The following is a 72,089-nucleotide window of genomic DNA, read 5'->3' on the forward strand; positions in this document are numbered from 1 at the left end:
ATCTCTGTATGTTTCGCTCACTGAATATATTTCATTAATTAATCTTTAAAATTTTCTTTTGGATACAGTTATGGCAGTCGTTTTTTGTTTTTTGTTTTTTATCTTGAAGCTGTTTCACTTAAAATTTGCAATACAAAATAATACAAAATTCTAAGCACTTTTCCTCACTCACTCACTCACTCACTCACTCACTCACTCTTTAGCCTGATTGAGTAGTTTCTAACCGGGGGTTCCTATATCATTGTTAAATTTATGATTTATTTAATGATTGCCTTTAATGATCTTCAGTAATATACATTGTTTAATTTTACATGTAACTCTAATTTTACCTGTATTTCTCTATATTTTCTTGTTGTTGGTAGAAATTCATTAAAACTCATCAATACTCATTTCCATTTGACAAATGTATTTTTCTCACCATTGATTCTGACAGAATTCTCATTATAAAACAACAAATTGCCATTGTACAATACAGTTCATAGCAAAATTTAATTATTAAATTAGAAGTGCTTGAATAGAAATGGCAAAGTTTTAGTGACAAGCTAAGCTTATGGTAAAATCTCAAGCAAATACATACGCACACACACACACACACACACACACACACAAATATTCTAAGCCCTCATATACACAAATACATTTCATAAAATAAACAGAAAATACAAACAATATACCATATATGTCATCATAAACAGCGTTGACATCCTAACATCATGCACATCTTTTATCACTCCTCCCAAACATACGTGAGTATATACAGGGACGCACGATGGTTTCGCAGAGTCAGTGTTTAAAGCATCCATGTTTAAGACCTCTGTTAATGCTGAGCCAGTAGCTAGAAGGTTATGTAAACAATAAACTAACCTCAAATTACACTGCACATACAGAGAGAGAAATGCAGAAAATAAACAGACCTCAATGTTAGGAAATCTAGTTTAGGCAGCAAAGATAAGGGGCTTACACAAAGTCATTTGGAGAATGAATAGCTCTGATACACAAGAGCATTAAATAACAAGATAAGTCTAGAAATGGGATAAAGGTAACATTTGACTTGCCAAGTCAGTGGTTGTCTCCCAGATGCAGCTTCATGTTGGAGATCATTTCATTATATCCACAGCACTTCAATTCCTCTGTTGTTTAGAATGTTTTGTTGTCCACAGATTTAGTATAGAATTGTTCATTGTGTTCCTGTGTGATCACTCACCAAACAAGACTTGGGAAAAGACTAAGAGCTGTCTATACAAAACGCCGAAAAAAAGTGATGCATCTAGAACAAAACTGTGTAAGAAAAAAATGCACATTATGGGCCACTGAAACCATCCCTGCTGTCTTTCAGCTCTCCTTTTCGCATGTCCATGGTGGAAAAGTTTCCACATGTGACAGCAAGGCAAATAATAAGAAAGAAAATGGCACCGTGGGCCATGAGCTGATGCAATGGAGAGAATGTAATTAGGAACCCTGTTGCCTGTTCATAATTCATTGGAGATTAAAACATTCTGGCTATAGAATGGGTGGGATGTCTCCAATCCAGGCTCGAGGAAGTGGTCTGGGACACATGTATTCATTCTGGAAAAATAAACAAAGATAATATAGTTAGCTTAATGCACTCCAGGGTTATTCCCAACAGAATTTGTATAGTGAACAGTTCATTATAGTAGGGTTAATTACAAATGGCATAACAGTGTCATAATATTACAGGCATAACAAAGGCAAAATGTGCATGCTTGCCCATGTGTTAAATAAAACAGAGTGACTCAGGAACAGCACTGATAATACAGCCAGTGGACTGTCACAAGTGAAATGAACTCCCTGAAATGAACAGTACAATCACATGCTTGTCTGCGATTGCTCATGAGATATTAAGTAAAATCAGGGTGAATAAATTAAACTCTTCTATATGGAGTGTGTGACCTTGTCTTTGTGAGTTCTTTATCTTAAATGGATTGAATAAGGTCCCCTGAATACTAATTTGTGATATGCACAGAATGATTTCTATCTTGGTTTCCCTTGAGTGCAATAAAAAAATTCTTGATTGTAGAAAGTACTAAAAATGCAATTTTGCTGCTATTCTAAAATTACTGATGTAAGACATTTTTTTCTTGCAGGAATTGCTGTAATTTTGTAAAAAGAAAAAAATATGATCAATCTGTACTTTGCCTTTTAGTGTATGATGTTGTATTTTTGCACAGTCCTCATAATCTACACCTACAATGAAACCCTACTCGTTCTTTATAGGCAAACAGAAAACCAAGGTTAGATGCCAGTGCTCTGCTGCTTCAGTACATCAGTGCAATTATAAATTCCTGTATACTCCCTGATAGTTGTGTATGACATTTTGCTCCCTAACCATGGAAATATCAGAGTTTAATCAGAGTTTAATTAAATAGGACACTCCATTGTCTCTCCTATCATTAAATTTTGAGCTTCGCTCTTTTGACTTGAGTGAAGTGGCAGTACCTTGGGGGTGTTATCCTGGTAAATCATTTTAATAGTGCTGCAACTTACATAGCACAAAATAAATTCTACTTTTAATAGTGTTGGAACTCAAATAAAATTCTCCAAAGAAAAAGCTACCATCAGCATTTTTCTAAACTGGATTAATAATTCTGGTGAAAGTGAAAGCTCTTAAAACCATGCTTGTGAACGGGAAAAAAACGACCCAGACAGGGTTTATTCATTTTTAATCAAACAGGATGCCTGAATGTTCCTCTCATTCTGAGATCACTGCTACTATTCAGATGTACATGACACACACAGCTGTTTTGCCATGGGTGGACAGTCAAAAAATACATATAAATACCTTTTAAAAATACTAATTATTTCTATTTCAGTGTTTCCAGCACTTTCTAATTCCAGGCCACTACATTTCTTCATTCATCTTCTAAACCTGCTTAAAGCAATTCAGGGTTTTTCTTCAATTCAGGCATTCGGGTAACTTCTCTAGTTCCTTGTGATTCTAGAAAAAACTTTTTTTTTTTTAATTTGTAAAATTTTTTATACTGAAGCCAATCAGATACAGCAGCATCTCTTTCTTTGATGTGCTGCACATATAGCTGTTGGATGGAAGAGTCGCTAAAGAGAGCTGTTAGATATTACAAGAACTGTTGGTTTGCTACAACACATCAGTCATTTTTTATTTATTAAGATCTGTACACCCAGTGAGTCATATTAGTTAGTTAAAATTGGTAAATAAAACCAAAAAGGCAACATATCTAATTAAAAATATTAGTACATATATTACATACAGCCTATTTTACATATTTACTAAAATACTTTATAACAATGTTATGACCATAATAAATCACAGCACCTTTAATGTAACGGGCCTGTCAAAAATCAGATGCTTGCAGATAAATGATATGGCTTTATTGCAGGACCACACAGTCGAACAGATCAGAAAACTCAAGTAATGGAGTAGCTCGGATGTGGAGAACACAGTCCGAATAAAAAAAAACAGAAAGACTATCCAAAATCCAGGCAAAAGAATCCAACAGGGGCAGGCAGAAATCAGAATCAAGATATACAAAGTCAGGGTTTGGGTGACGAAATGCCTGCTGGGTGTAGTAGTGTGATGAAGAATTGGGTGATATGACATTTAATATATAAGAAGCAATAATATTTATACAATAATATTTTTACAAATATTTTAATATTTGAAAAGCAAGTTCTTATTATGTGCAAATTTTATTGAAGTAATATTTTATTTTAAAAGTATGTATGTTTCTATTTCTGCTCAAGCACAGGATTTGTGTTTACTGTATTCTATACAAAGCAGTACATTAGTGTTTAAAATAAACAGAAAAAGCCAGATTAGATTCAGAATTTTGGAAAAATTAATGGAACATGGAATTCATGGAAACATGGAAAAGTCAGGCTTCTTCCTTAATACTTTTTCATGCCACCTGGCTTTTACACACTTCAAATTTTTAGTGATAAAAATGCTAAAAAAAACTGTTTGCTTCTCTTTATCATATTCTTATATGCAGTTTACAGAATTCAAAATTTGACCCATATATAGCCCACTGCCACTCAGTCCCATACATAACCTTCATTTTCATACATACTGGTTAAACACCCACCAAGACTGGGAAGAACACTGCATATAAAGGTAAAACAACCAGAAATTAATTGGCAAGCCCAGTGATGAGTTTTGGAAGCAACCGCCACAGGTTAAACCTTGGTCAAGTGTGTCATCTCATCAAACACAAATCTGAGCATTGCGCAAACCCAAATTAGCAATAAGGAGGAAAACCTGAAAAGGGGCTTGTCACAGTATGGCCCTTCCCCCCTCAAACGTGTGTGTATTGCCATGCCCTTTCCTGTCGTTCACCTGATACTTGTTGTGTGTAATTGTCATGCGTGTATATAAGTCTCATGTCATATCGTCAAAGCTGTCTGTTTGAGCCAAGTAGTGTGTTAATGTGTGTTTTTTGAGTCGTGAGTGTTAAATCTACATTAAAATGTATGTCTTTGTTTGACGTGCCTTGTCCCTGCATCCTCTTTAACGTTACAGAAACACTGACCTACCAAGGATGCCTGGGAAAGGCAATAAGAAGAAGGGGAATCCCTCCTCTCTGACTGACGTCAAAAGCTCAGAGGGTGACGAGCTTCCAGCACCTAAGGCATGCTGCCCAGGAGCAAGCAGGCTGCCGCGGGTGGCTAGCAGGGAGGCATCGTCGTCAGAGGAGGACACTCCTCCGCCTAAGGCAAAGAGCCCCAGAGTGCATGCGCCTACACCTAAGACTTGTGGAGACAAAAAGGCAGCGGCACCAGTGCCTGCAACGGAACCGGACAACACAGCCGGTGCGCTTCCCGACGCACATGCGCCGAAACCAGGACAGTCGCTGCTACCTAAGGTGGCGAGGGACACTCCCTGCCAGGCTGGTTGGCCTCCGACCCAGCTGACAACTGGAGGACTGGCTGGGGTTCCTTCCCCTTTCTCTGGACTATTTAATGTATGTGGTGTTGTTCATGTGCCTCTCCCCGTCACCGTGCCTGTCCCTATTACACTAAATGTACCGGTCACTTTGTTCCCCTTTGTGTCTGTGCCCATGCCCGTTAGTGTGTGAGTCCCTGTGTCTGTCATTCTCTTGGTCCCTGTCCTTCCCCCCGCTGCCCTGCTCGTGCTGGCCCATGGCGGGTTGTCCAGTCCTCCAACGTTGCCTTTTGGCGTTGGTCTCGGGGCCGCAGCCTGATTGGCTGGTGCGCCGGGAGTCGGGCCCTTGAGGAGGGCTCTGTCACGATACAGCCCCTCCCCCCTCAAACGTGTGTGTATTGCCACGCCCTCTCATGCCGTTCACCTGATCCTTGTTGTGTGTAACTGTCATGCGTGTATATAAGTCTCGTGTCGTATCGTCAAAGCTGTCGGTGTTTGAACCTAGTAGTGTGTTAATGTGTGTTTTGAGTCGTGAGTGTTAAATCTACATTAAAACATATGTCTTTGTTTAATGTGCCTCATCCCCGCATCCTCTTTAACCCTTCAACGTTACAGGGCTGTATGACTGACTATTGCAGACAAACATCACATAGAAGGCTAACAAATTAGAGTGCTCAGAACCATGTACATTATAGATGACATGACTAATTAATGGAGTAAGGGGTTTGGCACATTCCATGCATTCAATTACCACAAACAGAGGCAACACAAAACGCTATGAGCAAAGCTTAATAATGGCTTTTCAGTTCATCCCTCATATGGAGAATAACATGATTAACCAAAAATAGGTATTTGTTATATCATTTTTACAAGCAAGAAAATAGGGCTGACCTTTATTTTGCCGAGCTGTCAGTAGTACTGTTATTTCCACCACTGTGAGGTTTAATTACCTGGATAAACCATGGAGGATTTAGTTTACGCCATGTAAGGAGTATACAGAAGCTAAGGGGCGACATATGTCATGCTAAACTTGTTGGTAAGTCCCAGCTATGTCTTTTCTGTGGCCCAGGGCTTCAATTATGTCATTGTGTCTGACAAACAGGAGCCATGCTTCTAAGTGGCCTTTACTCCTCTGTGAAATGCAAGTGGCAGACAGAAAATATGATATTTGGAACCTTTTAATGAGATATTATTTTGGTGGCTTTGAATTAAACATGTTGGAGGGTTGTGTTTGACAAGAGAGAATTGCATAGAGGACTGATAAACATATAGATGAAGAGGTAGAAATAGAGGATGAGAAGAGACAGAGGGGGAAGGATGGACATGTTTTGGCATGAGTGCTCTGAGATGGTATTCTGTGTTTCACTCTATATGACAAATCATACTGAGTCTCCAGAATTCGCAACTCTGCCTCTTTCCCTCTCTCTCCCTCCTTCATTCTCCTTATGTGCTACATTTGAAAGGGGCTTGTTTGAAGCTATTGACAATATTTGCTGTTTGTTTGTTTCTGCATTATTCAGGTGCTTACTGCTTGGGCATCAGTGTATCTGGTAGCATTATTCACCATAAGTCAAATATTGCTTAGCTTTATTTCCTGATATTCTGGACCATGTTAAATACATCAAACATTTGTCATGGTAATTAATTGTCATGGTAGGCCAATCATCTAGCAGGAGGGACATGCCCACTGTTGCACAGAACCACACCAATCACCCATTTATTAAACATACCTGTTCCTTGTTTCCCCTCTCTTATTTAAGGCCACAGGTTCCTGAAGTCACTGCTGCACATTACTGGACTCTGGAGCAACATACTGCTCCCACACCCTTTCATTTTCTTTGTCAAAGCATGGCAGCTTGTTTGCTCATGCCAGACTCTACAACAGTTCAGAGACTAACAAGACAAGAGGACAACTTTCTACATTTATAGAATTTAGCTGACACTTTTATCCAAAGTGACTTACAATTATGACTGAGTGCAACTTGAGCAATTGAGCGTTAAAGGCCTTGCACAGGGGCACAACAGTGGCAATCTGGCAGTGGTGGGACTTGAATCAGCAGCCTTCCAATTACAAGGCAAGTACCTTAACCTCTAAGCTACCACTGCCTTCTAGAGGTTATGCAACCTGCTCATGCTACAGGGACCAGGCCTCAGGCCTCAGCATGACCTAATGCTGGGGCTCAGGAGATTGGACTTGTAAGCGATGTGCCAGTAAACAGAAGTGTGGTAAAAGGGCAGGAGTCCATGCTAGGATAAAAGATACCCCTAGCTGACCTGCTCTACCATCCATTCTCCCAGTGTCTGCTTCCTGGACAATAACCTAATCTACATCTGACTCCAGCGCAACACTCAGCATGAGTTTAGATACTGTTGCATTTTTATTTTCACAGAAATTAGTTTCAGTGTACATCTCCCCCCCAGCAATATCACTAAAGAGGTGCTCTATGAGCGCTAGGGCTATTAGTGAACTGCAGAATACATACTTGGACAGACTGTTTATTGTAATGCAAATCTGAGTTGGATCTTGTTTACACATCTGCGGTGCATTGCACGCAGAGCCCTGCCCCGAAGTCAGCGACTATGTGATGCTAATACCAGATTGTCATATACTTGTCACACTGCTTGTCAGATCTTCAAGCCAGTTCTGAAACAGGTGAGAATCTGGCCAGCAGGAGCCATCCATGCCATCCAGGATTGTTTTAAGCACACTGCCTGGGGCACGTTAGGAAAGCTGCAACTGATATGACTCTATCAACCTGGAGGAGTATACTGCATCAGTGACTGGCTACATCAGCAAGTGAATTATTTCAGCAAGTGAATTACGACATTACTGTCTCCAAGATCATCATCACATACCCCAACCAGGAGCTGTGGATGACTGTCGAGGGGTGTATGCTGTTGAAGACTCATGACTCAGCCGTCAGCACAGGTGACAACGTGTCATTGAGAACAGCAAGGGCAAAACTATCCCAGGTCATCAGGGATGCATAGAGCACACATGCTCAGCGAAACTTCCAGGCCTCCCACAACACACAGAGCATGTGGCAGGGCATTTGGGCATTACATGCCTGACCAGGCCTACCTGCCTGACCAAGGTCCGTAGCACTCATGCCAATCATCATGAAGTGCTGCAAGAGACAAGTGATGAGGCACATCAAAATGCAGCTGTGCCCCTTACTGAATTCCCGACGGTTCATGTATCATCCCAAATGATCAAGTGCTACCACTCTCATCTGGCTCTTACCCATCTGGACGAAAAGCACACATACATGAGAATGTTGTTCATAGACTTCAGTTCAGAATTCAACACCATCATTCAGCACCATAATTCCTCAGCATCTAATTGAAAATTTGAGACTGCTGGACCTGAACACTTCCCTCTGTACTTACAGGTGGTGGTTAGCGTTCTAACACCAAGTTGGAACGACCCCTCTTTTAAGTGTTGTAGTGAAGAGAGTTTACAAATTATTCCCCTGATCCCCTGATACTCTGACCTGGTCAAAAGAGGGGCTCTCTTACCCTCCCAGGCCACTGACCAAACCTAGGCCACACTGGTGTCTTGAAGCTGAGCAATAAAGTCATAAATGATCTAGCTATCAAGATGGCCTGGCTCTCCCCTCTCTTTAGCGGTCATAAATTGACAGATGGGAAGGTGAAAAGCTTACCAGCCTGGTTATATTGTAAGAAACTGAGACCATAAATTACATTAGGCTCAAATCCCTACTAGCGCAAATAATTTTTCTCATTCCACAGATTCACAAAGTAACAATTTACCATTTAATTTACTATAATAATCTATGTCAAATTATATTCAACCAGTAATTTTTTTCCATAAACCAAGTCAATAACCTCTCGCTAAGCGGCTATGAATACTCAAATCCAGGCTATCTTAGTTTACTATATTTTAATTTTGATATCATTGCTTCTTTTGTTATTAGCATACTATTTACTTTTCATTAGTGTGTATTCATTGGAATTTACCCATCACGGCTTATATTGAACACACGTCTGGTTGAGACCAGAAATCTAATACACACCCACTCTTACTTTGGAAAGGTCTGCTTGCGAAAGACTATTTGGCTTTCAATTGAGCCAGCTCCAAAGGTCCAATTCCTCAGTATAAGAACTCTAGTTCTAGTTTGCGTGGGCCAGGGAGACTCCTTTGCACAGTATTCCTTTTTTGTTTTGAAGGTTTTAATTTATTTTGCCATGTGAGGTCTCAATGCATTTTCTAAAAGCCTCCAGCCATTTCAAACTGATCTGAAATCACATTTTGCAGGGTTCTGTAGAAAAGAAGCAATAGAGGATCAAAGGATCTCCCTTCTCTCTCTCTCTCTCTCTCTGTGCATGTGCGTGTGCGTGTGCGTGTGTGTGTGTGTGTGTGTGTGTGTGTGTGTGTGTGTGTGTGTGTGTTTGTGTAGGGGCGAGAAGAGAGAGATCATGACATGCAGGGGTGGAATATTTGTCAGTGGACTGCTTAAGCTGTTGCCTGCGTATATGTAACATGGGTGTTTGCAGACCATAATTAAGAGATGTCCAGCCCCAAATGTCCAATTCCTCGGTCTAAGAACCCTAGTTCTAGTTTGTGTGGGCTAGGGAGACTCCTTTGCACAGTATTCCTTTTTTGTTTTGAAGATTTTAATTTATTTTTGCCATGTGAGGTCTCAGTGCCTTTTCTGAAAGCCTCCAGCCATTTCAAACTGATCTGAAGTCACATTTTGCAGGATTCTGCAGAAAAGAAGCAAAATAGGAACAAAGGATCTCCCCTCTCTCCCTCTCTTTCTCTCTCTCTCTCTCTCTCTCTCTCTGTGCATGTGTGTGTGTGTTTGTGTAGGGGAGAGAAGAGAGAGATCATGACATGCAGGGGTGGAATATTTGTCAGTGGACTGCTTAAGCTGTTGTCTGCATATATGTAACATGGGTGTTTGCAGACCATAATTAAGAGATGTGCGCCTCCACACATTCATATCTGCCTGCCTCTGAGCATCATATTTGAATAATTTAAACATTTGCCTAGAGAGAATGAGATGGGGTGTGCTGAGGACAGCATAGTCCTGAGCAGAACATCCCTTAAGACATTAATCAAACCTTCACCATGGTTAGCTTACAGAAGTACGTAGCCATAATTTGCAAAAAGCAGTAAGATATGTATTGTTAATGCTAGCAGACTTTAGGCAATATTTCTCCAAATCATAGCTGTGCTGCTGATTTATGCCTTTATAAGAAATATCTCCTTTGCAGTATCAATGTTTTCTTGATTCTGCTATGAGAAATCCAGGAAGTAGTACTTCTAGGGAAAAGTGATCCTCTTTGTAATGTATATCACTTCATGAGTACCTCTTATCAGACCTTATATCACCTTGGTGATAAGGGGTAAAGGTAGTAAATATTAATAGGGTCTGTAATCTGCAGTGATATTCAGATTGGGGTGGTTGAACAAGTGGTTGAAATGATATAGCACATTAAGATGACTGAATCTGAGGCTCAGTATATTAAGGGATAGCAGAGAAACATAGTGCTGATAATGTGTCTCACTAAGTGAGGCTAGCTGGAAAACTGAACAAGATAAGCAGCTCAAAAACATGCTGTACAGTACTGTACATTTCTATAGTACCACTTGCTCTTTGTACTTCATGGTCAGATTTTAAAAGAATAACTCTTCAGTATATGCGGATACAAAATGAAGGCTTTGACGCTTGCAGTCATGACACTGTAGTGACACATTCATGCGTACTGTCTTTGGCCCTTATGCCAGAAGCAGACTACACAATATACATGATATTTTTGTCTTTCACAATGGTCAATATAGTTAGATTAGGTATTCATAGAGATAGTGGTAGGGAGCATGGGCATAACTTTATTTTGCAAAGGGCACTAGAACGCAGACCTGGTGTTGCATTCAATCAGCTGCACCTCAAATTTGCATCCCCCTTTAAGAAATCAAGTACTCAGGCATGGCGAAATCAGCGCTGGGACTGAAAAGAAGAGGTTAACGAAACAGTTGTATGGATGCATTTGTCAAGCCAATATAGGAACTATGAGCACTAGGGCTCCTGAGCGGCACAACAGAAAAGCATTCGCCAATCATTGGCAAATCGCAAGTTGATCTCAGGTGATGCCACAACCATCTCGGAGCCAGGGAAAGCAAGCTTGACTGTGCTTTCAGGCAGGGAGGGGTGGCTTATGCATTCTCCCTTTTCAATTATAGCCACACTGGCCAATGAGCCATGGCTTGAAAAGATGTGGAGATTGGCTGAATTTGCCCTGGAGGAAGCATGTAATAGCTCTTGCCATCTCTACTTGGCACCTGTCACATGACAGAGGAGGTTTACCTGATAGGTGGGAATTGGATATGACTAAAATTAAGAAGAAAATCGGGCATCCAAAAATCCCGAAATAGAATATACAAAAAAGTATTTGCACCATGGCAGTAAAATTGTCTATTTATTTTTTAATGTAAAAAATGTTTTGTTTTGTTTCATGAAATGTCAGTTTGCTGTTTTTTTGCTGTTTATTATCACTGCATCGTGTAACAAATTATAAGCATGAACACTAATTATGTCATTCGAAACATATTTCATTTTAAAAAACTAAACAAGCATATTAATACTCAAATTATTATTGAATGAGTGAAGCAAAGACTTATACACGAAACACTAATATTTTCAGAGTACACTTTCAAAATGTGGTGAGGACAAAGTAAGCCATTTCAGAAGGTAGTGGGGGCATGTCCCCAGTGTAAATTAAGCATATGGTCAGGAGATTGCTGGCATCACTACATATTTGACACCAACCAAGCACCATTTTCGTCCCTGTACGGGTCAAGAAATTATTAATCATGGCTACAGAAGCGCTGTGTGAGGCTGGGGGGGGGGGGGGGGGGTTGTTTTTAGTAAAAAAAAAAAAAGAAGAAACGATTTGTGGTCCGAGTCCTGGGTGTCACAAAGAAACAATGAAGTAACAAGAATATTACACAAATGCAGTTAGCTATCAGGTTCGCTGTATGTAAACTGAAGGATTCGTTGAGGAAAAAAATATTAGGTTTTGGAATTTGTATAGGCTACTCTAACATGTTGATCAGTTGGTCTGGTTTCACAATTGTTATAACTGAAATCAATTACAACAGCAGTATCCCTCTTTAGGCTTGTTCCAGATGAGATGCACCTCGCCTGGGTGGTCAGCGCCAGTAGCCCACTGCTGCTGGAGAAGAGGACAGTGGGGATTTTACCTGCCGTGACCTTACGTGACCTGGCAGCTGTATATAATACAAACAAATATACAATCTTTTCCCTGAAGAATATACATTTAAATCTCGCATGTGGGCATAATATCTAAATATCTAAATACATACTAAATATTTTTAATAGCCTGCATGCTGTATTAACTACAGTTTGTAGGTACATGTTTGTCAGTGGATATTCTAGCCAATGCAGATTAAGCTATGGTTTTCATTGTCACGCACTAATTTGCAGCATACAGTATGTACACAGATATCATGCAAGACCTCAGAGATCGCTGTAGTCAGAATGAAAGATGTCACTGAGCACATCGGCTCATGGACATTTACAGTCATATTAAGAATCAAGCTGATATTCAGAGCTTACTTAGCTTGCTGACCTTATACAATTTCTAGCACAGATTTTTTTCACCCTTGGTAGAAAATCTTTTGTAAAATTAAATTTTTAATGCTTGCATTGAGTGTTCTGAGGGGCACCCTTATTTCAGAATTATCTAGTTAACCAAGATAACCAGCTAAAGCCTGATGGACTGCCATCATTAGGTTTCATCCACCAGATGCAGATGGTAGTTAGAAAGGGTTATGCATCACAGGGGGGATTTTCCCTTCACTTTTCTAATAAGTGAAATATATGTGAGCTTGTGGTATAGCGTTAATGTAGTCATTTATTTTCTCTGCAGAAGCACACAAGTACAGCTTTGATGTGTGTGAGTGACAGAGAGCGAGAGCAGGTCTGTGTGTGCATGTAGGAGAACTCAGAAAATGCATTTTGTGATGAGGAAAGGCTATTGAGGATAAAGGAGTCCAAAACCCTGAGGTACATTTGACAGATGTGTGTCAGGTTCCACTGTCTGTCCCTTTCCCACTCTTTTCTCTCTCTCTCCCTCTTCCCTCTCAGACAGTTGCTCAGACTCAAAGAGTTTCTCAGTCAAACACTATATCTTTCTTTTTGCCACTTATTTTTTTTTCCTCCCAAATCCCCAGTGAGACTGACTGGGGTTTTTCCTTATTTAGACCTGACAAGATGCCAGCTTCAGTCATTACCCTAGTAGACTGCTTAATCAGACTCCTTGTGCAAGACAGAACAGGGGAGTCACCTGGGGAGACAACAGTTGTTAAAGTATCACTGCCTACTATACCCTGTTCCAGTATGCCTATGTGTATGCAGCTCAGTTAGGATTCTTAGGACTGGATTCTTGAGGCAGGACATATTCGCAGAGTCTGGAGTAATTTATTAAGAATAACAGGGAAGTCCATGGTAAACAGGCAGAAGCCAAACAATCAAAATATGTAAAAACATATAGCAGAGAAACAAGAATGATATAAAACAACTAGACTAGACAATGAATCCTAGGAATACTTGGAAGCACACAGACATAACCAGGGTCAATGATTGATGCCTTAAAAGGCAAATAATATAGCCACAGGAACAGCACTAGAATAAGAAACATCTGATAACAATCAGTGGCAGAGAAAGAACAAACACAAAACCAGGAAGAAAAGCAAAACAAAGAAGCACATGGTGATTGTTGCCATGGGAACCACAATGCTAGAGGAGGTGAACTGTGACACTGACACTTCTGGGTGGGCCTCACAATCTATACGTAAGTATTAGTTTCTTTAATTTTGCTCTCCGGTGATGGCATGGTGTTCTATCCTTGATACTGTGACATTACAGAACAAGGCAAAGTTCTTGCACTGTCTGTTGAACTAGTTGTACTAGTATGTATTGTTTTTTCCCTCTTCAATACCTTATTTCAGCTTGAACATTTTATTGAGGTACACTGGTCTTTTGTTTTCTTTTACCAAATGCTTTATTATTAAACTTTGTTAATGTTTTACTCGTGTGTGTCTGTTACATAAGATCTAACAGTTAAGAAAAGTGTTCCATTGAATTTGAGCAATCAAAATTTCAATCAGACAATCAGAAAATAATCATTTCTATGGTTGCAATTTCTATTGTTACTTCATTTTAACCATCAAGTGTCTCATTCTAAGGCTATTTTGTCCTGTTGCACTGGTGCCATATTTATTATCAATAATACTAATTTCTAACATATTAATTAATAGTTATTAATTTAAGCTAAATTAACAAATGTCTTAATATGGGGTTCATATGCTAGTGATGAATCAAATAAGATGTGAATCTATTTACATGTCAAAAACTACACCCCAAAACTGGTCCACTGGATTCAGATCTGATAACTTGGCAGGCCAGTGAGTTCAACTAAACTTATTGTCATGGTCATGGAGCTTTGTGAGAAGATACATTGCTACACTGGAAACAGCCATAATAAGTGGCAATAAAGAAATGCACATGTTACTGTTAGTCAGCCTGTGTGCCAAGTAAACATTTCCAACACCATTAAAACACCACCTATCATGCAGTCTCCCCAGTTCATGACTGCAACTCCTGTCTTCCCTGGCACAACCTCACCATATCCTCATCACCGAATCAATAATGGCACCTGTGTCTTATCTTTGATACGCTATATATGTTCTTCTGTTCCGTTTAATCCCTGCGATGTAGTGCTGCTGTTCTTGAGCGAGTCCCCTGTGTATATTCTGACTGTTTGTTACTGACTGGTTATGTTTCCCCAGTGCTTCCTTATTCACCTGTTCCTTTGCAATTGTCTGCCTCCTTCGATTGTCTTCTGGCTTGTACCCTGGATTGGTTTATCTCCGTGATTCTGTTTGTCCCCCTTGGATTTGATCACCTTTCTGCTCTGGCTTTGACCCTTGCCTGTTTTGCTTTGATGCTTGATTACTCAGCTGTAAATTAAAACTATTTTATCTGCAAGCATCTCACCTGTTCGAATAAGTCACACCACCATCACCCTGAACTGTTGACAAAAGGCAGGCTGATTATATAGATTCAGTTTATGCCAAATACTCAACCTAGCACCTGTATGTCACTGCAAAAATTTAAATTCATCAGACCAGGCAACCTATTTGCAATCTTGACCATGGTTGTTGGCCATCCTCTTCTGACCTCTCTCATGAACAAGGAATTTCTGCCTTCATAGCTGCTGCTTATTGGATATTTTCAGCATTCTGTGTAAACCATAGAGACTGTTGTATGTGAAAAGTCCAGGAGACCAACAGTTTTTGAAATACTCTACCTGTCTGACTCCAACAAGCACCCCACATTTTCCCCCATCCTGATATTTAATGTTTAATTTACTAAAGCTCTTGAACTATAACAGAGCATAAGTATGTGTGCCATGGGTGCTGCACACCAGACATGCCTCCAGAAAGCAGTAAATTGTTTGTAAAACAGTACCTTGCTGTTTTACATTTAATAAATAAGTTATGCATAATGTCTGTCATTTTCACTTCTATTTTATCTCTTTAAAAGTAAATGGCATTATGCATTTTACATGGAATTATGCAGCTCATTGTCAAGAGCAAATCAAAGTACATCTGAAACATTCAACATGTCTAACCATTAGCCGACATGTCTAACCATGAGCCATAACTGTGTAATATTAAGTGCTACAGCACATCTCAGTTCAGGGTGTAGAGAACTAAAAATGGAAAGGAAATAAAGAATTTAATTTCATAAGACCATTCTAACTCCTTGTTATCACATAAAATATTTATATACATGTGTATACCTGTATACTTGTGTGATGTGCAATGTTTCTGCATAGGTGCAGGTATGTATCCAGTGTCAGAATGCATATCTTGGCACAAAATGCGCTTTTACCACATCAAATTCCACATGCCAGTCAAACTGTTACTTTAGTTTTTCTTGGTGATGTTGATGGCAATTAGTCTGCTATTTTGTATAAATACACTCCTTTTTCTAGCTGGGAGATTGCACTGAGCCATATCATTACATTTGCTCATAACCACTTTCAAACCAGAATTCTTCATAACCATCTCTAACTTCCACAGACATGAGAATAGAGTGACTGACAGCCTATTGTGCTCTAATACAAACTCTTCAATGATGGAAGAAAAAGGTTTTCCTTTCATACAAGGTCATGACATGTAAAACTGGCACACAGATTACTGTGCACATTCGGTAAAAAAAATTAAAACGATAAATACACTAGTTATGGGCTTATGCTAAATGTAATCCATCTCTGCTTTAAATATTTCACATTATGGAAGGGGATGACAGGAATCTTTTACTTCCTCCCCAATGGGTCATTAAAATCAATACATTATTAGTCCCCTTCTAAGATTATAATAATGAACCATTTTCAGATTTTTACATTATTTTTACTCCAACAAAAGCTAAATCAAGTATTCTGAAGTATGATAACAATCCAACCTTTAACTACCAACAGGAAGCCTCAACCTGACCGAACCTGATAAGGTGCAAGTACAGCAGTCATTGCTACCAATGTTGGCAACCATATTAAGATTATATTTTATCATTATAGATAAAATGTTTGATAGTGTCTGTGCTCATGTGTTAAATTAATTGCTCTAAACCAAACACAACAAAATAATGAACTGAAAATCTTCATGAGTCCAAAAGAAACAAGTAAAATATGCTGCAATTAATTTGGTTAAGGAACCATTGACTCCTGTTTCTCCATCTATTTTTTTTTTTCCATTTTCTAATGCATAATTCCCCAGTTTGAAAAGATGAGATTAAAGATGTCTGACAGTCAAATTATTGTGTAACTTAAATGGAGTCAAAGGTGCTTATCCTTGCACTATTGAATAAAAATGGCATACACAATGAAGAGTTTTACCTCTGCTGTCCAGAGCTGTTTCATTTGCTTTCATTTGATTGATTTTAGGCTGTCTTTCACATTGTCATACCTCACATTCCCTGGAGCCCGATATGGTACAGGTGCAAGTACTAGTCCCATTGGCTAGCACATCCATGGCTTCTGGTGTGGCAGCAGGATTGTAGCTCATGTAATATTCCTGCATCTGCGAGCTCAGGTTCTGCTCTGGCTCAGGGCTCTTTTTCCGACGCTTTCGTCCTACGACCGAATGCTGCTGCAGCAACCTGGTTGCACCAGTATACCGTCTGCAAGAGACATAGACCACCGTCAAAATGAGCGATGTTGAAAAGAAAAGCGCCACACCGCCCACTATGACCTTGTGGAATGATAAGTTCTCCTGTTCAGGGGATAGAGTCACGAGCAGGCTGTTAGAAGGTGGAGGTGTGCCTCGGGTGTCAGTGTCAGTGAAGCTGGGGATGGTAGGGTGAGGAAGGGGTTGAGGTAGGTGTGGTGAGAGTGGTGCTTTAGAGGCAGGTGGAGGCAAGGGTGGGGGAGCAGTGGTGGAAGGCAAGGTTGGCTCAGGTTCACTTCCCATGGTTGGCACCAGACTGTGAACAGAAACTTGTGTTTGAGGGATGATTTCAAAATCTTCACAGTATATGTAATTTCTTGTTGCCTCCAAAACTTTTTCCCCTTGAAGATGTTTGGGGCTGCTACAAATTATGCTTGTGTCTTTAGTTCCATGGAAATTCCTTAGCCAGGCTACAAGAGAACAAATGCCTGGTCCACAGTTCCACATATTACCAGCTAGGTTGATAGTAGTCAAGGAAAGCCAAGCTGCCACAGTCTCATGAGACACATTTGCCAGTTTATTAGACTCCAAGTTAAGAACCTGAAGGTTTGGTAGGCACTGAAAAACCACAGGATCCAGACTCTGGATCTCATTACCAGAGAGGTCCAGCTTCTGCAGAGTATGCCAAATCCATGGGAGGCCTTGGTTAACCACTCGAATACGATTCCACTGGAGATACAGCCCCCGTAGGTTTCCGAGGCGTGGAAAGAGAAAGAAGTTGATTCTAGAGAACTGATTATGCTCCAGATGCAGTTCCATAAGCCGGGATAAACCGAGAAATGTGGTACGTGTGAGAACATGCAGTCGATTATACCCCAGGTCTAGAAATTCCAAGCTCCTGCACTCTATAAATGCTCGTAATGGAATCACTGTGAGTCCATTGGCACGCAAATGCAGATTCTGGAGCTTGCGAAGGCTGTGGAACTGGCCTGGCTGTAGTTCCTGGAGTTTATTGTATGAGAGATCCAGGCTCCGGAGGTTCGGCACACCATGAAAAGTTGAGTTATGCAGTTGTGAAATCTTGTTGGTGCTTAAGATCAACTCCTTCAGCCGCCGTATGCCTTGGAAAGCTCGACTGTCCACAATAGATATCTGATTGTGGTCCAGGTACAGCCATAGGAGCTGGTTAAGGTGAGCAAACTGGTAGGGGAGCATTGAGTGCAGGTCATTGTTGCGTAGAGACAAACCTTGGCAAGTCACTGAAATGTTCTCTGGGACATCCATGAACGATGCTGAGTCACAGTGGACAATTTTACCCTCGCAGCGGCAGCTGTTGGGACAAGTTTTCTCTCCAGAACAGGTCAATAGGAGAAAGGAGGTGAGGAGCAGAAGGAGATATGCTAATCTCTTAATGCAAGTTACAGAACCTGTGGAGAGAAAACAGCATGGTTAAAGGCTTGACATATATCAAAGTTCATCTAGCCTCATTAAGGCTATCTATCTATCTATATATATCTATATATATCTATATCTATATATATATATATATATATATATATATATATATATATATATATATATATATATACACACACACACACACACACACACACACACTCTGTGACATTATGGAACTTTTGTGAAGAGCAATAATTAAAGTGTGTGGTTCTGACTTTAATTTGTTAATATAAGAAGTCTATGCCTAAAGAAAGATCAAAGTTAAGAGTAGACAATCCCACTTCTATAATTTCATTAATAGCAAAGCTTTTGACCTTTTGGAGAGACATGTTTCTTACGTTCTCCAGATGTTATAATGAAGATGTCATACTGTGCAGTACTGAGAACCTATACTGGCTTCCCAGCATTATCCAAAAAAGCTTTTCTGGAAGGTGGCCCTGTGGCCATGATATACTTCTATATGTCGCTGTACTTTAGCATACCTGATTCATCTCACAAAATGCAACTATGTTATAAGCTGAACCTTGTGTTTTTACACATTTTGTTAACATATAATTTCTGCAATGATTTAAATGCTATTGATAAACATAATGTAGGCATCAATTTGAATCATATTAGGCATATCAACCTAATGTGAGATTAGTAAGTGATTCAACAGGCACCTAAAGGATGTCTTACAATTTCGCCATACTTCATTGATAATTCTTTGTCATTCTGTTTCATAAAAAGTGATTGGTAGATGTGAAGCACTATATCAACTTATTGTGATTTTTTGTCCCATTACCTTAACCTAATAGCTACTAGTTTGCCACATACTGTGCAATTCATGCCAAAGAAAGCAATTTGTTTTATTGGGGAAACAGCATAGATGCTAGAGCAATACTGAAAAAAACAAAAACAAAAGCACTTTTAAATCATCACATATAGTACAACCCAGTTGTTTACGTACTATACTGATTCTATTGTACAGCACCATGGCTATAAATGATGCTGGGACAGCAAGGATAGGAGTCATTCAAGCATATGATGCAAGTTACACAGTCATCAGTTTGCCTAAACTGTAGTCCCAATGGTACTGTTAACACATTTCCATAAGAGGCTGGAGGCAAAAGTTAGAAACTGCCACATTCGTTATGACCATCCTGACCCTCTAATACATTAACAATATTCTGACAGGTCATGGAAAATAATTCTTCACTATAGTAATCAGATGTCTTCCTCAGCCATTGCGATTAACATGCATTAACCCAAAATATATGTGTTTAAACATATGGCAATAAAAATCATTACAGTGGCCATTACATGCCCTCTGAGACCATTTGAAATAAAACAGAAATTGGCTAGGAGACATTTCTCAGCCATGACATTTGAAAGTCTGGGGCAAGGCACAAGTGGTGAACTTTATTTACTCAGAAAAATTAGATTATAAAGCAAAAGGGCTTCAACAGGAGCAGGACTGGCAAAGTCTCTAACGGGAAGGTAGAGACCATCAGTTCAAAGCACTGGACTAGGGGCCCTTTTTGGGATTCAATAGAGGGCCGATGATTAAATAAATGATGGACAGCTGAAAGAGATGAATCAGTAAACCATGATTGGGATGGGGAAAGTGAATACTTGCTGTGATTGGTGTGAGTGGTATGTGAGCGCTGGCTCAGTACCAGCCATGGCATGACATCAACACTGCAAATACAAAGACTGTTGGTGGTTAAAACTGATTGAGAATCCATATGGCATGTGATTCTGCTTTTGAATGAAAACCGTTGTAAGTGATGATAATATCCCTGATATAAAAGGCCATGCACTGTAAGAGGCTCTGGCTCTCTGACGAGCCCAGTACGAGCAGGTTGTTTATGGTGACAGAATTCACAAAATGAATCACCAAAGTGATTAAAAGTTTAGTGAAACAAAGCTGGGAAACTGTTGTCAATACACAGAAATATAGATACATACAGTGCAGTCTCATACACATACACACAGACACACACAGACGCCCTCTAACAGTACCTGCCCAATAGCATACATCACCTATACACTCATAGCCATGGAGCCAAAAATGCACCTCCAAAGGAATGCCTTACATGTAATGCTCCCATGCACCTTACACACCACAGCTAAATAGGCACCTAATGCACTATTAACACTGTTAAATTTATTCTAAAACACACAACCAAGCAGATATGATTTCCTGCTGCGCTTAATGCCCCAAACATCATTATTAAACTTAATAGTGGAGGAAATTCAGCCTGTATAGTCAACATACATTTGCTTTTCCAGCCCCCCCTCACAACCACACACAGTGTACAGAGCACCCATGGTGAGCTCATTTTGAAACCACTGATCTGAGACCTGTAACAGCCTGTTTTCAAAGATGGTGAGGTTGCTGGCAGCCCAGGCGAACTCAGTTGCCGCCTCTCCTTTGGCGCTCTGACAAGCTGATATTTCATTTGAATGCTACAGTGTGTCTTCTGAGGACAGCGATGCCAGGACACCAATAGAACCTGCAGAGAGAAATTTAACAAAATTGAATTTTCTTATCTTGACTCTTGATTTTCCACAAGAGTATGCTAAGATTTCAGATTTCAGATCTAAAACCTATTAATATGCATTCACTATTACAATTTCATTTCTCTTCGTGTATTGAATATGGCTGCATATCAATGTTTGATGAAGGAATTTGTGGTAACTACCTTAAAGCTCCTTTTTAATTTTAATAGAAATTAGTTCTAGTCTGCTGAATCACCTATTCTCCCAGAAGGTTGCATTTGCTTTTGCTTTCTGTTAATGAGAAATTCACGTCGTCTCCCCAAGGCTCTGCTGAAACTGGATGATATCTGTACTGCTGAATATTGTATCGCATATAGCATGTATAGCATGTATAGCATTGAATAACATGCGCTGCTTCCTTTCTTACTGGGTCATTTGTGTTTGTAAACATTTCTCTGGTAGACTCTTAAATAAATGGTACAGGTATGTATAGATAACTGAGAAGTAGTGAAGTGGTCATTAATTATTGGACTTTATTGTTTATGTTGGCAACATTTATTCATGTTTTTCTTGCATTTGTATTACTTTTTTTTACTTGTACTTAGTGGCTCTTTAGGCATTAGGTGATTCAAGGTCCTCAAACTAATCTTCTCCCTCAGTAGGTTTAAAAGTCTCTTTAAAGTATCTTTAGAGCACAGTTTAAGTTATTATGCCAGTATGGATTTGTGTGCATGGCTTTTATGTATGTGTGTGTGTGTATTTGTATGTGTGTGTGTGTGTGTGTGTGTGTGTGTGTGTGTGTGTGTGTGTGTGTGTGTGTGTGTGTGTGTGTGTGTGTGTGTGTGTGTGTGTGTGTTTGTGTATGCAATTATGTGTGTTTATGTTTATGTTTAAACATAAACATTTTTTACATTTGTCATTGTTCCCCATTGAGTTATGTCTGCAAAGGTCTCCAAACTAAAAATATTCAGCAATCCATTGATCTTGTGGTCAGAAAGTGACTGATGAAAAATCCAGACAATCTGGTTTTTCAGTTCCCTGTCCTCAGTCTGGCAAAAAGCCTGGATAGACACCTTTTTGTCATCGTTCTGTAGTGATCTGGTAGTTCAAGTCAAGGAAAGTTTATTTATATAGCACTTTTTACAACAGATGTTATCACAAAGTAGCTTTACTAATGTCTGAGTCCAAGCCCCCAGTGAGCAAGCCAAAGACGATAGTGGCAAAGAAAAACTCCCTAGAGCATGAGGAATACACCTTGAGAGAAACCAAGACTCAAAGAATCTTGACCCATCCTCCTCTGGCTGACAACAGTCACCACAATAGTAACAATATTCCTTTCCACTGATCAATATTATTTTAGTATTTCACTGGGTCACATACATGTCAAAGCAAATACCTTATATTTCATTGGTTTAACAGATCTCCTCATACCTCACTAGCTAACCGCTGAATACACTTTGAAATGCAGCGATGTGAATATACCAAAAAGAAAGATGACTTCACAGTTCTCAGTTGTCAGCACATTCTTTCCTATCAAAGAGTAGGAAATATTAATTTTATGCCTTCCGTACACTGTGCCAGACTGCAAGTAGGTGCCAGATTTGGTGACTGAAATCTTAATTTATATAAATATTTCTAGATCAGATTGGTCAGCTCTGTTAACTAGATAGATTGTGAAGTCTTTTTATGGTTATGGAAATCCTAGGTTACAGTTTGGGGTGTTGTATTTTCGTGTCCTGTGTCCTATGTCTTGTACATATTCCCTCATATATCCTCCTTTTGGGAGTGTGATTTCCTTCATTTATGGTTTAATAATGTGGTCACCCTATGAAGAATGGCAACAGAAACTGTTCATGGCAGTACAAAGGCTGTAGTTTCTAACTGCACACCAATAAGGTATTTCTAATAAATGCATTGTTGCTGAGATATATGACACCAGGACATATATGTCTGCAAATGTATTTTCTGAACACTGTAAAGCTTGCTTTATAGGATTTTAGTTTATCGCAAAAACAACTCACTTCTGACAAACCTAATGATGGCCACTGTTGATGTGTGCTAGCCTTCAGTCAGCCTGAGCCCACAATAAAAAACCCACAATAACATCTTCGAGAGATTCACAGTAGGTCCAATGGAATCATTATGTTTACAAAATGACACAATGTTCACTCACACGCACACAAAAAGTGTAATTTTTGGAACAATCACATTTACAAATAGGTCATACTGTCAACCTCAAGTTAAGTGTGCTTTCTGTTATCTTGTAAACTTTCTTTAATTAACTGCACTCTACCATTCCTGCTAAAATCATATCTATGTGCCCATGGGCTTATTTCTCTGTAAGTGAAAGGATTGTAAGAGTCTTTAAGGCTTGCTATAAAACTGTACCACTTCCCATAAGCTTTAGAAAGTCCTTTCACTTACAGTGAAATAAGACCATGTGCTTTGTGGTGCTAAAGTATATTATCAATGCAAGACTGTCAGCCTAGCTCATAAATTATGTGGCTCTAGTGAAACTGCATTATTGAAATGAAGAACCTCCTGCACACTTAAAAGCCATTATTTAACACTCATTTATCCTGGAACTGGGTGTCATAATAAAGCAAGCATAAAGCAAGCAAGACAAAATGAGGTATTCTTGATAAACTGTAATTCATGCCATAACAGCTGTGATAAAATTGACTGTGCACAGGCATATAGCATGTGCTGAAAATATTGAAAACCATTGGTGGTATGACGATGAAACAAATTGTTTTGTAGGAAAGGGCTGTTAAATTAGTCACAAAGTAAATTAGTCTTGCACTTAAGGTGTTCACTTAATGGACTTAATTAATATTGTTATTACTAAATTTTAATTTCACAACTTAAAATGTTTTGTTTGTCAGTGATGTTTTGTATATACAAGAGAGAGAGGGAGAGACCCTCTGAAGTGAAACAAGACAGTGAAAACTCAATTATGGAATATGTGAGCACTTCTGAAAGGCATACAGAGCTGGGCAGTCCTGTATTTGTGAGTGCATGGACATAGAATGAACACTGTTGCTTAGCCTGTAGATTTTTGTATTCTAGATCTTGCCAGTCATGCTCATAATATTGGTAATGTAACGCTACCTTTAAGTCAAATGATCATATTGCTGGTACTGTATCATTTATATTAGCTCAGTGTATCAAAAGATGGTATTGTATCTTGCAGCCTAGGTCATATGAACAAATCTAAAGTGTTGCAAAGTGCACACACTCCAATGTAATTAACATATAAACAATCATGCTGATCATGTCGTTGTCTGTTGTCTGTGTGTGTGTGTGTGTGTGTGTGTGTGTGTGTGTGTGTGTGTGTGTGTGTGTGTGTGTGTATGTGTGTGTGTGTGACATGGCAGTGCTCAGGAATGCAACAGCTGTTACTTACACATGGGATTTTACTTAAGTTACTTAGTCAAGTCAGTGAGTCAGTTTGTTTGTTTAGAATACTGGAATACTGCTGTCCAGTTTTGTTGTTAGGCTGTATTGTGAAATTCAGAATCCATTTGAGCATCAGTAAGTTCTCAGTTCAACCACAGACGAAACCTAAATCGTGGGTTATTGGTGGCATAAATTGACATTGGCATAAATTTACATAAAATATCATTGCATGTATCACAAATGTATTTTTTAAAGCAAAATAAGGGATAAGCTAGAGTAGCTCAATTGACAAATGCACCGACCGACGAAGGATGCCTGAGAAAGGTAAAAAGAGGAAGGGAAAGAAGGGAAGTAAACTGGGTCCTACGGAGACCAGCCAGACTATGAGAACTGGCACTCTGAGGTGGACTCCGCTGGGTCCTATGACCCCTACATGGACTATTCTGAGGGCTATGCTGAGTATGCAGAGAGAGCGGAGTACAGCGACATCAGTCTGTGGTCGGACTTGGGGTCCGATTAGGGGGAGGATCCACCGATGGAGGTGGAGGAGGTCCTCCATGGGGATTCTCTCGCGGACAGTGATGTTCACTTTGTCATCTCTGGCAACGACGAGCCTCCGGCATGTACGATACTGCCCAAGGCTCCACCCAGGAGGTTTCGGCTAGGCACAAGCAAGCCAGCAAGCGCAAAACTAGAGGCGACCTCGTCCGAGGAGGAAACTCCCTCTACTAGGGCATACAACCCCAGAACTCGTGTGCCTGTACCTAAGCCCCGTAGAGGAAAGGGGGAGGCGACATCTGTGCCCACCCCAGAGACTGGCAAAGTAACTGGTTTGCCTCCTGAAATGGGTACGCGGAAGTCACTGCTCCCCAAATTGGCGAGGGGTGATCCTCCACAGGCTGGTAGGACTCAAGCCCCACCAACGACTGGGGGACAGGCCGGGGCTCCTGCCGGCATGCCTGGACTCTTTAACAGTCGTTTATGTAATTTTGTACCTGTCCCTGTCACTGTGTCCGTGCTCGGTCCTCTGGCTTCGCCATTTGGCGTTGGCTTTAGGGCCGTAGCCTGATAGGTGGGCGTGCTAGGAGTCGCACCATTGAGGAGGGGCTCTGTCACGGTACGGCCCCTCCTTCCAAGTGTCTCCCTGTGTGTTTGTGTGTGTGTGTGTATGTTTGTCCGTGTGGCCACCTCCCCCATGTGTCACACCTGTTTGTAATTGCTTGTCATTTACGTATGTATATAAACGCCTATGGTTCTGTTGTCGGTGTTCGATGTTACGTTAGCTTCATTGCTGCATCGTATTTGGTTTCTGTGTGAATAAACGTATGTTTGTTAAATGTAACTCATCCCCACATCCTGTTTAGCCTCCTTACGTTACAGAATGCACAAATGAGCTTAATAAATTAGATTAATGACTATCAGCACCCATTGTCAAAAGAAGGCAGAAGAGCAGTTTAAATAAATGAGTTCCTGTGATGATTTCTGTGTGAAGAAACCAAACAAATATCTTCTGAACCATGTGGAGAAAATATTCTGTAGGATGCTTGTAAATTCTCAGGGAATGGATTCAACCATATACAGCCCTTACCTTCTCCAGTGGAAGCAGTGTTTCCTGTTTCCTGTTTATAGACTCATACTGTCTATACTCCTTTTAAGTGTGTTCTTTGTAAACTCCAGTCACTAATTTTTCAATGTTTACTATATTGCTTTTTTCCAAATACTGACCAAGATTGTATTTTCCAAATATTGTTCAGTATACTGATTTTGTTCAGAGTCAATTATTCTCTGTTCTATAATCAACTGTTAACAGTTTTCCAACCTTGGACCATAGTATTGTGGATCTGTTAATTAAGTGTAGGTGTATGAATCCTACCTTCCTGAGCTAGTCATTACAGGACATTTTAATTTTAATGAATTTCCAATCAGCATAATATGTACTTTTAATATCATGATGATGATGATAATAATAATAATAATAATAATAATAATAACAATAATAATAATAATAATAGTACCTATGACAAATACAGCTGGCTGAGGCTGTGTTAACATATCTAAGTCAACAGTGATCTTACTGATGATGAGACAACAGGGAATTACAGTGAAGACATACTGATACTAATAATAATACAAAACATAACAAAGCAAAAAATCTTTTTAATAAGAAGGTAAACAAAAAGGAGCTGGCCCAAACTAATGTGACTGCTCTATTAGCTATTCAGAGAACGATTTAGAAAGTAAGTGCCTATTTGGGGATGAAGAAATACTATTCACTCCAGCCATTACTGATTAGGAGTTTCAAACCCCAATTAACACAGAGTACACCACTACTGTTACATCAAAACACTCACTAGTCACAGAACACATGCCCTGTGCATGTTTTACTCTCTGGTCTTTCTTCTTATCCCTGCCCACGTAAAGTGACTATGCACAAGCTGAGATAATAATAAAATATCTAATAAATTAAGTTGAGATCATAACATGAGAATTCTGTCTTAGACTAATATTTTGTGGTGCAACTCTAGCTTCCTAAGGCAATCATTTAATCTGTGAATTCAGAGAAGGAGACAGCACCTAATTATCATTTCTTCATCCCAAAAGTATTCTTCTGTAGTCTATTTGGAACCCCAGTCTAGCGCTGATGCTTAAGTTTATGCATGTTTTATATTGGGGAGGAAACTAAACTACACATTTGTAGTTCTCTAAGGCCAGGTCTGGAGATATCTGCACGGAGAACCTGGTGACATGCAGCAGACTCAGGTGTACACATTTTTACTCATGTGTTCACTACTATAATGATAGTAGTAGAATTTCGTGAGCATTTCTAGAGCCTCAAGGACACATTAAAAGAAAACAGCAAGACACATTGTAAAATCATGAGACAAATTACACCAACAAAACAGCCACATTGAAAAATGGAAAAATAATTGAGAGGAAATAATGAAGTGGAAAGCTAGGGTGCTATGAGCATGCCCAGACAAACTGATGAGTTTTCAAGCAATGTTTAAACTGGTCTAATGATTTCAAGGATCTTATATATGTGAGGAGGAGAACACTTCAAAGACAATGCGCCTTGCAGCGGAAAGCAGGAGATCCCCAATGTGGATAAATGAAAACAGGAAGTGATGAGAAGATGACCAGAAGAGGAATGCAGGGATTGTGGCATGGTAGGTGAGAACGATAGGAAAAGACATCTGAAAAGTAAGAGGAGGCCTCTGTCTGCCCTGACGGTGAGAAGAATCCTGCAGCCTTGATGAAGCAATAATAAAAGCGTAACCAAACTAAGAATTACTTCTGCACCAGACCAAGTAGTACTGTAGTAGACAAAGGGACTGTAGATTGAATCTTGAGAATGAGGCTACGTACTGATGCTGATGCTTATCTCACACAGCATAACAAGAAGTGATTGGAAGTCAAAGCTTTAGACCATTTCCAGATCTACCTGCTAATAATTGACCTGGCTAGCATGTGATTACACAAGTTTGCAATGGTCTGAGTGCCAGACAGACCTAGGCAGTCTAATTAGCTATCAACAGCATGCCAGGGGCAAAGACTCTGTGTTGATTTCCTAGTGTGGTTCAAATGGATGAGCAGAGCCTGAAGCCAAAGGCAGGATTACTCCTGCAGGTGAGAACCCCCAGATGGACTGTAAACAGAAGGCCAAGCAGTAATTGGCTAGAGCGTATCTGAGTGGATATGAAAATGTCATCTTTCAAATTGTCACATTCCAAAATATGAACAGAATATATAATAATGTCACCCTATTCACACAATTCACACAAAGAGAAATAACGGAACATAAACACCTTTTATCCTTACATATCTTGCGTCTGTGCTCACCAATGTTAAGCGTGAACAAATAAGACGCCTTATAGCCTCTTTAGCCTCTTCTCTTTAAAAAGAGAAAGAAAAAAAATCACAATGTTCCAAATTCTCTTTTGCTCACGACCAAGCAATATGCCACCCACACCTGAACCAACGACCAGTCGCATGAGCTTGGGACAGTAACTGAGAATATTGCAGCAGTTCAACAACGAGCAACAGAAATCGGTGTTCAAGCGTTATGTAAGATTTGATTTTAAGAAGCATTTCGGAATTTTTGAAGCAGGTAAATACCATTAGTTTTTGATACCGATCATTTCCAACTACATTCAAATGAATCTCCATCAACCCAGAACATGGCTCAGACTACTCACCCATATCAAGTCGCGCAACTGACAGGACTACCCCGTATAGACGCCGCTGTCCGGTTGTTGGTAATTACTGCACAGCACGTTAGTCTTTCCAGAATTCTGTCCGCCGCGAAAACGCGCGATGGCGAGAGGCTCCGCTTGGCAAGGTTTAGGGATGCGCGCGCTTGTAGCCTGCCTCAGTTCGCGCGATAAATCGCAGAGCTAAAAGCATTCTCGGTGCAGATTTCTTTTCTGTCTCGAAGCATTTTTAAACTGCCAAAAGCTGAGTCCAAATATAACAGAAACCCGTATGAATATTGGCGCGCTGACCATTGTTATCTACTGTCTCAAAACTCAGCAGGATAAATTGTTCGCTTTAAAGCAGCAGTGACATCTATTAAAGAATAACATATAAAGAGACAAAAAGTTGCAGCAGTCTCCTGCAGTAGTCGGTGATTATTATCATTTCGTTTCCGTTCAGTGTTGTTCACGCAGAGCATCTGGCGCTGTTGTATAAAACCAATAAATAACGTTAACTAAAGGCTGCGTCGTCGGTTTGCTGCGTGACACTGTACCCTGTCTGATGTAGGGCCAGGCGTCCTTGCAGTTCAAATCTTGCGAAAAGGTCCGCTTTCTGACTACCTTTATTCAGAGGGAATGGAGAGAATGTCACTCTGCGATGATGGCTGTTGCGCACTCGCGACCCGAAGACCTCTGAGTATGAAGTTACTCCGGGCTAACGGTACAAAGATTTTCAGACAATAGTTACATTTCCATTTCAGGTGTTTTTCAGGGGGGGAAGGGGTCGTTCAACTTTAGCGGATAAATTATCTGTCAAAACGCGAGATTTTGCAAAAAGCTATACTGTAACCGTTTTTGTTGTGGAAAATAACAGATTTACGCATAAATGTTGTGCCATGTGACAGGATTTACCTAACACGTGCTTTTGTTTAAAAAACACACAAATAGCTTATAGTTGGACTGGAGGAGACGAGAATGTTTCTCAGTCTCGTACGTCAAATTCACTTAAGGTCCATTCTTGATGGGCAATGAATACTACCAAATTTTAACAATTTCACAGAGATGGCAAGTAAAGGCTATCAAAAGCCTGGCACATTCTGCGCTGTAAATAGGAAGGGTACAAACAGCGGTATAATTCTGAAACAACCACAATACTCAGTTAAATTAAAAAAAGACTTTGATTCATGTATAGTTACACAGTAGTTAGCTACTGATGTAAAAATGTTTACCAACACATACTGGTTCTGAGACGAACATACTGCTGTATTTGTCCATTTAAGTTCATGCCGTTCATGCCAATAGTTTAGTTTTACGGCCGTCTTATTTGGATATTAATTTGTGCTGATAAGCTGCCACATAATATTATGCACTGGGGAATATTTAGGAGCTGTCTGAGTCAGTCCACCTTGTTTTGTGACCCTTATAAGTTGTTACAGGAAGCTTTAAAAAGCCGAACATATACAGTTTGCTACATACATGAAATTAGAGATACAAACATGTCAAACCTAACATTTTTAGTTGGCAAATTAAAACCTATGCGAACATAAGAGGCACTAAGGGCTAACAGTTAACCTGCTTTACCTACTTCGACCACAAGGTGAACGATTCAGTTCGGTGGACTCAATGAATAGATGCAATGAGACTCGAAAGCTGGTCATCGTAAAGGTATAGTACACGAGTCAGTACCACATGCAGTGTCTCCACGGTGGCTGCATTGGTCCCGGGGCAGATGACCTCCATACTCCAGGGTTGAATCAACATCACATTGGATAGGTGCGACAGTTGTTCGAGCTGGAAAATAAAAAATAAGCACATGTATGTTGGAGTGTAACAAGCATAATATAACTACTCTGGCAGAGACTCTGGCAGGCCTAACATGATAACTAAAAAAGGGAAGATCCAAAATGTAGACAGATCTGAGGGGCTCCCTGAGATATCAACACCCTGGATAGGTGGTAAATATTGTAACTTGTTGGAGAATGTCATATGCTACTCTTTTTAAGATGTCATTTGAGTGATGTCACATGCTTGTTTATGGTTTTCACCATGTAGAGTTGTTACCACGCTATATAGTAAAGTCTATAAACAGACATTGCTCAATGTCACTTTGAAGAGCATAGTATATGATATTCCTCAGAAAATGTCAAATACATTTTAAATTAATTCAGGAACAACATGTGAATGTTCAGAACCAGATAAAGTTCAGTCTATCCTGAGAAAGTGTTACTGAATTTGGTACATTAATCCACCAATGACTTTACACAAATTTCTTCTCTTCACGTACAAAAGAATGCCAGTTTGTGACAGATATATAGTTGATAATTCTGAAGAAAAATAGTAACTCTTCTTTGAACACTCATCTAATACAAAAACCATAAACCTAGTTAACTAAAAGGGTTGCTTTGGTCAAAATGGATTAAATGATCTACCATTCATTTCTGTTTGGATAGAACCATCTTACAATTAAATTTAATTATTAGGATTCTAATCATCTTATAGTTAATTTTAATAAAAAATGAATGACTAAACAATTTGAATCATTATAACTTTATGATGGCCAGCTTTCATTTCTCATTGCCTTTGTTTCTCGAGTCTATTGAAATTAATCAGCCCGATTTTGGTCAAATCTGGTAGAGCATACTAACTGTAATCCATTAGCTCCTGCATCATTGAATAAGTTTTGTTCTGCCATTTTTTTTTCTTCTCTTATCGTCTTTGTAGGTTAAAGGGAAAAAACTTCACAGAGTAGCTAATGGCTAACAGTTATCATGCTAATGGACAACTGTTAGCATGCTAAGTGTTAGTCAAGACTTTTTTTATATGTTACCTTTTTTGAGAGAGAAAACAATTTTGAGGGAGATCTTATATATTTTTTTCATAACCCTTAATGGCAGCTAGAAAGAAAAATTGAGGGAGGAGACAAAATTGTGGACAAATTTTGTCTCCAGAGCACACTTTAAAAAATGTATGTTACCTTTCCTGTTTCCGTAGGGGCATATCCTTAGGATGGTGAATACATGGGGTAGCCATGTTAGCCAGAAGGATGATTTGGTACAGAGTGCACACACACGCACACACATACACGCACGCTCACAGAAATACTTAGGATGAAAAGACTGCAAAGCACAAATGGGATGATCAATTATTCTTCCTTTTTTGACAAAAAAAAGGAGCGCATATTTGATCTGAAAAACATGCAGAAAATTGATGATCTTACACAAAGATGAAAATGAACCTTTCTGAAGTGAAACTTGTACTTATCAGATCCGTTATCAAATTAGTGCATATGAAATGTTTTTACTGTATACAATACGTGCCCTCCAAGGACAGCACAGTGTATATTGACACTATGATTTTAAGCATTTACATGTCATTATTAATAAAGTATGACACTGTATTCAGCCTGTAATTCTAACAGATAAAATAATCTTAAATTGTGGTGGTCAAATTTGTCAAGGCCTCCACTTACTTAATTCATTTACTGCATTTGTAGGAATGTCTGATACTTAAGTGAAATGTCAGTTAACTTAAGTTAAATGTCAGTATTTTAGTGAGACTAGATAGATAGATAGATAGATAGATAGATAGATAGATAGATAGATAGATAGATAGATAGATAGATAGATAGATAGATAGATAGATAGATAGATAGATAGATAGATAGATAGATAGATAGATGGTTGTGAAGAGTGTTAGTAATTATTTTATTTATTATACAGAATTGACATGTAGATGTAGTTTCCCCAAAAGCAAGGAATCTCCAAAAAGCTCAGAGCAAATACTCAAAGCAATATTCACTTGCTGTGTAATTTATAATGGCCCATGCTACAATGATTCTGTCATGCTCACTTCATCAGTCTGCTGCTATTATGGTTGCATGTGTAGTTATCTGATTGGTGAGTAAAGAGCTGCACATTTATATTTGAAAAATTCTTGTCCTTTTTCCAAAGAAAATTATACAGTGGTGCTGGAATGTGAGACTTATCCCAGAGGAGCTGCTGCCTTTTGTCGGGTTAATTGTAGGTTGCTGTTCCCCACCTGCACAATGAAAGACATTGAGATGGAACAGTCTATTGTGCAAGATGCCCCAGCAAAAATCTCACCTGTTCTGAAAACACACAGAAAATGCAAACAGCAGAACATCATGTAAGAAGTAACTACAATGGCCATTTAAATTTTTTTATGAATTGCACAAACATCATACCATGCAACTATGAGAGAAAGTATATAGATGTATCTAGTGAGGATGTGGTGATGTTTGTATGATGTTTTCTAAGAGAGCTAAGTGAAGAAATTATATATATATATATATATATATATATATATACTAAGAGAAACATGGCTAACATCTCTACTTCCATAAATTTTGGAGGGTCATTCTGCACAGTTCCAATCCCAGTCTAACATAAGTGATAGCAATGTCTTGTTGTTCCTGAGAAGCATGAATGATTGTGCAAGACTAGGGATGGAACTATATTTACCTGACACTTTTATCCAAAGCAACTTACAATTATGACTGAGTACAACTTGAGCATTAAGGGCCTTGTGCAGGGGCCCAACAGTGGCAGGGCTTGAACCAGCAACCTTCCATGTACAAGTCAAGTACCTTAACCACTAAGCAACCACTGCCCCTACAAAACAGACGAAGACCTCAGAAATTACTCTACCTAAAGCAGAAAAGTACCATTCAGTCAAAAAGGACAGATCTAAAAACTCAGCACAGATAGAAGACAACCCACTCATATGTATATACACACAAAAATGCACTGGGGCGTGGTGTGAGGGGGTGGTTACACTGCTTGTCAGGGTGAGTAGGTGTGTATTCGCAGCCTCCTTCATAGTTTGGTCAGAATGTGCTAGAGATGATAATTGCATTCTGCTGTGGCTGTCTTATATATATTGAGCAACCAAACATAACACTCCCCTTCCTCACAGCATGCTAAGTGTAATAACAGAAGAATGACAGAAGAGAGAATAGGGGTGGGTCAAATCAAAGCTGAATCCATACTCATTCAGTAACACTGCTCACTTCAGCTGTATCCCAATAGAACAAGTTGCACTCATGAAACTCCATGTGAAGACATTTATCAGCTGTATTAATGCACCGAGTGAGCCAACAACTGACCTTTCAAAAGTGGAACCAGCTGTTTCCTAGTCTCCAAATGCTTGCGCGGGGGAAAACTACCTAACAAACTTCTAAAGGCCACTGCAGTCCTAAGATGATATGCCAGGCTGCTGATTTAGATTTCTATCTAAATCATGAATTTATTAGATTAATTTATCTGCAAATGAGTATTCCAAGTTGTTTGTTTGTTTGTTTTAAAATATCTCATTCTTTGATAACCTCCTCCTGGTTTGAGCAGGTCTCAGTGTGGAGATTAGGTCAGGCAACACTCTGCTTTAATGGACAAGGATTAAGCCATGTGCTGGAACTAGTTTTGGATAATGGAATACTTACTACTCTAGTATGAAATCCTATTATTCATATTGGGACTACCGGGAGAGCTACGGGGAGAATGAATGGAGTGAGGTGTATACCGACATCAGCCTCTGATCGGCGTATACAGACGTCAGCCTCCGATTGGACTCGAAGGTGGAGCGTGTGGAGAATCCATCGATGGAGGTGGAGGAGGTCCTCCATAGGGATTCTTCCTTGGTTGTGGAAACTGCGTCAGCAGATTCCGAGAGCGAAGAGCCTCCAGCACCCAAGGTACCACCCAATTCCCCGCCAAGAAGGCACCGCTCTGGGGCAAGCAGGTTGCCCCGTGTGGCTTCCAGAGATGCGTCTGAAGACACTCCCTCCCCGAAGGCACTCACTCCCCAGGGCTCAAGCGCCTACACCAAAGCCTTGTAGAGGCAAGAAGGCTGCATCACCACAGCCCACCCCTGAAACGGGCAAATCAGCTGGTGTGCTTCCTGACACACGGGCGCCCATGCTTGAGCAGCCGCTGCCACCTAAGCCGACAAAGGAAGATCCCGCCCAGCCTGGGCAGACTCAAACCCAGCCAACGACAGGAGGACTGGCTGGAGCTCCTGCTAACTTTCCTGGATTGTTTCGTAATTCTTTATGTAGTCCTGTTCATATATCTGTCCCGATCACTGTACCTATCCCTGTCTCAATAACTGTGCCAGTTGCTTTGTCCCACTTTTTGTCTGTGCCTGTACCCATCAGTGTGTCCATCCTTGTGTCAGTTGTCATCTTGGTCCCTGTCATCCTCCCCTCTGTCCTGCTCGCACTGGGTCCTCTGGCCTCACTTTTTAGCGTTGGTTTCGGGGACGTAGCCCAATAGGCTGTCACACCAGGAGTCTAGGCATTGGGGAGGTGCTCTTTCATGCTATGGCCCCTCCTCCCAGACGTATCCCAGTGTGTGTGTGTGTGTGTGTGTGTTTGTCCGTATGGCCACACCCTCCCCGAGTTTCACACCTGCTCTTCGTTTTGTATTGTTATTGTGCGTGTATAAGTCTCTTGTTTAATTGTGAATGTTGTCAGTGTTTAACCTTACGTGTGCCTGAGTGCTGCTTTGTGTAAATAAATGTGTAGTTCTATTTTCCACAACTCGTCCCCGCATCCTGCTTAGCCTCATTTCATCACAATAACAGAGAGCTAGTGCAGCCTCTTTGAATACTGGTTGCTGAATGCAGAATGCAGCAGCATGACTGGTCTTCAGTCGTCGAAGTTCACGCGTTACTCTGCTCCCTTAATTGGCTTCCAGTAGCTGTACACATCAGATTTAAAACCTTGATGCTTGCCTACCAAGCCAAAAATGGACCATCCCCTTCATACATGAGGTCAGTGGTCAAAGTCCGATACATACCTCAAATACTTTGAACCTCAATATGGCTTGGCTTGAAATACCGTGCTTCAGGTCTCATGGAAGATAAGCATTGAGACTATTTTCTGTCCTGGTTCCAAGATGGTGGAATGAACTTCCATTTGCTGTCTGGACAGCAGAGTCCCTTGCAGTCTTCAAATGCAGACTGAAGACCCATGTATTTAAATGACATTCGACCCCATTCCTATATTGACTAACTAAATTAGTACTTATTGTAGGGTATTGTTTATTACACTGATGCTGTCTAACAAACTCTAGTACTTATTGTTTATTACACTTATGATTGTTTAAGATAGACGTTATCAGCATTGATCCCTGTATTTCTACAGTATTCTAGATCATTGGTATATTGAACTCTAACCCACTGCACTGGCTAGGATGTATTCTATGTGTAAATGACAAAGCACTTTTGTAAGTCACTCTAGATAAGAGCGTCTGCTAAGTGCTGTAAATGTCATTGAAAATGCTGGAACAGTAGTAAAGTGGCATTTGTGTTTGCAGATATTAAAAGAGTGTTATCCTACACTCATCCTGCACAAGTTATCTGGAAACCTGAGACCTCAGCACCATAGTGAAGTGGGTGCAGGCCACAATAAGGCCTCTGGATGGAAATTTAAAAGGAATTGCTTTTAAGAGTTATGCTGCCCTCCAGCCCTACTGCTCAGGACTCAACCTTCCACAATGCCCCTGGAAACTGGATCAGTATCTCCAAAAGATCAGTATCTCCAGAATACTGGTCTGTTTCACTTGTTAGCCTGTGTATTTAAACCTGTTCTTGTCACTTCCTTGTTGTGAGGTAGTATCAATGTTTACAGCATACTGAGTGTTGTTCCTGGATTACTTTTTCTGTGTACCAAACCCTGCCTGTATTTTGGATATTGTATATTTGAATGAGCCCCTGTGTACTACTGCATTTTTTCTGCTTTCAGATTTAGCTTGTCCCAGTCTACTCTTTGGACCCTCTCCCGTCTTCAGTTTACATCTTGTTGGATCACACCTGTTTTCAGGAAACCTGTTTTTATCTGCATGCATCTGTGTATTCCTGTCAAATTACAAGAACATAACCAAGTTACTCAAACACACACACACACACACACACAAACTTGTCCAAGTCATTAAAGCATTTTGCAAAATGAAACTATTAAATCTTTTGCAACTAAACACAAGCAGGACATTCACAGAGGAGCTCTAAATTACTTTTTATTTGTAGTTCCTATGAATTTTGTATACAAGTCAATGCATAATTAAACTCTATAAAACCTGACTGTAACTGAACTACAATCAATGCACCTAATTTGTTTTTTATGGCACAAGTGTGTGGCATTCTGAGATCCTGCTCGAGCAGTCCGTTTTCTCTTTGTGTACTCCTACTATTGCAGTTGCAAAGTTTGCTGTAAAGCTCACTCCAAACAGGCCTTTTAAACAAAATTGTCAATTTGTTAAATGGCTGCGTGTTTTGTTGATTACTTGCTTGTGTACATGTCTTGAAACACCACTGATCCATTTTAGCTTCTTACTGAGATATTTACTGTTACAGAGGTTTAGGTCGTATTTTTGTGGAGTGTTATTCTAATATGACTCAGTAACTTCATTCAACTATATTCTGTTACATCACATTAAATCTGTCAATATGTTTTATGAATGTGGCCCTATATGCCCTGATTGGCATTTTTACAAAACTACAGATTTTCAGATGCTTTCAGGCATTTAAAAATGGTGTTCTAGAACAATGCAATGAAAACTTTATAATAATAATAATACAAATAATACAAATAATAATAATAATAATAATAATAATAATTGTTATTATTATTATTATTAGTAGTAGTAGTAGTAGTAGTAGTAGTAGTAGTAGTAGTAGTGTTATGAATACTATTACTACTAATAATAATAATAAAAGAAGAATATACTGGATATATAAAACAGCTATCAAAATGTTTACTGAATAATCTCAGGCCTTAGTTGTTAAGGGGGATGCATTAAGGGGGCTGAGTTCATTGTTTTATTATTATTAGTCATATCAGAAAATTTTATTTACTAACATATCATGATAATAGCCAAGGGTTATTCCTTGGCATATAGGTTTAAGTAGCTTGCCCAGATTCAACAGAAATCCTGGAAACTTCAACACTGTGGTCCGAGGCTCATTAAATGCTACCTGAGATAAAACCTACAATCTCATGTGGCCTACTGCCACATGGGATAAAATTTAAGGAATTTATTTTGCCAACACTTCAGTCCAAGCAACACTTCAGAAAACATGACCTTGGTAGTGATATAATACTCAAGACCTAGCAAGACCAAGACCAAAAATCTTCCCAACACCAAAGTATAACTGATTCTTGCTAAACAATTGCAGGCATTATAGAATTAGATGATTATGCATTTGTTGCTGTGGTAATTTGCAAATATTTCTACTAGATCTGTTTGGCCATGCATATGTGACGTACATTTGTTCACCACAAATCTTATCTAGTAATGAGTTTGCTGAACTGATGCAGATATGTTTCTGCTGTTACTTTTGTGTTTGATACATGATTTATTTTTTTAAATGTTTATGTCAGTTTTCTCCCAATTTCTCATCTCCTACTCCACCCACTAGCTAACTAAGTCACCTCCATCTTAGACACCACTAAACCGGTACGTAGGCTTACGCATGCTTCCTCCAATACACAAGTAGCCAGCCAGTCTTTTCAAACTGCCACCAGCACAACATCACTGGATGGCTTAACCTGCTTGGGGGAAAGCATGAACCACAGGCTCCATCTACACTGTCAAACAGACAGATTGAAGAATGGTGGGGAGGAAGAGGCTATCCACCCCATCCACAGAGTGGGACCAATTATGCTCTCTTGGACTCCCAGCCAAGGACAGTTGTGGAACCAGGGAGCCCCTATTATTTAATTTTGGTATACAGTGTGTTTAGTTTTGCCTTTTTTCTGGTAGCAGTTTTGACTTGGCCTAATTCATTATGGTGTCTGTCTCAGGGTCACCCCCTGTTGGTCTTGGTCTTGATTTGGTCACACCCAAGGTGGTCTGGAACACACAACTGGCCTTTGCTGCCAGATGCAATAAATGTCTATCGCCATGATGGGGTGATATGAGTCAGGGTCAGGCATTGCTCACAGTTTGGTTTTTCAGATTTTTTTTTCCCCCAAGGCTATGTAAAAATATAGTGCTGGATTAAAAACAAAAAATTAGGTTATGCTGCTAGCCTCCCACAATTCACTATTTTAGTTTTGTCTGGATATTTCCTGGAACACTGAACACTCCACTGTGATGAATCCTGCAAGTGAATGGTTACTTGGGCTCACACACAGTGACTGTTGTTGGAGGCTGCTCTCCAGAACTCAACCTGTTCTCTTTTCTGAAATGATGGAGCCACACAGTGAGGGCAATGTTGGCTTATTTACCATCTTAAACCCTGATGGGATGCATCAGTCTGGGATCATGTTTTATACCACAGACTCTTTTATGGATTTCTCCCATTCAAGGCTTCACAGAAGGGTGGGGCTGGGTGGCTTTATACTGCGGTAAAATGCAACCCACCACACATGCTACCTAAGAAAGCTTAGCCTCTTTCAGAAAGTAATTTGAGAAAAATTAACAGATATGTTCCTTGCTTCCCTTTTTTATAAGAGGATGGACTCCTGACAGTGGGAGCATTGTACCCATGGCAACAGACATTCAGCTTGCAAGGTTTGTGTAGGTAGGCTTGTTGAGCTTGGATAATTTATGTCCTTGCAGAGCTGTGGGAAAATTCTTCATAGGCATTCACCATCTTCCACTGCATCCCATTGGGAAGGAGGCTTATTGTTTTGTTATATTAATATATGGATCATGTTATGATTTAGTACTTGTAATATCCATAGTATATCTTAGCGAAGAGATGCAATTTGGATTCCTCATTCAACAGCATCTGTGTCCTTCGAATGCTTTCCAAGCATTTATTCACTTATTCACATGAACTGTATGCTAAAGTGAACCAGTGGCATTATATCATGGCCTGACTGATGTATTTTCCTCTTGCTGTGGCCATTAAAGAGTTCCACTGTGAGAAAAAGTCTGAGATCATTTGGGAAATGGCTTTCTGTTTGATGTCTGGGTAATAACAACACCTTGCCTGCTGGCACTCTGACAAAAACAACTCTACTTTGCCCAGTTGACAATTAACACACAAGCCATTGACCTCTTGTTAAACATGATGCATTCCAACTCTCTGCTTTCCTACAGAGTACAGTAGCAGTATCTATTAGTGCCTCTAACATCCCAGAGAAGGGCATAATATAAAAGTTAGAAAAGAAGTGTAGAGTTAAAAAATTCATTTTGTTTGCTGCTGTGAGTAAACGTGCTCACTTATTTTGTCTTATACTGCAATGCTCTGTCAAGATTTGAAACTAACAAATCCTTACTTACAGTGCTGTTCTTGTGTTTCCATGGACTTGCTGAATAATTTGCAGAATCATTGTTTTTGTATGCATGATGCCACTGAACATACGTAGCTGTGAGTGCACTACAATAAATGAAAATGGACCCTAGGTCCTCATGGTAATCTCCTGTTAGGGCAGTCTCATTCTGCCCTTGAAACCAAGATAGCAGTGTTTAGAAACGTCTGGAATAAGCCCTCTCACCTCTCAGAGGTAGTGCTTTCTTAGTACTTTTAAGGCAAATGGAAATCAATTTTAAAATATGCCTACTTTAACTGTAATTTATAAAGTAGCAATTTATAATATTTTAAGTGGTACAATCAGTCTAATATAAACATAAAATTACATTTACGATTCAGCATAAATCGTTTTTCATTCATTTTACATTCATTCATGATTTCAACATCATTTAGAACCAACGGATATATAATTTCCGTCAGCACTAATGCATTCTCTAGGGTGGTAAAATAAATCTAAATTAATCTAACTAAATTAATCTGGATGGAAAATTGGTGACCCTCTACCACTCGCTATCCTATTTCATTTTCCAAACAGCACATTCTCTAAATTTAAGAGAAACAAGAAGGCATCATCATTTTCAGTGTGATTTTTTCTTAAACCCTATTCAGGCAGGATTCGTTTTACCTGTGAAAGTGCGGTAACATAATTATTTCCTGCATTTTTCAGTGTCCAAATAATGCACATTCATTTTATGGACGGCTCACTCCGGCACCAATAAAGATTCTGGCACCATTTATCTACCAATTTACGACCAATAACCCCAAGTTATTTTAATCCTGTGCAGTAATTATTCCATCATATTTTGTAGAAAAATAGTTTTCACACTTTCTCTCAAGCTTAGAAGCGCTTGAGGAAGCTTATGCTTCCCAAAGGCCTTCAGAGGTGCTACACTTGATATATTTAGATAAACAATAATTCATGCATGTAGACTAGTAGCGTTCAAATCCAAGTTATTGTTACTGTAAGTGGTTTTCTGAAATATCAACATTTTGCATAGAAGATGTGGTAGGATTACAGGCAAGTGTGTAAGGAATTTAGACCAAATACAAGTTTAATTGTTCATAATGTCCCTAGAAAGGTCTTTAAAGGTAGATATTTATATATATAAACGAATCCCATCCAAATAGTAGAGGATAGTAAATGTTGACATGTTTCTCACCCTTCAAATGTTAGATCCACATTAAAAATCAAATTTCAAAAGTCCTGTAATAGTCTTGCATGAATAAATCTGTCATGGCACATCCCCCTTTTCCTGGAGTCCTCACTATGTTTGTTTGACATCTTCATTGCCACACCCATGTATATTTAAGGTCCTGTGTTGTTAGTCTTTGTCAGTGTTTGATCCGTACATGCTGCTTCTCAGCTGCCCTGTTAAGTTTTTGAGTTGCCTATTGTCCTGTTTTCTCTCTGTGTCGCTGTGCCTGTTTTTGATTTCCTTTTTTATGTTGAATAAATGTCTGTGTCTACATGAACACAGCTCATCTTTACATCCTGCCTCGCCTCCCAGTGTCACAAAATCTTACAACAAATTACCTTAAAATGAAGTTAAGCATAAAGTGTATTATGCAGCTGTTATTAAAATATATTTTAATATAAAATGAATACTCTTTCTCAGCTACAATATTATGACGTGAAGAGTTTGTAAAGGTCATATGAATTATCACTTGTCACATTCTCTATGCTATTTTAAGCTAAATTCATTACTCTGAGTGTGTGTGTGTGTGTGTGTGTGTGTGTGTGAGATAGAGAGAGAAAGCGACAGAGAGAGAAATAGAGCGAGAGAAAGAGAGACAGAAAGAGAAAGAGAGATGGGTCATGGAGCTTTTGCAGCACCATGCCCATGCTGCTGCCTACGCTCTGAAACTTTAAAACAGAGGTTTGCTCAACATGTGTAAGACTCTCTCAAAGCACTCTCTCTCCTTATTTTTCTCATTTCAGCAACACACTTCTCCTTCACTTTTATTATACACCATGCTCTCTGCACGTGTGCCCAATGATTCCATAAAGAACACAAGGTCGACATACACTCAGTGTTCGATTTAAGCTGGTGTATAATTACAGGTGGTTTTACTAACATGTATACAACTGGTGTAATTCACATCGGGAGTGACCTAGGCCAAAACAATAAACAAAATCCACACTAAAGAGAAAAAAAAACCAAATTGACTAATCCTTTCCAGGAAAGCAACATACATAGGTCTACCCTAACTCCCTAACACCAAAAACCCACAGCCAACAAAAATGAAAATCATTCCCTACCACCAGTATCTAATGTCCAAAATCACTATAAACTATACAATATATACAACAGCTGCTGGAGTCACAAGGGTAGAAGAAAAATCAGTGTCTCAACAGAAAACAAGATCATATACACTAATTGAAATACAAATCCCAATCACAATCTAACAACACAAAAAGCTTTCCCCAACACCCTTTCCATCCTTTGCAGCCTCTTAGGCTGTCTCTCAGTCTCTGCCTCCATCTCTCTTCCATCCTCAGGGAGGGGCTTGTATATAGTTGGGCCAGCTGTCCTATAGACCTGGTGAAGAACAGAGTGGAGTCGTGACAGTGGAAGGGGATAACCTGGCACCAGACCTGGATTATGCACGGAAACACACACACACACACACACACACACACACACACACACACACACACACACACACTCACACACACACACACACACACACACACTCTCTCTCACACACACACACACACACACACACACACACACACACAACACACACACACACACACTCTCTCTCTCACACACACACACACACACACACACACACACACACACACACACACACACACACACTCTCTCTCTCACACACACACACACACACACACACACACACACACACACACACACACACACACACACTCTCTCTCACACACACACACACACACACACACACACACACACACACACTCATATAGATGTAATATCAGTCAACTCACTTTACATAAGCAGCCAAATGGATATCACTTTATAGACGAGCTAAAGAAAATATTCATAGCTGTCATTACAATGTCATGGCATTGTATACAGATTCATAAAAGCCTTATAAACAGCAAAATAGAAATCATGTAGGGACAATTAAAATGTCATTTTACCCTACAAAGTAACACCTCCTAATGTCACCAAAAATATGTCACTTGACATAGTTACTATGTCAACTTGTCACTGAAGTTCACAAAAGCAGAATTTGTGACAACTTATACTTGGTGGAATAAGCATTTTTAAATGTTTATGTATGTGCAAGTCAGTTGTCATGAAGGACTTGCGGGTGTCAGGTAGCCTTCAAAACTGCAGACTTCAATAAAGTTTTAGCAAATATTTGTATAATATAAGATGTGCAAGGTTGCTGGTTCAAGCCCCACCACTGTCAAGTTGCCACTGTTGGGCCCCTGAGCAAGTCATGCCACATACCTATCAATTGTAAAACTATAGAAACTGATCATTTTCTAGTGGTCTCTTATTTTTTTCTGGAGCTGCATATACTCATGACCATATTTGATTAGTACATGGCTTGACTATCACATATTTCTCATTATTAAATTATATGTTTGTAATACTCTACTGGACTAGTGTAACACTGCTGAGGTAATTTATCCTTGTTCCAAATGTTGGGCTCATATAATTGTAAAACTGTGCCTCTGAGTCTTCCCACAGGAAAAGAGCCATGTACAGTGGCTAACTGCCAAATCATGTACCTCACCATACTACAGCCTCACTCAGCGTGTCTCAGCCTGACTCAGCGTGTCTCAGCCTGACTCAGCGTGTCTCAGCCTGACTCAGCGTGTCTCAGCCTGACTCAGCATGTTAAAGCTTCATTGAACAGTCTCATCCTTGAGCAATACAGGTGCACACATATACTGACTTATGTGGATTCTGCGGAAAAACAAATTGACAGGGAGGCGCCAAGCAGCTCCTGCTCCCCCTGCTGTGATTGCGGAAGTGCAGGATCATTCAGTAAGATTGCTGTAGAGTTCCTAGGGCAGTTGGATGCCAACATTGGTCTAGATCTGCTCATCAGTGACAACACATTTAAGATGACACCAGTAAGGGTCTCAGTGCAGCCAGTAGATGGACTGATGCTGCCATATCCATCCAGCCACCCTATCTACTCCTGTAGATGCTGAAACAGCTCGCCTATCCTAGACCCACCAGATTATCTGCCCTAGACCTACCGGAGAAGCTGAGACTCTCACAAATATACAGTGCATAAGTTGACTGAACATAATGTAATAAACTGTTTATTAGCTGGGCTTCCCAAGTAGGATGGGTTCCCTGATGAGTCTGGGTCCTCCCAAGATTTCTTCTCCAATTCTAATTCTAATTCTAATTCTAATTTTTTGCCACAATCCCCTCTTGTTTGAACAGGACCCATACATTCGTAAAGGTGCTTTGTGATAATTTGTTGTAAAAAGCACTGTATAAATAAATTGACTTGACTGCTCACTGGCAACTTAAGGAATTCACTGGTGCCTCACCTGAGACCTCAAATCCTCTGGCTCATTTTGATTGCTTCCAGTTTAGTTCCATGATGAAGATGTCTTTGTTTCCTTCACTGTACTGACAGGGTTTATATTTATACCAACATCAGCAAATTCCAGGTGACTATATTCCTTAGGAATGTAGAGTTACAGCCATTGAATGAGTCTTCATTTCTGTGAGGGGAAATACATTTTAAGACACATTTTCATTCACATTTTCAAAACACCAGATATCCATGTTAACAAGGTAGGACTTAGTCCCTTCTTCCTTGGCCAGTTCTTCCTTGGTGTTTGCAGCCCCCCACAGCAGGTACTTGGTAAATTATTTGCCAGTATTAAATACTCTCCAGAGGAAATATAACCACTGCCTGAGATGTGGGCTGCTTACTTTTTAGTAACGTATCACCACAAAAACCAAAACAAATTAAGCAGCTTTTGATGCAGAGCTATTTTGTATGTTTCTATTACTTTTCTTCAATAGAAACAATGCTATTTTACAGAGTTTCAATGTGCTATTCACAGTGTATTTGAACTCAGTTTAACTTTAACTTTCTTGTCTTTTTAAGTTACTTCCATCAAATCTGGAAAGCAACATCTAAGTACAGTATGTCTCTACATAAACTATACATACTTTTTTTTCAGCAATCAATTTTAAATTCATCTGCTCTTTACCTTTGTGTTGCCTTTCTTCTTTAAATCAATTGGTGGGTGTTATGGACAGATTTACTGTATTTATTTATTTAATTATATATGAATGAACAAGTATTGTGGAGATGTAATTGACTAATTATAAAACTGAAAAGGTAGGAGGTAGGTGTGCTGCTCTCTTTCACAGACAGGTCCCTAATCTGTTTGATTTGCTGCATGTTAAAGATTTTTAGGACAGCCATTATTTACTTGTGTCCAGCTTCCTTTACCATAAACACGATGAAGCATGAACTGGGTAGGCTACAGCACTAGGCAATTAATGTTACATTTCATTAAAAAAATTGATTGCATATGGGTTGTATGTTTCTTAAGGACTTAATGGGTACAGCCCCCAAGTAAAACTGCTATCTTGAGCTCTGAACAAAATAAACTTTGTTCTCCAATATTAAAACCATTGGCTTTGCTTGAACTACGTTATTTTCACATAATCAGTTTGGCATCAGATAAATAACAATAAAGCAGACTAGTACAGAAAGAACAAGTCTAGTTTTTCTGCTTTGAAAAGTCTGAAAAGGTCAACAACCCTTAGAGGAATAAACCTCTTCTGTTCAAAATGGTATGGGGTTGATATAGTCAGGATTTTTTATCCCCCACTATTATGGCCAGGGAAAAAATAATTAAAGAGATTCAAATCAAAAAGACAGTAATTACTGATATGCAAATTTTCAGTACAAGACAAGGTCACATGATTTGCAATGTGAATTGCTTAAATTCATAACCAGTAAGTGCTTGTGCCAAACATTCATAAGATAACATAAGATAAGATTCCTTTGTCCCCATGGCACAAATTCAAGTGATACAGAAGTTCCAGCACAGAATAAATATAGTTAAGGGTTGAATAAATAAAAAGATTAGAGTACAATTACAATAAAATCAAGTAAGAATAAAAACAATGGTGGCAATTACTATACTATACACAATTGCCAAAACGTGACACCTCAGCCAATAGTGATATGCACTGACTACAATAATAATAATAATAATAATAATAATAATAATAATAATTATATATATATATATATATATATAATAGTGTGCAGTTATAATATAACAGTAGTGTATATAGCTAGAGGAAAATATATATTTACAATAAATATATATATACATATATGTGTTATGTAATGATAAAAAAAAGTCTAGTGCTGTAGAAAGTTGGAGAAAGTGGCTGAAGTTATTTTATGAGGAGTGTGCTGGTTAGCATGAGGACAGACTCAACTCTTGTTAGATAATCTGATTACAGTGGGAACAAACAAACATCGGAAACATTCCTTCCTACACTTGGGTGGAATTAATCTATGACTAATTGAACTTCCCAGCTGCCTCACTGAGAAGGTGAAAGGGATTGTCCAGAACTGCCCTGATTTTGTATTTCGTTCTCGCCTCACAAACTGTCTCCAGACTGCCCAGCTCAAGACCATCCACAGAGCTGCCATTCCTCACCATCCTATTCAGCCTGTTAGCTTCTCCTGCCTTGATTCCAACACCCCAACACACCACAGCAAAAAAGAGAACACGGGCTACCACAAATGGGTAGAATACCTTCAGGAGTTTTTTGCACAGTGAAAGACCTCAGCCTTCTCAGAAAGAACCTTTCCTGTAGAAGACATTAGAGTTATGTATCCAGTCTGGTTGGTTATTTATCTGTAGCCCAAGGTACTTGTAGGAGACCACCCTCTCCACTTCCACCCCTGAATAATAAATAAATGATTTGGTTTTACTGACGTTGAGTTTCAGATGATTTTTACTGCACCATGTGGTGAAGCTCTCAATCTAACCTCGATACTGCTCCTCATTGTCCTTGGTGATGCATTCAACAATGTAGGAGATTATTTCTGGAGATGGCAAGAACCAGAGTTGAAGCAGAAGTGTGATGTGTAGACAGTGATGAGGAATGGTGCTAGCACAGTTCCTTGGGGTGCACCGGTGTTACTGATCACAGAATCAGAGATACAGCCATCTAATCTGACATATTGTAGCCAACCTGTATTGGATCCCATTTGGTCATCTGTGAGAGAGAGAGATGGTATTTACAAACTGTCAAAATGATTTATTGCTTGATTTAATCTATTGATTTGACAGCTGTCAATCATCCCCCATCCTCCCTCCCATTGGCCAGTTCTCTAAGAAGTCACAGCTCCTCACAAGTCCTCCCCCTACCATGCAGGAAAAACCTTCTGACAAAAACTGATATAAGGCCCCTCACACCTCCCACTCCCCTCCCATTTGTTGATTCTCTAAGAAGTCACACCTCCTCCCAAGTCACCCCCCCCCACCATGCAGGAAAAACTTTCTGACAAAATTGATATAAGGTGTCGTCCCCCCCCCAAAAAAAAAACCCCAACTCTTCCCAGGATCAGAAATACACTAGGCCAGAAAGATCAAATTTTGCTGTGTTTTTTTCTTTCTCCCCAACCAACCAGGCCTGTGTATAAGAGGTTTCTTTAATAGAAAAATATTATTGTGATTAAAGAAAATTAATGTTTTCAGTCTCATACTGCACCAGTTTTTCTCCACTTTCTCTGTTTGTTCAGTATCCTCTCTGACACACACTCTGCAGTCAGGGGTCATTGACACACTCACTCTCTCTCTCTCTCTCTCTCTCTCTCTCTCTCTCTCTCTCTCTCTCTCTCTCTCTTTCTCACACACCTCCTCACATCTTATCTGCCAAATCTACTCAATCAGGGCAATAAGTAAACTTTTCACAAACAAATGTGTTTACTCTGTAAGTTTTATCACGCTAGGTTCTTGTCCGTTATCACACGTTGGGCCCTTAACATTTTTCAGTGCATTCCACATGTGAGAGTGGTGTTGGGGAGGGTGGATTGTAATTTACAGTTTTTATCCGAAAACCATTTCTTTTCTCCACCTACACTTCTTTCTTAAAGCCGTGTTTTACGGTACTTCACTCCTTTAGCTCACAGTCGTAATTGTAAGCGATACATCTGAAAACGTTTGTCAAGACCTCCGAACGAACATGGACATGGCTTAACCGTTTTCAACAGGTACGTTCTTTTGATCCATTCATGTTAAAACATATTAATATAAGTTATTAAAAAGGCTGACGTAGCTATTTATTTAGCTAATGGTTGAAATACTTTATCGTGCGTTGCATGATTTAACTCGGTGGGGCTTAGCGTTGTAATTAATTTCAGGTCTAGATAAAACATACATTTTAACAAACAATCATTACGTATTATTTACAAGCTATCATATCTATTCTTTTTGCGAGCTAGCTAGGAAAGGATATTGTCTGCTGATTATTTTTTATCAGTATGTAATATGACCATTGTGTTTTAGAGTACGTGAAACATTTTGATCAACTGAAACTCTTTTGATCAACGGCTATTCTTATTCTCATGGTTAGCTATATAGAAAAACTTTAACTTTGAAGTAGGTAATTCTATTTACTTAAATTAAGCATTAAATGATGTAACATTTATTTGTTCTGGTATAGAGGATACCATCATGACAATCTTGTGACGGCGGCGGGTGAATGGAAGCGAGAGGCAGGTCAGCAGAGAGGTAATCTTTATTCTCCATCAGTTATCCGCGATGGAAACACGGGACCTCAAATACATAGTGCAGAGAAGCTAGTCTTCCTCTAGACAATTAATTATGCGTGGTTCGACTTGACGTAGTCTCCTCGGATCTGGGGGTTAGAATAGAGCAGGGAGTGAATGTGAAATAGATGAAAGCAATTAGTAATCAGGGGATTGTGAACGGGGCAGGTGCGATGAGTAGTCCTTAGCAGGGGTGGGTGTGTCTCCCCTGCTAACTGGCTGACCAACCGTGACAAATCTTTTATGCTCACGGTCTATAATTCTGTTCCATGTATTTCTGTAGGTTCAGACGATCCCGAGTTCCTTGAATCTGTAGAAAGAATTGCTGACCAAGGTAATTGTGAACTTTTATACATTTAATTTTATGTGTTTTATTTATCATTTAATTATTTTCTTATTTTTTATCAGCAGATATAAGGACACAATATGATGAAACAGTTTATATACTGAATGAGTTAATACAAGGTATTACATTCCAGAGCGAGTCTAACATATCTTAAAATACCACATTTTGTCTAATAGTTTATGCAGTTGTCATAGAATGCTTGCCTCTCCTGAGTCACGTGGTTTGGCCTGCCATGTGCAGTGGGGGGGGGGGCTGTCTTGTTTGTAACCACACCTGCACACACCTGCACCTTGTTCGTCTCAGTGTTAAAGGGTGTTGGTTATTGTAGGCGCAGGGTGTTGGTTATTGTAGGCGTAACGTCTGAATGTAACATGTTTGTGTTATTCTTGTGTATCGTGTTTGTTTAACGTCAATCATTTCATGTCCATGTTTATCATTTGTAATACATGAGTGCCGTTGTCATTTATGTTAATAAATGTTCATCCCAGTAGGTGGAGTCTGTGTGTCCTGCCCCTCGCCCTACGACACTCGGGCCACCATGCGTTACAGCAGTGCGTTAATTTGTCACACAGAGGCAGAAGGGGTGAATCCCTCTACCGTCTTCCGCTATTCATCGAGCCCTCCGGCTGAGCTCACAATTTTTTCAAGGGGCCTCATACAACCGGTGACATCTTTAGAAACATATGCAGAGGTCACTGTGGCTTATAACATATGTCTAAATAACTCTAGGCCTGTTCAAGCTGTTCAACCACTAACCTGTAGGCCACCATCACCATGTAAGTATAATTTTAAAAGCATGATTATTAATCACATTTATACTAGAATAATTGAATAAAAAATAATTTCTAAGATGGTTCTAATGACGGGGATCAGGAGTTGAGCCTATTCGACTGGGAAGATGATTTAAGAGTGCCTCCCCCATCATGTGGGTGATCCAATAAAGAATTCTAACTAATTACTGAAAATAATTAAATTTTCCCACTCGATTCCTAAAAGCCGTTATCAATTGTGTTTAGTCAACAGTGACACGTCATACCAGGATCAGACACAGCAATCGGAAGTGGGAGAAGCAACACCCCCTGACGATCTTTCACAACGGGAACGTATGTTGACTGACCTATGTTATGAAAAAGAACTTCTGGATCAAGCATTTGCTAAACTGATCTCTACGCCTGTATACGGTCCTGGGTGCAGGTTTGGTTCTGCATTGTATGACGTGTTGAGATTTCTAAATCAGTGTACATCAGAAGGAATATTACTGTTACACATGCATACTGAATATACAGCATCATACTATGGCTCAGAAACATCAGAATAATAACCCACTAGGTAATGCTTCAAAAAAATCTGAAAACATACAGGTTAGTCAAAATGACATTTTCTATGAACTAAATCAAAGTTTAATAAATTAACAAAATAGTTTACACCAACAAGATTATTTGAACCAATATGTACTACACGCTGTAAATCACCAGAATGAAAGTCTAGCTTTAACATCAGAATCTGTTAGTCAAAATTAATATGACCTGCAGAGTCCTGAAAACACACAAATTAGTCAAAATGACATTTTTCTATGAACTGAAACAGTGCTTGGCTGTGTTAAATGAGAGGCCCTTAAGCGGTGAATGTACTCAACAGCCGGGTTCACAGAATTCTTCAACCAGTTTTGATAACGAAGAACAGAGTCCTAGAACGTATGAAACTGATGTAGAATTTCTCCCTTCAGATAATACTGAAAACCGTATGGAAACGGAACAAATGGGGTATGGGGTAGATCCTGACATTAGAATAATTCATAGAGAAAAGTTCAATAACACAGGAATTAGGAGGAGAGTTAATTTTGCATCACTGGGTAACGTTAACAGTTTTGCAGAATTTTACAGTTACGATCTAGAGGTTATAAACAGCATGATGGATACCGTTAATGAAATAGCTGGTTCGAGCTGTAAATTTTCTAGGTCAAGGTCCTAATCTGAATGTTTCATCACAACTTCAGTTGGTCAACAGGGCCATGGAACTAGATTCTTTTCTAACCACGCTCGAGAAAGCTATGCAGAGCAATCTTGAGATCCTGGCAAGTGATAGTATGGAACTGGTGATTCAGATAGTGTACCCCCCCAAAGGCGGTGTTAGGAATAAACTAGCACACCTCTTCAGATCAGATGTTTTCTGAAAGAAGATGAGACATCTGTATATTTTTACAACACTGACAGCAATCTATGTTTTGCCTTATGTGTCGCACAGCTTTTGAATCCTCAGGAAACACCCCAATACATTGAAAATGTTGCTAGTTAGATGCAGTAGGGTGTAGGATTATCTGATAATGCTGCAGTTAGTTTTAATGATATAAACCGATTTGAGAAGTTATTGAATTGTAAACTAGTTGTGTTCTATCAGATGTTCAACAAAAGTAGTTACTCTTTTTTTTAAACTAGCAGGACAGCCCATGAGAAAACCATTTTCTTATTCTTACATGACAACCATTACTACGGTGTTAAAAATATTGAGGGTATTCTCGGGTTTCAATACGTCTGTCATTTTTGTTACAATGGTTTCACAAGTATGAGAAAACACAAATGCGAGTATTACTATAACATGTATCTTGATCCAGAATGTTATAGTTATACTCAGAATATGTTGCAGTGTTCAGATTGTCTAAGACCGTATAGGCCAGATTACTGCTATTAAAAACATAAATAAGAGATGCGAAACTTGTTGGGTGATACATATTCGTTATGCAAAATAGGATTCTACTGCCCCAAATGCAGAATGTTAGAACATCTGAGTCCCTTTAGCACAGATAAAAAAGAACATAAATGTGCTCAGCCTCGGTGCAAAGTTTGTAGTGAAAAAATAGAATTGGAGGTCAAACGCGAATGTTTCATACAACCGTTACAGGTAGAGATGAACATTACATATTTTATGATATAGAGTCCAGACAGGAAATGGGCATACATATAGCTAATTTTATATACTGCATGTGGTTTATTGAGGTTGTGTGGACGGCTGAAGGGAATGGGTGCATCAAAGCCTTTTTAAAAATATTCCATCATAGAAAATTCGAAATTTCACTGCGAGTTATACTGTGTATGACTATGTATGTGACGAATAAACCAAACTTGAAACTTGATACACATTTTAGCACATAATGCAAGGGGTTATGGTTATTATCTGGTGAAAGAAGGGGTTACTCCTACTATCATAGCACAAGGGGGGGAAATTTTGTGCTTTGAAGACACCGCTTATCAACAGAGATTTATAGACAGTCTCTCATTCCTACCTTTGAAACTTAGCACCATTACAAAACCATGGGGTTTACAGATGCTAAAAAAGGAACATTCCCCCACTTCTACAACACCCTAGAGAATCAGAACTATGTGGTGTTGTGTCCTCAGCCTGAGTTTTATGGTGTGGATACCATGAAGCCCAAAGAGAGGCAAAATGGTCACTGATGACTTCAGAAAAGAGATTAAAGAATACTGCTGTAACGATTTTGAAAACAGGGTGTAAAATTTTCAGAAGTGAGATTCTGAGAGACACAGGCATTGACGGGTTCAAGTCGATTACCATAGCATCCATATGCATGAAAATATTCTGCACCATGTTCCTGTCCGAAAAAACTTTGGCCATCCCTCCCCTAGATAATTACATCAACTGTCAGAAATCTTTCTCGATGCTGTCTATTCAATGGCTCGAGTACATCTCAGACAAACAGAACATACCCATTCAACATGCACTTAACATTGGGGAAGCCAAGATCAGAAATTATTTTGTAGATGGTTACTTTGATGATGGTAAAATGCACAAAGCGTTCGAGTTTCTTGGCTGCTTTTATCACGGATGTGATATGTGCTTTCCATCATGCACGCCACACCCTTTAAGTTAAGCCTCAGAAACCTTCGGAGACATTCGTCAGAACAGTCTTAATAAAATTCAGATGCTGCAGTGTATTCACAAATTGTCTGTCACCATCATGTGGGAACATAAATGGAATGACATGAAAAAGAATGATGAAGATGTGAAAAGGTTTCTCAAAACCTTTGACTTTCCAGATGCTCTGTTTGGAGGTCGTACCAATGCCCTACAGCTCTATTACACAGCTCGACCTGGTGAAAGAATCGATTACAACGACTTCACCTCCCTCTCCCCTTATGTGAATAAGGTAAAAATGTACCCCATAGGTCACCCTGTTATCCTTTATCATGACTTTGGGTTGTTGGAAAACTACTTCGGCATCATCAAGATAAAGGTTTTACCTCCCAGGGTGTTGTGGGCCCCTGTTCTTCCCTACCGGGTAAAGAAGATACTCTTGTTCCCTCTCTGTAGAACCTGTGCTGAACAACAACAGCATAGCTGTGATCATGGGGATGATGAGAGGGCCCTGACAGGTGCTCGGTGCAGCGTGGAGCTGATGACGGCCCTGCAGAAGGGGTACAGTGTGATGAAAGTATTTGAGATTTGGCACTTTCCTAACAGAAGAAATTAGCTGTTTTCAGAATACATTAAAATGTTTTTGAAAACCAAACAAGAGAGCTCAGGTTATCCTTCCTGGGTGGCTGATGAAACCACAAAAAAGGAGTACATTCAAAAATATGAGGAGAACGAAGGGGTTAAGCTGGAGGAAGAGAAAATTTCAGTCAACCTGGCCAAGAGGTCTGTAGCTAAACTCACGATGAATTCTTTGTGGGGTAAGATGTGTCAAAAACCAGACAGGTCAATCACGATTTTGATCAGAGATCCTGATGAGTTTTTAGAGTACATGTTCTCAAACCTGTATGATGTAAGTCATTTCTCTTTTCAGAACGACGAGGTGGCAATGGTGCAGTGGCGTCAGAGGGACATTAGGTGCTATAAACTGGGGTACGCTAACATTTTCATAGGTATTTGTATGACCACGTACGCTAGGCTCGAGCTGTACAATTTGTTAGATCATTTACAAGACCATTGCTTGTACACAGACACAGATAGCATCATCTTCAAAAGTCATCAAGGTGATTGGATACCGCCTTTGGGCGATTACCTGGGGGTCTTACAAGTGAGTTGGACTGTGATGACGAGGTTGTAGAATTTGTCAGCTCAGGACCTAAAGCATACAGGTATAGGCTCTCAAAGGTAAAACAACAATGAAAACCAAGGGTATCACTTCAAACTATTGAAATGCTAAACTTGTAAACCTGAAATCTCTGACAGAACTGCTTAACGAATGTGTGAAAAACAGTGATCAGACTAGAGTACTTACGACCACCCACAATAAAACCATGAGAGATAAAAAGGGTTTTCTCTTGAAAAACAAATCACAAATGAAAAGATTCAGGATTGTTTATGACAAACATGTTTTGTTGCCCGATTTCAGGACTCTGCCATACGGGTAATAAGAATCTGATTGTATATAGAATTTGTATTTTTTAGTGTTATTGTCTGTAACTCATTGTTTTGATGCTAGAACGCAAGTACCATTTTCATATATCATTTGTGGTCCTAGCAATAGCAGAAAATCTTTTTTCATCAAAACATTACTTGAAAATTGTAATGAGACGTTGTCTAAAGTTCCTGATAACATTGTATGGTGTTATACGTGTTGGCAACTTCTATATGATGAGTTGATGAACAAAATAAACATTAATTTTGTTCAGAGAATACCAGAATCTTTGTGATGATGAACTGTTTCCCCTTAGCAAGACTAACCTTCTAATTCTAGACGATTTGATGAATAACACCAGAACACATAATTATATAACACATAATCATATAACACATAATTTGTATATGGGAGGGTGTCTCCTTAGACATTCAGAAACGGTAAAATATTCATCCGTAAGGTTCTGCTCGTACCCTTTCTCAAACTGTCTTTTTAATTGTGAAATTCTGATGGTATCACAGACTCAAAACTTCAATCTTTTTTCCACCTTTTTCGGTTTAAACAACCCATACAAGGTTTTAAACACCTTGAAGGAATTTCCTTCGATCACTTCAATGGGTTTCATTTTAATGCTGCTGTGATAGCTGTTGTTATAAGTATGAACCAAGTCCTGTACCACATCGATGTATTTTCTCGTATTGATGGCTGTGAAGTATCTCCACCTTCTGGTTTTCTACATCCTGTTGAACCATTCACACACTGATGCTTTTTGTCCCATCCCGGTAGTAAAGTGATTGACATTATGTTTTTTCATTCATGTTTTGAAACTTTTATTAAAAAATTCTTTCCTTTCATCAGTCTGAAGTTTTTTAGGAACTCTGCCTTCTTTTAGAATCAAAACTAAGCCAAGGGCAACAGTGGCAAGGAAAACTCCCTAGAGCATGAAGAAGAAACCTTGAAAGGAAACAAGAATCAAATGGGGGGCCCATCCTCCTCTAGCCAACAATGGTAACCACAATTGTAAAAATTTTAACAGAAAAATAAATAGATAATAATAAAGCAAATAAATAAGCTATTAATGTCTAGTCTGGTTTTCTAGAAGTCCTAGTATTGTCCTGATGGTGTGCACGTGTCTAAATTCCATTCCGCAAGAGAACGTCCCTCAAGGGCAGTGAGGAAGTAGTTGGCAGGGGTGGAGGCATGGTGGGCTACAGCAGGGGACTTCAAACGGTAGTGGGAATAGCCATGGCAGCTAAGACAGGTTGAGGCTCAGTAACATCATGACATGAGGGGTAGGTCTATCTTGGCAGAAAGATATTATTAGGCAGTTTTATAACATCCCAGTTTACCATAACTCTCAATGCAAATGGACCCCCAGATCTACACCTACACCTAAAATGGGAAGTAGTTAATAAATTGCCTGACTGTAAAGATAGGTTTTCAGAAAGGTTTAAATATTGAGACTGTGTCTGAGTCTCGAACATTCCCATAGTATGGGAACTTTATAAGAAAAGGCAATGGCCCCTGCGGTAGATTTTCTTATTCTTGGTACTAGTAAAGAGCCTGCAACTTTTGATCTAAGCAGTCGTGGTGGGTCATAATACACTAGGAGTTCAGTTGGGAACTGTGGGGCAAGAGCATTTAGTGCTTTGTAGGTCATTAGAAGTATTTTCTAAACAATGCTAAATTTAGCTGGAAGCCAATGTATAGTAGATAAGATGGGAGTGATGTGATCAAATTTTCCTGTTCTAGTAAGAACTCTGGCTGCTGCATTTTGAACTAGCTGGAGCTTGTTTAGGCACTTCATGGTACAGCCACATAATAAGGCATTACAGTAATCCAATTCAAGTGATAAATGCATGGACTATCTTTTTGCATCATGTGAGGAGAGTATGTTCCTAATCTTTAAAATGTTCTTGAGGTGGAGAAAGGTGGTCCTAAAAATATTATTTACATGAGCTTTGAATGAGAGACTGGGATCCATAATTACTCCAAGATCTTTAACTGTTAGAGATGTTATTGGGAGACCATTGAGGTTCATTGACTAATTAGAGAATGAGGACCTAGTTGTCTCTGGGCCTAAAAGAAACACCTATGTTTTGTCAGGATTAAGTGAGAGAAATTTTCTTATCATCCATGCTCTGATGTCCTTTATGTATTCCTGAATAATACTAAGCTGATATATGTCCTCTGGTTTGGCTGAGACATATAACTGAGTATCATCAGCGTAGCAGTGGACACTAGAACAGTGTTTAAGTATAATGTCACCTATATGATGTTCAGACAGACAGACAGACAGAGAGTGAGTGAGTGAGTGAGTGAGTGAGTGAGTGAGTGAGTGAGTGAGTGAGTGAGTGAGTGAGTGAGTGAGTGAGTGAGTGAGTGAGTGAGTGAGTGAGTGAGTGACCGGCTAGATAAGAAGGGCTATTCCCCAAATCCCAACATTTTTGATAAATGGAAGGTTTAAGATCAGCCTGTAGTTTGACATCTGACATGTGTCGAGGTTCGATTTTTTGATAAGTAGTCTGATTACTGCTAATTTGAATGATTTAGGAATTTAGCCAATGTTCAAGGAGTTTATTAAATTTGGTAAAGGTTCAATTACTTCAGGTAGGATTTCCTTAAGAAAGCATGTGGGCAGTGAATCTAGTAAGCAAGTGCAGGATTTTGAGCACAAGATCAGCACTAAGTCCTGGCTCTTGCATAGGTGTAAAGGATTCTAGAGTCCCTTTTGGCTTGGTTGTTCTGATCTCTAAAGAGCTGCCCGATGACATATTAATACTCTTAATGTTATCTCTAATGTGCTTAATTTTCTCATTAAAGACAATTTCTCATTAAATGACTACTTTGTGATGTTGTAATCTGAGCAATAGTGTCTCCTCCAGTGCTGTATAAAGTCCACAGGTGCAAGGTTCAAGTTAGACCCACAGGTACTCTCCTTCAGCGCCACAGTTAGGCACACAGGTACTCTCCTCCAGTGCTATATAAACTCCATATGTGCGTTCTCGTCTCTTTCCCTCCCTTCCACTGCCAGTTTCATTTTCCTGCTTTGGTGGACCTTCATCCAAAAGGAGGTTCACACACCGAAAACATCTGCAAAAAATACAAAAATTGCTCAATAAAACTAACCAAACTTTTATCATGTATAAGTGTAAGGCCATAGGAGTATCATCTGTTTGAGCAAAAAGGTTTCTTTTTTTTAAAGGTGTGTATCTGTGTCTGTGGATGTATCATCCTTACCTAACACACAAATCCTAAGGGAGTGTTTCATGTTTCTCTGTGGGCCAGCATGATCACTGGAGCTAATTCAGACTTACAAAAATCTATCTTATACTCATTATTCATTACTCAAATCCATTTCTTTTTATTATTCTGTTAGTCACAGACTCATAAGAATCAGATTACCTAAGGGGAGTGATTGCTACAAAAGATTGTGATTTCTACAATTCTGTGTGACTGTTAGATTTTCCTGTAAGTGATATCCCTTTCCTAAAAAATGGCCAAAAACCATAACACAGAAAGAACATTTATATTAATAATAATTAATTGTTTCTCTGACACAAAAATCACAGACACTCATAAATTGCATGGGTATTGTAAGTGGATTAGAAGAATGTTTGTCCAGTAAGGCACTCTCACTTATGATCTTCAGAGTAGTTGTTACAAACAGAAGATGTTATTTATAATCTTGATGACAAATTTTAATCTAACTGTGTACATGCTTTGCAGTTAAGCAAGTAGTCAGGAGCCGAATACATAGTCTGTTGCTCTTTAAAACACTTCCAACATGTCAGTTTTGGTTTGAAGACAGAGTCCTCGAGCTGAGGGGATGACCCCAGGAGTGGATCATAAATAAGAAAAATAATAAAGATTCAAAAAGGGCTTGCACCCTGCCCTAGTGGTGAGGACCCAGAATTGTACGCTTTGCCACTGGTCACAACCCAGTCAGTACCCAACCTGACCAGCTCACAGTTACTCACCGTTTACACACATAGATCAATTACCCACCTATTAGTGTTATCACTGTCACCTGTCTCTCCGTTTTAAAGGTCACAGGTCTTCGTTCAAGATATTCCGCATTAGCCTGTTACCAGGCTAAAACTGAACCTGAAGCTTACTCTGTAAAAGACATTACTCTTTCTTTTCCTCTATCCTTTGACCATTTTCTTAATAAAATATGTTCTGTTAGCACTTGCACCTCCCTCCCTAACTCACTCACCTTCAGTCATGTCAAATATGTAGATGCATGTAGATTGTAGCCTTTAGTTTTTGTTAGTTTCCTCATTTTGTTTGATGCCATTCCTAATGCAGAGCACAGAATGTAATAAGGGCTCTTAATTTTGTAATTACCTCTTAATTTTGTTAACCTTTAGTCACCTTGAATACAAACAATGGAAATAAGTAGTCTGTAAACATCACTGATCATTACTGTCATGGGCAATGAACATGCAAAAAAGAGAAAGAAAAGGTGAGTTTCTCACTGAAGATTTAATGGAACAAAATAAACGTACAAACAAAAATGAAACAAACCCAAAGTAACATCAATAATTGACAAAGTTGTTGAAATGAAAAGGAGTTTTAAAGAAAAAATAGACATAATGACACACAGATGGCATGGCGAATAAAGTGGAAACACACCATCTCTGCAGGCGTAGCACCAAAAAACAAAACAGAACACACATGGAAACAAAACACATAAAACAAACAAAACAAAAACACAAACAAAAGCCACATGGTTGCTACTGCCACCAAGGCGAGGATGCTGGTTGCTGGGGGAACCATCACACAATGCTCCACTGATTTTCAATGTTTTAGTGAATACAGTCTCATCTTCTACAAATTAGCACTTTTTGTTATGTTTGTTAAATAGAAAAGACCTTGTCTTAAGTGAGGCCTTTAATGCTTTCTCTTGGTAATCATGTCATTTATTTGTGTGAGCAGTACTCTTGTATAATCTTTTTAACTTGTTGGGGATTAAAAATTCAGACACTGGAATGCTTAAAATTTATGAAGTAGTTCATTCTTCAGAGGTCATGCACAGCTTGTGTGTGAGTGGACAACATAACAACATGGCACTCACTAAAGTCATAGTATTGTCACTGCCACTCCCACCCCCAACACACTGCAGTGTTGTTTTCCTTGCTCTTTAGCCATTTCTTTTACTACATTAACCAGTGTCACGATTAATCCCTCCCAGCTTCCATGTTCCATGTTTTCCCTGTATTGTGTATTTTAGTTCCATGCCGTAGTTTCGTTTTCTCTGCCCCTCGTTTGATTTTCCACAGCTGTACTTCATTTCTAGACTTGTTAAGTCCATGTATTTAAACCCTGCTGTGTGGCCTCTGTCTTGGGTGTTTATTGTGTTTGATTGGTGTAATGTCTGAATGCTTTTGAAAGCTTGTCTCCATACCCCCTAAGTTTGCACTCTGTTTTTCTAAGCCTCCGAGTTTACAGCTACGATTCTGGATTTGCCCTTAATAAATCTTGCTTTTCTCCGCACATGCGTCTGTCTCCTTACCGCTCACCGTTACAACCAGCTGCATCTTTTTCATAATCTGCCTATTCTCAGAAATCCTGTTTTGTGAAGCACTCTCCTTGTCTCTAGTTACATAGTCAAAACCTAAAGACTAAACCTCAAAGTTATTTATATATCAGTTAGTTCAAATTTCTGAATAGTACAGAGTACTCTATACTATTCAGAAATTTGAACTAACTGATTTGAGGAGTTTTCAGGAGATTGTGTAGTATATTGTTCCTTTTTGTGTTAAAAAATTATTCAGAAAATCTGAATAAGTCTTCTAGTGTTCACATCATTGCTGCGATGGCAGGTTAAATACTTTCTTGTAAACCTGATGGTTATCTAAATGTATAACTTGTTGGCAGCTGCACCTGAAAGGAGTCTAATGGCTTGTTTAGCTTTGAGCAATCTGGTTATTATTGTAGTCATGAAATGTGATTTAATCTGAAATGTAGCTAAATGTAACATTGAGTGGTAAGTAGGCGGACGCATGTGCGGAGAAGAGCGAGATTTATTTGGGGCAAATCCAGAGTCATAGAGCCAATACGGAGAGTCCGAGGATATGTGATTAAACAAACACACAAGTACATGATGGTAAACAGGGGAATCAGGCTATAACAAAAGATGCTAGGAAAATTTGGGGCTAAGAAACACGAAGGCTAGGATACACGGAATACAAACCAACATTCAATTCAACCTAACAACTACAGTGAACATACACATTCAAATAAACATAAACGCATGGATTCAAGGAAACAATGAACAGCCAAGACACAGAGAACAACGAAACGAGGGACGAAGAAAATGAAACTTGGAACTAAATGGAACTAAAATACACAAGATAGGGAAAACATGGAACACGGAAGATGGGAGGGACTGATCGTGACATTAAATCTGTGTACAGTTCTCTTTTGCTTGCACAGATCTTGAATTATTACGGTGTGGCAATCAGTATATAGCACTCATATTTGTACGTTTTTAATCAAGGTCCTATGTTTCCATATTCTCATTATAAAACAATTTCCACATTTGGGATGAATTGTACAGTAGAGGTTGCCAAGCCATGTTTTGATGGCAAAACATGTAAGCTGTTAGCATCTTAGAGAAATTAATTCTAGTCTCATAATACAGTACTGCTAAATGGTTTAATGGTTTCTTTAATTGAGAATGAAGGCAATGTAATAAGGAAATTATAGTTTTCAGACTACAGCTGAAAAACAGGAGTAAAAAAGAATAATACAGCATGTTTTCATGTTTATTTTCAGTTGAGTTGATTCAGTTGGTATTGTGTTCATGCATTTATTTGCTGTTGTTAAATGGTTATTTAATGTGATGCACAACAGACCTTGTTATAGTTTATATGTGGTATATATAAAATATTTATGTATCTGCAGGAAAGCAGTTATGGTTTCTTCCTCCTGGAATCGTAGTTCTCACAGCGATACCTTCACATGTCCTTTGTTTTCTGTTCTTGGTTTTGCTTTGGTTCTGTTTTGCTATGCCTCCATGTTTAATTCTCCACCCCTTACTGGTTTCTGCTGTGTCTTGTTATGTCTCATTACTGTTTGTAATTATGCCCTGTGTGTGGAACTCCTCATTGTTGGTTATTGCCAATCCTGCACTTGCAGCTTGCCTTCCAAACATTACAGAATACCGGACCTTCTCATGGATGCAATAGGAGGGCCTCGCTGGATTTCAACAGGTTTCATCTTCATCAGTTCGGACTTCACCCAAGGCTACAAAGAACGCTGGCTTTACCCCGGGTGAAGAGTATATGTTAAGTCTCTTTCTGTTCCAAGTGCTGGAAAGCCTTTGATTTTTCCTTTATGGATGGCAACTCCTAGTGAGTATGATGAGGGTAAGACAATACAGTGGAAGATTTATTATGCAATGCTGTCTATACATTCAGTACCTGACCTGCCCAAATCCTCCAGATATAGTCAAGGTACTGTTCATGAGAATATTCCTCAGGGGAGAAGCACTAGATTTGGCTGACCTCATTCTCAAGTTTAGAGCTCAGGAGACAAGGTCTGTGGAAGGATTCTTCCAGCTGCTTATAGCAAGATTTTCTGGGACATCACATCAACAGATTCTGGTTCTGCTCACACCTGTTCCTCCAACCCAACCGACTGGTGCTTGTCCACTTTACACTGGAGAGGAGGCTGTGTCCAGCATGCTCAGGGATGCACAGATCCCATTGGCAGTGCTGGACATGCTGGCAGCAGCAGTTACACCCCTGGACCTGCTACTGATTGAAGCAGTGCCCCTAGATCTGTTGCCTGCCATAGCTGTGCCTCGGGACCCCAGCGTGGAATGCACCCATCCTCTGCATCTACTGGACCTGCCACCACAGAAAGAAGCCACCCAGTCTGTTCCTGTTCCAGACCATTAAGGTGCTGCCCATGATTTGTTCAGCATGCTAGAGGGTGTTCAGGCAGTTGCTGTGACTTGGCACTTGTCAGACCTGGCGTCGCTTGTTAGTTACAACCTTTGTCAAGTGCAGCTCTCCAGTGGCTCTTATCACTGCAGCCAGAGATGAACTTGTTCTTGTTCCAGACGAGGAACATGAAGGCCTACTTCCAGAAACCAGCAAGGAACGAGATGGCTTGCCTCCAGACACAGGTGAGGAACATGCTGGCCAGCCTCCAGACTTTACTTGGGGATGCTCAGGCTGTATCTGGTGCACTTGGAGATGTTCAGACCACATCTGCAGCACCTCAGACATGCTGTCAGCTGTAGCTGTGCCTCATGACCTGCAGCTGACTGACAGTGCCTCCTGACCCACTGTTTGCAGCAGTTGCATTCCTGGGTCTGTCCTCTGCACCAGCTGCTCCCCCAGATCCATTGTCTGCAGCAGCTGTCTACACACCAGCCTTCAGCAGCTGCTGTCCCTGTCTCTGCCATGAGAGATGTTGCACAGCCAGTTTCTGTTCCCAGTGTGAGTAATGAGAGTCAGTCAGTTCCTGTCTTCAGCGTAGAGGGCACTGCCCTCCCTGTGCCATGTGCCAGGCCTGAACCCACACCATGTACTGGGCCAGTCCCAGTGGCCACATCTGATGCTCCCCTGTGATTTCAGTGAATGTCCTGTGGTTCCCCTGTAATCCCAGTGTCTGCACCGCAGGTCTCTAGGCCAACCACTGTGGTCTCCCTGTTGATCCTCTGGCCACTTGTGTTTCCTGTGGTACCTCCATTGGCCCTTCAACCTCCAGTGACCCTGCCCTCACCTTTAGGCCTTTATCATTGGCTGCTTTGCCACCACTTATGTCTGTTCCTTCTGTGATGCCTGCTTCTCTTCCTGCTTATTTTAGCCCCTGTTCACATGGTTGTCCCAATTCCTGTATCTTGCAGGTCCCATGCTGGCAACTCTTTCCCACTTGTTTCGGTTTCTAGCTTTCTTTTGGGTTCTTTTGTTGTTTCCTTCCTAGTTTCGTTGTCCACATACTTTGATTTTGGTTTGGTTATTCTGTTCCCTTGTTGGCTAAATGCTCCAGCTTATTGGTCTCACCTATTCCTGGCACTGTGCTTGTCTCTCTTGTTCCTTGGAACTGTTTTCACTGTGCCTCTGTTGCAGACGCTGTGCCCCTGAGCATGCCCATCTCTGTGCTGCTGTTTTGTAATTTTTCCTGTCTTTGGTTCTTCAGTCCTTAATCTATTTGGGGCTCCTGTGTCATTTCCAGTCCAGCATGCCATATTGTTGTTTCCCTCATCTCCCTATTCCCCTCCTAGGTCTGTGTCTGCTGTATGTTCCTTGTCATGTATCATCTCCTGTCCTGCTCCCGCTCGCCACTTTACCTCACTTCCAGTGCCAGCTCTACTGTCTTGCCCTGATTCCCACTCCTCACCTTGCCCCAGTTCCTGCTTCACCTATCGGCCAGTGACCTGCTTCTGCTCCCCACATTGAGGGGGAATTCTGTCACCGTTTCCTCCTCCTGGTTCATGGTTCCCACGGCAGCACCTTCATGTGTCCTTTGTTTTGGTATCTGTTCCTGGTTTTGCTTAGGCACTGTTTTGCCATGCCTCCTTGTTTAAATCCCTGCCCCTTATTTGTTTCTGGTGTCTTGTCTCATTACTGTGTGTATTTAAGCCCTGCATCTGGAACTCCTCACTGTCGGTTATTGTTGCTTTAGTTCTGGAGTCCTGCCTGTGCCATTGATGTTTTGGTAATCAGCCTTTGGTCATTTCTATCAATATATTTTCCTTGCCTTTTGCTTTGTCTTATTGTTTCCCTCATGCTTCGCATGTTAGCCTCTTTTAGAGCTCTTCCTCTTATAAAGAACTCCTGCACTTGCATCCTGTCTCTTGCCTCATCCCTGCTAAACATTACTGCAATAAGATTAAAGAAAAATAAAAAGCAATAAAATTATACTTCTTAGCCAGTCATTCTTCAAGAAACCATCTGGGTTATGATTTTATTTATGAAGTAAGTGTTCCTCCAAAGCAAAACCTGAGCCATGTCCATATATTCACTACCTAAACAATCTTCCATCCATCACATTCTATACTCCCTCAATCCTGGAACTACTAAAATAAAAAATACCCATATTCCTCCTCCATTCTATGTTTAAGTTATGTTTCTGGATTTCTCATGTGGAGATCTAATAGAGCGAGGTGAAAATCTTAGTTTTATAAATAGTCCCTTGCTTTTGTTGATTGGAGACAGTGGGGGTTGGTTGACAGAGAGCAAGAGTTTTGTTACTAATGAAAGGTATATATTTAAGTACATTTGTGTAGTCTCCTCAATCATGACTGAGAACCGAGCTGTGACTCAAAGCTAATCAGGCTCATTGTGTCAAAATCATCCACTGTCTGCTCTCTCAACAGCACGAAGATTCTGTCACAATCAGAACTGTCTGAGAGTGCAGCCCATCCAAGTTGTGTGTAACCATGGCATTCTGTGACAGACAAATCCTGTTGCTTTGCTGACTGCTTCAGTTCTCTCTCTCTCTCTCTCTCTCTGCTTTTTCTGTCTCTGCTAGGCAGAATTATTTGTGGGCACTATTTTTTTTTTTTGTCATCTCCAAGCCTTTTAAAGCTATGATGGTGGCAGTGGAGGAAGGATGTGTAGGTGGTGTATGTGTGTGTGTTTGTGTGTGCACATATGTGAGAAGTTAGTCATTTTCACTCTTCTTTCATTTTGAAGGGTTTTAGACAGTATAGGAGAGTGCCCTTCCATGAGAAAGGGCTCTACGCCATACAATAGAATCTTTGCATTCTTGCCATGCCGCCTGTCCCTGAGAATCAATGAGCTTTAGTTTAGTGTACAATTTTGCCTACAGGCTGAAAGCATGAATAAATAACCTAGGTTTATCCTGGCAACCAGTCAGGAGGTAATAAGTTGTGGCAAACAGAAGATATCATCTTAGACTTTGCTTTAATTCTATTTTCTGCAGTGCATTTTCAAACCATGTTTTCATTGAAGGGGATTCTCATGTCAGATCAGGGAACTGCCCCTGCCATACAATCCCCATAGAGCTGCTGCCATACCATTAAAGCAAGGCTGGACCATCTGATGATAACCTTTAAAAACGTCATCTCTTTTGTGGCTTTACTCTTGGTAATTGTGCTGGTGCTTGGATGGTCAGCCTAGATGAGCTCCATGTGGGGATGGTGGGTGTTTGGCTGATATAGTTCCTCCTGGCCTTATAAACTGTGCCACCAGCTCCCCAGCAGTCACACATTGCATCTACTGCTTCTCATAATGCACTCAATATAAGTGTGGTCAGATGCACAGTAAAATTACATCAAGGTTAAACCTGTGGAGTGCTGATTGGGTCTTCATTGTATATGGTATAGATTCCTACCTCAGTTTGCAGGTGGTTAACCCAAGAGATCTTTCTGTAAATACTCAAATGTGCACTTTCTACATGTGATGGATTCCTAAAGTGGCTGTTTAGGAGTGCACTGTGCTCTTTTCGCCTTTCAGAAGGCTCCAGGCGTTTCCTCACATGTGGATGATATGCAGTGCAGTGGACTGACCCTCCTCTAGCCGAGCTGAAGGTTTCACTTACCTCATTAGTCACGGCCTTCAGCCTCCAGCTGCTTGGACTGTGCTGCGGGTCTGCTGCAGCCAAACAACTCTACGCTTGTAGCATGAAAAATTGAGCTTTGTGAGCAGCCAATTTAAACTGGACCCTTTTTCAATTTTTTATTCGTGGGTAGTAGCGTCACTGAGTTGTTCTTGCTTTTTAAACCTTGTGAATTCAAATAAAATGTCTGTGTGAATCAGCATATTGAATCAGAATCAGAATTTTTATATAGCATAGTTGTGTTAAATAATAGCTTGTATTAGTTATAGGTCATTGTAAGATTCTGCACTTTAAGATGTCAGGGTCATTTCATTTTGCAAATTAAAGACACCCATATAAAGAAAAAGATAAAAAATACAAGGCTCCCAGAAACCTTCGGTACAACAGTGCTTTCTGTAATAGTTTTACCTTTTGTTTTTCATTTAGCTGTGCTGTTGTGTGGCATATGTTCACTAAATCAGGCACGTTGGCCAGCAATAATGTCAGTAGCACAGGAAACAGCCAAGAAACTGCAACATGACTTCCTAAGTTGTGTGTGCATGCACGTACACATATATTTCCATACCCGTGTACATGGATGCACTGTATGGCAGCCATCCTGCGTGTAACACTTTTTTATGCAACAAAATTTTGTATAAAGTTAAAGGAAAACGTATAAGGCTGAGAAAAGACATGAGAGATGGATAAACTGAGATGATGGAAAAGAAAAAATAAAATAAAATATATATATATATATATATATATATATATATATATATATATATATATATATATATATATATATATATAATGTTTGTTATTGGTTCCTTGTTGTGAGGTATTGCCACAGTTTTATTTATAGAGCTTCTGGATGTTATTCCTGTTTGAGAAGCTATTGTGCATGGCCCTGCTGTTCTTGTTTTTTTGGATTTGCCCCTTTGGTGCCTGTTTGCTCTGGGTCATTTCCTTCTTGGTCCATTCTCCTTCTGCGCTTGGTTTTGCTCTCTGGATGTTTCTGTGAAGTGTTTTGTAGACTATAAAATATAATGATGGAATAAACAATATATCTGTAATAATGACAACTATATGAAACTCATGTGGAATACATGCAATGTTTGCCATTCCCCATAAGTAAATTCCTTACACCATCACTTCATTTGTGTGTATGCATGTCTGTTTCAGTGTTAGTTGCAGTGCACAGGGCTCTCTCAGAAGCCCCTGCAGAGATGCTTTTCCTTCTAATGAATACGCCTGTTTGTTTTCCGTTGAAGAAAAAAAGAAGTGCCGACTGTTTCATCATCTCAAAAGGGCCTCATTCTGAATTCTAGGCACTAAATGTAGAGCTCAGGCATCTCACTGGGAATAATACTCAGCCACAACAAGTTAATAAGAACCATTTCCTAAACTGAGACAAGAAATAGTCCTTGAGTTTAGTGGCCAACTGTAATTTGTCCTCTATTTTGGGTAAAGAATACTTTTTTCAACCGCACAATTACTGATTTGTTGTTTGCTTTGAGGAAGCACATGTTCTGCATTGGAGGAAAGCTTTGAACTTTGAAGCATCATGTCTGTTAGTACTGAAATGCAGTTCTTGAAGAAAGTGCATTCAGATTGACTATCCTCTTCATTGTCATGAATTTTAGAGCACTTACTAAATGTCTGTTAAGAGCCAAGTTCTAGGTTACAGGGTCCAATTTACTAGGTACAACTGACCACAAGTCACTTTGATTGCAAAAACCTGCTTTTGAAGCTTTCAGTAACAGGTGACTCTACAGAACATGTCTTTTGTGAGCTGCCTTTAAACAGATTAGATGATACTCTTGCACAACAGTATGTTTTCTGAAAGACCAATTTGGACAGCATCAGATTTTGTGTGAGTAACACATGACCCTCAAATTTAGGAGAACTGAAACTAAGCATCACACCAGATTTCTAAAGTGTTAACTGTGGCAGAGAGAACTGAAAAACTACTGAAAACACCCAAAAGCATGTTTAATGCTTGTGATTACAATTAAAAGTTGCAGTGTGTTTTGCTGTTTAGTGGTGGAAGTATATGGCTTGCCACTTCAACCCAGCCTCTGTCTTAGTCTGGCTTGTGTGTTTAGCATGCGTAATTGCACAACAAGTGACATAAGTAGTCAAAGGCCATCTGTCTAGAGGGGCAACTCATCAAACTCAATTAAGGTTAACTAACAAATGCCAAAGTCCATCTTAGATCAACACTACCGCTGTTATATTAGCCCACTGACACAAGATAAAGGCCAGGACATACTGCTGGCATGATTTCTGTGCCGGATTCCAGACTGTCCTTTGACCTTGTTGCAGGAGCAATGTTTTTTTCAGAGACACATCTCTAATTGGTGTTTTGAGCATAAGCTCCAGGCACACACATGAACCTCAGTCCAGTGCAGTGCTTTCCCCTACACTCATTCTCATAGCCATATGCTGATACCCCATGTTTATTCCATGTGGAGAATTATTTGTAATCATAATGAAGTAATCACAAAAAAAAGTCAGATATAACCGGTCATATTAAAAAGCAGTTTTGGTTTACAGCATTTCAATTGTGTTACAATATGTAAAATATGGTGCAATACTATCTAATCAAAAAAGATTTTAAAGGACCTTTAAAGAAAAGGTAATAAAAATAGAAATTATTAAAAGTGGGACTTCTAAAATGTGTGCTCAGTCAGACAAAGTTTACATATGGAAGAAATTCCTTAATATTGATATTCTGCTAAAGAGTGGGTATCTGAGATGAGTGCACGTACATGCCATAGTGTCCTCATCTGAGATGAGTTCATGTGCATGCCATAGTATCTTCGTCCAAGATACGCAGGGTAGCAGCTAAGGACCTGCAGGGATCTTGTGTTAGCAATATCTGTGTTTATGAGTATACCTTAAGAAAGATGCTGGACATTTTGGTGCAGAGCTGCAAAGCTGCTTCAGGACCTGGTTGACTAGAAATCATGGGGAGATCAGTGAATGCAAGCTATATGAAGAAATTCTGCAGCAGGACATCAGGTTGTCTGTTTGTGATGTAAAAGTCAATGTAGCATCTATCAAGTCAAACCTCATTACAATAATCAAAACAATACTAAAGTAGCAGCAGAATGGTTCAAACAGAAGATATTTTGTATTTTAAAGTCAGAGGTCTGAGTTCAGTCTCATTAATGCACTGCAGATCCAAAGCAGGTGTTTGAGCAAAATCTGAAAAATTATACATAAACAGAAACAATTTTGCATACAGTAGAAGAATATGTCATCTACAGAACATTTTAAGGTAAAGCTATTCTCATTACAGTGGGTAAACCCAGTTTCTAAATGTAAGGGTTCGCATGCTTTTCGTCAATTGCCTGGATTGGTTAAATCATTTAATAAAGCTATACCACTTTAGAATGCTATGTGTCATGATTGTTATATAAGACTTTTTAAAATTATGTCTTCATTTAATTAAAATAGCATTCTGGGTGTCTCATAATTTCAGCAATTTCAGAGATCATATTTTTTCTTTGGCTGCAGCATGAGTGACAGCTGGCACACTTATTTGGAGTGGGGAAGGAAAGCAGTCTCAGCTCTCTCTGTACGTTTGGGGCCTGAGAGACAGCTGGTCAAATGTACTCAGAGCATGTAAGCACAGAGCTGGATTGAAAAACAGCCATTGTTTCCTCATCGCTTTGGATTTTTTTTTTCTGAGAGACTAGATGGAGCTGAATAGAGTCTGCATCTGGAAGTCTCATTTGGAAGCTGTGAAATGATGGGAATGCATCAACATCAGCTCTGTTCTGCAAAAAGCACATTTAACACAGGGCTTGTAGGAAATTGCCTTGAGCAGTGAGAGGAACAAACACAATGTTCTACAATGTCATTCAAGCGACTACACTGTGAAACTCTAGATAAGCTCCAATTGTCTGAGCTACTGTGTACAAGGTTGTCATTGGTTGGACTGACCAAAAGCTGTACTTTTAGCTTTTTTTGTTTTTTACCCAATAAACATTTGTTGTTGTTTTTTAAAATGTTGTCACACTTATGTTAGCCTATTAAACTCAGTTACATGGAATAAAATATGTGTATATTTTCATAACCAGGTGCATCAGATTCAGTGGTGGGACTAATTAAGAAGCCATTCTGAAAGTCAAGGGCAAAACAACTATTTATGATTTTAAAAAATTTTCTATCCAAAAAAAATCCCATTAATCACACACCAATAGCTCATTGTGCTTGTTCCATAGTGTTGCATTTGACCTTGGTATTTAATTATATAAAGATTTACTTGAGCAAATATAAAAACTTTTGTTGTGAATTATTAATAGATAATTGAGTATGTATTCATAGATAATTGATTATCTGTCTTTAGGTGATCTTAAAAAGACATGAACCTTAAGTGAGTATAGTGATGGTCCAGGCTCATGTAAATCACTGTTTTTTGTTGAGGGAAATGCAGTGAGAGAAATCTAGTTCAATATTAAATTAAGTCTTATGGCCTGGGTAATAATAACAAAACAAACAACAAAAAATTATCAGTTGGAATACCCAGGATTGTGGTTATAGAGTGAGCCCAAAGTGCATGGACACCCAAGAGACAAAACTGTGGTGCTTTTTTGATAATCATTGCTAAATGGTCTGTGGTAACACAGCTGCCATTTTTAGGTTGAAAAAGCCAAAGAGACAATGGCACCATAACTGCAAAAGAGAATAACAAGTGGAATAATAGAAAGCATGTTTCTTTCACCATTTCCCCAAAGAATTTGACGGTTAGTTATTCATAAAACTATTGAAAGTCTTAATCTTTTTAGATGGAAGCTTTGCTAGCATGAACTTTTGTACCCGCTAGCTAAGACAGCTAACCAGTTATTTAGTTTGCCAGTTATTTAGTAGTCCTGTTACCAACACGGAGAGTCATAGAATACATGATTAAACAAGTGCAATGCAGAAGGGGTGGCGAGCGAACACACTTGCAAAGTGCCGGCATGTTGGATGTTATGCGAAACTGAACTAACTAGGGAAGCCATAATATAAAGGACGGATGGGATAGAATAAATAAATGTGTCTAACAGACACATACTAACAACACCAACTAGAACAAAGAATAAACAGACAAACAAGGAACATGCTAACAGAACAATAACAGGCTAATAGGATTAGGGCGAGACTATCCATAATGTTAACTAAGGCACAGAAAGTATTACAGGGAATTTCAGGGAATTACAGGGTATTACGAGGGAACAGTAGAGAACTGAACAAAGAAAGCAACATAAACAACGAGAGTAACTAAACAGGGAGCATGGGGAGAAAACATGAACATGGGGATCGAGATGTGAAACAGTGATATACAAACTACATACGAGCAAAGTGCAAGAACAAACAAAATCTAATGAGAGACAAACGTATGAGTGTGGATGGGTGAGATCTTACCAAAAACAATGAGAGACAATGAATGACAAAGAATGACTGACAACCAAGAGACGCAGGAACAGGGTTTACATAGGAATGCAATTAGGGAAAAACTCGGAACACAAAGGGGAGGAGACACGGAACCATGGAAACTGACGAAAGCCCGGAAGTTACTCGGTTGTTAGGGAAACAGGGAACGCTCAGGTCTGTGGATGTGACAACAAGACGAGGGCTAGGATAAACGAAGGACAACACACAGAGGCTTCAGTAAACAAAGGCCAGAATTAACATACAGGCTAGGAAAAATAGACATGACTTACATACATTCAGACAGATACAGGTTTACAGATAGCCAGACATACATTCAATGAACAGTAGAGACACAACGCACCAGACAGGGTTTAAATGTATGACCTAATTAACACAAAACCAGACACAGGTGAAAATAATAACAGGCATGGAAAAAAACTGATGAGGGGGCAGAGAAAATGAAACCAAGGAACAGAACAACCAGGAAACAAAGGAAAACAGACACGACAGGGAAACCACGGAAACAGGGACCCCAGGAGGGTGGCCAATCATGACAGCTAACCAATCCAAACATCAAAGCATCAGTTTTTGGTAAAATTCCTTACCTATTGTGCTTTAAATTACATTTTATGAACACTATGCCTTAAATATCATTATACTGTTTCTGTTTTGTTAAAATTTAGGGGTACTCAAGTCATGCATCAGTGTCTACCTGTGACAATGGGAATAGCAACAGTGATGACACAGTAACAGTG

General features: G+C 39.5%; 1 protein-coding gene across 2 annotated transcripts; it reads right to left on the bottom strand.

Annotated features, from left to right (window-relative positions):
* Window positions 1–467: 467 nt before the first annotated feature.
* Window positions 468–29,301, bottom strand: lrrtm4l1 (leucine rich repeat transmembrane neuronal 4 like 1). 2 transcript variants are annotated; one of them, XM_027007242.2, is made up of 3 exons: window positions 28,634–29,301; window positions 16,896–18,523; window positions 468–1,566 (listed from the first exon to the last, which is right to left on the bottom strand). In XM_027007242.2, exons 1-3 carry the CDS (start codon window positions 28,635–28,637, stop codon window positions 1,501–1,503), a joined length of 1,698 nt encoding a protein of 565 aa, XP_026863043.2. In that variant the 5' UTR covers window positions 28,638–29,301; the 3' UTR covers window positions 468–1,500. The 2 variants fall into 2 exon arrangements, 1 of the variants encoding a protein (XP_026863043.2); XR_003410436.2 differs by having other exon boundaries at window positions 1,497–1,566; window positions 16,826–18,523.
* Window positions 29,302–72,089: the final 42,788 nt, after the last annotated feature.

This window comes from Electrophorus electricus, chromosome 17 (genome assembly GCF_013358815.1).
Source record: "Electrophorus electricus isolate fEleEle1 chromosome 17, fEleEle1.pri, whole genome shotgun sequence".
NCBI classification, from domain to species: domain Eukaryota; kingdom Metazoa; phylum Chordata; class Actinopteri; order Gymnotiformes; family Gymnotidae; genus Electrophorus; species Electrophorus electricus.

Coding starts and splice junctions, on each gene's coding strand:
- lrrtm4l1 (XM_027007242.2), bottom strand. Junction 1,567..16,895: donor CGGGCTCCAGGGAATGTGAG/GTATGACAATGT, acceptor TTATTTTTCCAG/AATGAATACATGTGTCCCAG.